The following is a 72089-nucleotide window of genomic DNA, read 5'->3' on the forward strand; positions in this document are numbered from 1 at the left end:
CTTTTGTCTTAATCTCTCATTCTGACTTAGTATTTTTAAGAAAGGGATAAAACAAATTAATTTATAGGTACGTATTTGTATTAAGATTGAAACTTTACAAAGTTTTATGAATAATTAGATATTATTTGACTAAATAGTAATAAAAGATTCATTAAGCATTAAGTCCGCCTTTTGCACGTTCATTTTGTATTTTGTGTACCTATTAAAGTTTAAATAAATAAACATGAAGTTATGTAGGGGAAGGACAAAATCAGACATATGGTATAAAATACTAGTAATTACTAGTTTTTGCTCCTAGTTTACTGTTAAATTATATTATATCATGGCTCAAAATACATACATTCATCTCCTGGCTTGAGCGGCAATTAAAATAGCTTTTTTTTTATAGAAACTCAATATTTTGTCTGCAATGAAAAACTGATGGTAGGTAGGTATTCGATCATCATTAAAATGTATCAACTTCGCCAGGTTGTTCATTAATTAAAATACCATGAGGCGTAATCAGATAGTAATTTCTTGTAATCAAACGGTTATTATTATATATATATATATATATATGTCGGCGACAGATGGTCCCGATGGCGGTGGGCGCGTGGGGGTAGTACCTAGATGTATTACTTCACAGCCAAAATAGTAGGTATGCTACCAACGCATGAAATAAACATTCAGACTCGTTACCCATACTAGTGCCTACTATATTTTAGTACTAAATAATCAAAACGACCAATCACTATTCCAAAATTATTTGAATCAAAATAAAAAGATCACATGAAACCGTTCAAATCTTTATTTTACAAAAGTAAGCTTCTAATGGCACATAAGAAATCAAAATAACACTTGGAATATAACACTTAGCTAAACGGTTAAAGAACGTGAGAATCTATAAGCTTTCAGCATAATCCTTCAGGTATAAGCCTTCAGGAACGTAGCGAATTAGGCACGAGCTTGGCTAACGTCCGATCTCTAGCGCGGTCCGATCAAGAAGAAGGAAGCCAGTCCCAGCGGCGGAGCCAACCGCTCCCGCCTCCAATTCAAGTTGGCAAACCTGCCTGACCAGTCTACCAACATAACGACAAAAATGCCTGCTCGTGCCTACGTTCACTCAAGATACCCCTCTTGACGTTCCAAAGCCTTCTACCAGTCATTTTCGTTCAACAATACACCAATAGATGGCGGATTATACTCTCTGCGCAACTTTATTATTTCGTTACAAGCAAATAATACGTAGCCAAACATTGCTAATCGATTTTATACAGGCGTCTAACTATGAACTGTAATGCTGCAATACGTCTTTCTGGTGTCTCGCTCCGACATATATATATATTATTATTAAAGTTTAGGCTCACTTAGGATCGTCACTGTACCTGTATATTTTATTTCAATTGCAGTCGGGGACCTTGATGTAGGTATTAAAATTTTCCCCCGACTGCAATCAAAATAAAATATACAGGTACAGTGACGATCCTAAATGAGCCTAAACTTTTGCATTTGCTGTTTATAACCCTGAATGAACACTTATATTCTAATGTACATTCATTAAGTTGAGTAACTAACATAACTAAAATTATTTTTAGCTTTTCACTTAGCTTTTAAACTGCAGTCGTGTTTTTTAATTTTTAATTAATTATTTTTATTTTATACATTTTAGTGATCATACAAACTACTATTTTTATGATTTAATTTAAGGCTATGTAGTTCCTTCAAGGAGATTTCATCATGCTGATTTTTGATATGTTACTATGAAACGTGCTCGATAACCTAAATAGGTCGGACCCAAAAACCAGACGTATTGAAAAGTGCTAGAGCTCTATCTCTGCAACTACATATTTCCTATAATATCTTTAATACCGCATAATTATAATACCGATATTTAGATAATAATATATGTACATGGTAGCCATTACTCAGAATTGCATTTACCTAATGCTGATACAGATGACGCGCTGATTTATTCGGATCTAAAGTAACACTCGTGGAGTTTACGTGATTACCTCCTCATCAGTTAATCAACGGATTTGAGCGTAAAATGTGGCATCTGATAGATATTACTGCGATTTAGGTTAATAGTACCAGCATAAAATATGTGGGCTTATAGCGAGCTGTAAAAGTTCCTTCGACCCTTTGTGGAGCTCCGTCTTCGGCCTTTATCATTTAGATACTTGTAATATATTTCTGTGTTTGAAGAACTAGTAACTTAGTAAGCATGGACGCGAACTTGCGTGGAAACGATCCTCTCTCGGTCGCTTCGAGCTGTCTGCCCCTAATTGGAGCTTTGGCCTTCGCCTTCGCTATTAAGAAACTTGGGGAAGTTCCAAAAAGCACGCACCTGCTTTACGCTCCGGGTCTTCGGCTCTACGCGGAACTCAGCCTTCGTAATTAAGATGCTTGGGAAAGTTGGAAGCACGCACCAATCCTGGCTCCGGGCCTTCAGCCCGACTCGGAGCTCGGCCTTCGGCCTTTGCAATTAAGAAACTTGAGGTAGTTCCAAAGACCACGCACCTGGCTCAAGCTCCGGGCCTTACGGCCCTATTACGCGGAGCTCGTCCTTCGAAATTAAGATGCTTGGGGAAGTTGGAAGCGCGTACCGAGCCTGGCTAAGGGCCTTCGGCCCTACGCGGAGCTCGGCCTTCGGCCTTCGCAATTAAGAAACTTGGGGAAGATACAAAAAGCTCGCACCTGACTTACGCTCCGGGCCTTACAGCCCTACGCGGAGCTCGACCTTCGGAATTAAGATGCTTGGGGAAGTTATAAGCGCGCACCGAGCCTGGCTCCGGGCCTTCGGCCCTACTCGGAGCTCGGCCTTCGGCCTTCGCAATTAAGAAACTTGGGGAAGATACAGAAATCACGCACCTGGCTTACGCTCTGGGCCTTACGGCCCTACGCGGAGCTCGGCCTTCGGCCTTCTCAATTAAGAAACTTGGGGATCTTACAAAAAGCACGCACCTGGCTTACGCTCCGGGCCTTACGTTACGGCCCTACACGGAGCTCGGCCTTCGGTGTTAAGATGCTTGGGGAAGTTGGAAGCGCGCACCGAGCCTGGCTCCGGGCCTTCGGCCCTACGCGGAGCTCGGCCTTCAGCTCCCACGGCTCATATATGAGCCAGAACGCTTACGGTGACGTCATATCGTGGGATTCGACAGGTTAAGAAACTTGGGGAACTTACAAAAAGCACGCACCTGGCTTACGCTCCGGGCCTTACGGCCCTACGCGGAGCTCGGCCTTCGGAATTGAGATGCTTGGGGAAGTTGGAAGTGCGCACTGAGCCTGGCTAAGGGCCTTCGGCCCTACGCGGAGCTCGGCCTTCGGCCTTCGCAATTAAGAAACTTGGGGAAGATACAAAAAGCACGCACCTGCCTTACGCTCCAGTCCTTCGGCCCTGCGAGGAGCTCGGCTTTCGGCCTTTGCAATTAGAATACTGTCTTGGGGATGTTGTATAAAGCGCGCACCGGGTCTGTCTTACGCCCCGGGCCTTCGTGTAGGGTATGCAGCTCGGCCTTTGGCCTTTGAAGAAATATAGATTTTTACAAAAAAAAATAGGTTATTAATGACACTTTCACACTCTTTTCTGTCAAAGTCGGTGCAGAGTTAGCTTAGACGGACTCTATAATCGTATCGATTAATAAATATAAGTTATATGTACACATTGCGATTCCATTAGCGCAATTTGGAACATAGGTATTTGGCTGCTTTTAAAACATGTGTTAAAAACTTTAAGTAGTATAATGTAATATGTACTATATTATGTTTTTTTTATGATCGGCGGTGAAAACCTTCCTTTTATTATCCGATTCAATAATAATAAATGGTTTAATGGGATTTGCTTTTCTTAACATATTTTGAAAGTTCTTACTTTCTCAAAATTAGACTTAAACCAACATGTCGCATATATATTATTGCTCGTCTTTCAAAGCTCTACATTTTGATACCCTACTTGATAGGTTTGCAAGATGTTTTTTTCTTAAGGTTGCGTAATATGACGTATTAAGTCCGCCATATTGATTTTGTAATGACGTCACACAGCCTATGTCACCCGGAATGACGTAAGGATTCTAATGATATATCATACATCTAAATCGGTTAAGGCATTCTGAAGTTATCGTGGAATAAAGAAACTCACATAAATACTTAAATATATACATACAAACATGAACGCTGAAAACAATACACTCTTTTTGTTTGGGCAGTCGTGTAAAAAAAGGTGCAAGTCTCGCAAAGCTTCTACGACAAAAAAGTTTTGAGATGTAATGTGAGACCAAGTCGGTTATTTTAATCAGTGCCAGGAGGTGTTAAAACCGTATCAATAAGATATCTTTAATTTGTAATACGTGTAATGACTTGGCCATCGCATAGCTGCACAATGACATAAGGATCATCGTCACCTATTAAAAATAATTCTAATTGAACATAACGCTAGCCCTAATTGCAGTTTGAGCATTAGGTACACATAGGTACGAGTAAATCATTATGTGCGATTGCCAAGTCATTATATGAAACAGCAGATAATAAAAATTTATTTGGAGCCTGTCGTGTCTCACTGCTGGGCAAAGGCCTCCCCCCAATGAAAAAAACAGCTTAATAAGTATCAAGAAGTTGCTTAAATTTACAAATGTTTAATAAATACTTTGCTTGTCATTAAAACTTATACATTAGTTTTCCTGTAATACTAGACTACTTATACATTGGAGGGTTTATAATACATTTCAGAAACCTGACTTTACCTAAGTGGACAGAAAGTTAGCCCAATCAAAGCCTCTCGAACTCCAAATAATGCACGATAACTTTGCCAATGCTTTACAGAGAGTTTGCTTCAGTTTAATAGAACTACTCGGAATATAGGGAGTATTATTCATTTACATCCATTTTGTATATTTATCATACGAAATTACATAAATAACACCTGCCCTCAGACTCTATATAGAATGTGTTTTTATTGAATTCCGTTAACTTCGGGGTATGGTTAAGTACGTTTAAGAGAACTAAATGGCGAAGTTAATTTTCAAAATTTTTTTTTTATTAAAACAAAAAAAAAACAAGTTTTAAAAGTAATTAAATGTAGCATATAGAGTTGTTGTAACACGGGCATTACATTTAACTCAACCAAACAATTGAAATCTGTGACATATCACTGTCATTGCGAACATTGATCGACCGAGATTGCACTTAAGTTTAGTAGCAAATGTATGAACTCATTCTAAACACTAATCAATAATATGTAAACCGGCCCTAAGGCAAGTGTACACGCTTGTAGAGGCCTTATAGGAAAAAAATAAATTATTGATTATCTCCGAAATGGAGTTAATAGGAATATCGGTGTCTTTGAGAAAGTTACTTGATTTAAGCTCAGGAATGCACCCTTGAAATTAACGGAAATAAAAAAAAAACACGGTGTAGAATATAGATCCGCCCTTTGACGCCCCTCTCCCTGCAATTTTTAGAATAGAATATTTTTTATTCGTAAACACACTCAAGACAATTCACACAAGAAAACGTAGATAGAATGAAGTGCCACGAAATGGCCTCATCTCAGCATATTGCTGGCGACTTCCAGCACTGATCTTCCGATGAGAGCATCAAGTGAGCAGAATTACGGCAGGTAATAGACAAAGATAAAAGAGATATAAAATAACATACAAACAATTTAATATATGCGTCTCGTTCCCACTTAGGGTCTCCCCATACTTATCGACGCGGATTCGGCGAAAGCCGATAGTAAACAGCATAAACAGTTAAGGTTCGGTTCGGCTCCGTTCGGCCGTCGACGGCCGACGCGTCGGCATCTTTTTCGCTCTTATTGCGTGGACATAAAGTTTCATTTCTATTGGCATTGCCGATTCCGCGTCGATAAGTTTGGGGAGACCCTAATACGGACGGACAAGTCCGAGCAAAATAAACGCACGAAGATTACGAAGAACAGCTAAATAGGGCATTATCTATGAAAAGGGACCTTATTGTCGATGGCGCTTACGCCGCACAGCGTCGCGCGGCATTGTATTTATATCGGAGCATCGTTAATAATGCCGTAAGCGCCATCGACAATAAGGTCCCTTTTCATAGATAACGTCACAAATAATGATATGATTCTAATGTAATTTTAAGTATCGGTGCACGTTCCGTATTTGCCTGTATATTTGTTTGTGTGTATTTGTGTGTGTGTATTATTGAGACCTAAGTAAGTAAGTAAGAATATAATATTGTTTTAAACTTTATAAAATTGTTGTTGATTGTCGGTTGGGCGGATATAGTAAAATAGTGCCATTTAAAATTGATGACAGTAATTTTTGCAGTTGTTTCCGCACCGCTAAATAGAAATCGACTACTTCCCATACTTTTGCATAAACTAATATGTTATTGTGAGATCATCATACAAGCGGAGCGTGAATCTCGCGACCCAAACGCGTAAGCGCCATGAATTCTACGGCGCTTACGACGTTTTGGTTGCGTGGTACAGGTTGTGATTGCGACAATTGTTTGGTATGTCGTCTCTATATAGTAATAATAACTCAATGGTTAAATCAGATTGTAACATTCGTGCGCCCTAAAAGATTCAAACCTCCTTCTCAACAAACGTTATTTTTATTTCGCAGTGCCATAGGTGTACCCTCGTTGAGCTCTGAAGGGCTACCGCGAAAACCGTTTTTCGCAAATTTCGGGGATCTTTCTCTTTTACTCCAATGAAGGTGTAATTAGAGTGACTGAGAAAAATGCCCGCAATTTGCGAACTTCGATTTTCGGGGTTATAGCCCTGACAACCTTACTCACCGACAGAATCACAGATCACTATGAGTACAGTAATGATATTGTTTTCACATATCCCTACTCCACTTATCTTTATCTGCGCTAAACCAAAATATTATGTACCTATAGTAACTGTGTATATTTTAGTTTCTTTTGTGAGTTCGTACTCGTATGTCATTGCCATTGTATTCTGTAGTGACAACCAAATGGGCATCACTGCATAGAAGTATAATGGTGCTTAGGCCTTTTATGATTGCATTGTTAATTTAAAAATGATTCATCTTACTAGGGAATGTATGTTACTTACGACCAGACATATTTGAAATGCAGGGAATCGTACAATAGACACTAAAAAAATTACATCCCCGTTAGGGTACCTAATGATCGGTTGTAAGTACTGTATTGTGAAAAAGATTACAATAATTAATTGTATGTTTACCAAAAATGAAATTAACATTTTAAAACAAATAATACTCGTACCTACGACTTCACCTATTCGTTCTAATTTTTTTCGGGAGCTTAGCAAAAACGTTTCTCTCTTTTTAGGGGAAAGGGACAGATCAAATTGAACTAAAGTATTTCAAATTTGTATTAGCCCCGCATGTTGAAATAACATTCTAATCTTATGGACATTATGTATCGGCTTCATAGCAAAATCAAATTTTGCTTACTGTTTTTAATCAGCAAACTCCCCTTATTCTAGTTGCTGAGGGAAAAATAAATAAAAATGGTTCTTTACGACACTAAATACTTACGAAACCAGTAAGTACTAGAGTCTGTGCGGAAAGAGAAGAGTCGTAGAATGTAATTGGGCCCCATACATTCCACGACTCTTCTCTTTCCGCACAGACTATTGGCAAGGTGCGAAGTCGGTGGAGGGGGAAGTGGCGCTGATCGTCACAAACACAGGTAATCTTATGGAATGGCCGCCATTAGTACTAGCGGCAGCCGCTTGAACTAATGTTACTCCATAAGATTTAACGTAGAAAGTCTGCCAAAATGAGGGCAGCACCAGTCGTGCACCTAGCGAATAACAAACAGTATCTAATACGTTTAAACGAGCAATTCTTGTTTATTTATTTATTTATTTATATGTCGGCGACAGATGGTCCCGATGGCGGTGGGCGCGTGGGGGTAGTACCTAGATGTATTACTTCACAGCCAAAATAGTAGGTATGCTACCTACGCATGAAATAAACATTCGGACTCATTAACCATACTAGTGCCTACTATTATTTGAGTACTAAATAATAAAAATAACTAAACGATCTTACGATGGAATCGGAATTCAATAAAAATAAAAAGATCACATGAAATCGTTCAAATCTGTATTTAAGTCAAACTAAACCGGCTCCAACCCTACACCTCTGACCCGAGAAGATTTAACCCGGCAACAAACTCGGCGGGACACATCTTTTCAAAACAACACATAGTTTCTTTATTTTACAAAAGTAAGCTTCTAATGGCACATAAGAAATCAAGATAACACTTGGAATAAAACAGTTAGCTAAACGGTTAAACAACGTGAGAATCTATAAGCTTTCAGAATAATCCTTCAGGTGTAAGCCTTCAGGAACGTAGCGAATTAGGCACGAGCTTGGCTAACGTCCGATCTCTAGCGCGGTCCGATCAAGAAGCAGGAAGCCAGTTCCAGCGGCGGAGCCAACCGCTCCCGCCTCCAATTCAAGTTGGTAAACCTGCCTGACCAGTCTACCAACATAACGACAAAAATGCCTGCCCGGGCCTACGTTCACTCAAGATAGGTACACATCTTGACGTTCCAAAGCCTTCTACCTGTCATTTTAGTTCAACAATACGCCAAACATTGCTAATCGATTTTATACAGGCGTCTAACTATGAACTGTAATGCTGCAATACGTCTTTCTGGTGTCTCGCTCCGACACGGCCGTCCTGCGCTACACACGTCCTCGTGTGTGGGTGTATGCATTTGATACTGAAACAAAACATACAGCACAGTATCTCATCGCTCGGTCATTCCTGACCAACAATATGGGTCTCACTCAAATTACTATTAAAATCAAACTTTGTTATCAATCAAACCAGAAAAAATAATTGTTCAAAATTACTTTAACAATTCTCTAGTCAAAAATAGTCCATCGAGCAACGACTAAATAAAAATAATCATCAGTAATCATCGCCGCTATCTAACGGATACACTCCAATAATCATCGCCTCCATCTGGCGGATACTCTCAAATTTATGTGAAAACAGAACAATCCCAAACATCAAAAACACAAATCACAACAGCTCTAATTCATTGCTCGACAGTATCACTACTATTGTCATCAATATCAATTTACGGGGAAATTATCTGGCATTAAAAAAAAATTGGTCATATGTGATCTAAATTTTTGTAAGACATCTTAAAATAAATAACATTCTGAATTGATAGTTCCAATTTTACTCATATGAACACAGTACATAAACGGGAAATCATTTTTAACAAAACAACACCAGTTCTTCGGTGCATTGCCAGTCCTTCGGCAGATACCAGATAACCAGACCCTCGTCAGAAGTAACCATCTCAGCTGCGTAAGTGCTACTCCTCGCAAAGAGCATTCTGCACATAAAAAGCAGACCACGTGCACCTCTTACATGCTCCGGCACTTCTGATGCGGTCACTAAAAAAAATACCCAGTCCATCGGGCATACTTTCAGTCCATCGAAAGCAAACCAGTATTGCCCAGTCTATCGGGCGTGCCTTCAGTCCATCGAAAGCATGACAGTATTGCCCAGTCCATCGGGCGTGCCTTCAGTCTATCGAAAGCAAAACAGTAGTGCCCAGTCCATCGGGCGTAATTTCAGTCCTACGGAAGTACAAGCTTTCAGTCCGTCGAAAGCAAAACAATGTCAACAGTGAATTCCAAAAAAAAGAAAATAAAAACAAGTCTTTAAATCATGATACTCAGAACCATTGGTACTATCAGCGTCAACTGATCAACTGAAACTGAACATTACTGATCAAAATCACTAAAGATAGCTTTCTTATTTAGCTTTAACAACAGAAACTCGCTCAAGACTTCTATGCAGAAGTAAAACATCTCAAAAGAATCCCAACGAAATGGGAACTGCTCACCAGCTTAATAAAGTATGATGCACGCGACCAAGTCAAAGGTGGTGGTGGTGAGGTCCAACCCAAGCACGGAGGCTGATCCTTTCCGCTTGCCGTTGCCGTTGCTGCGGCAGATTGCGAGAGACACGATGTGGTTCAACATAGCTGGCTGTTACTGAAATCATCATTTGCACGGTATCAGGTTTATCATGTATGCAGGCTAAACTCAAAAGGTTTATGAAATCACAAAAACCATGTTTCCAATGTATACGGGACTTCAAAAATCTCAGAATAAAATTTAAACTTCAATGAGTTCGTTTTATTTCCTTCTATGAACAAACACGTGTGTTCCAAAAATAAGTAACACGGTAAAATGGGCTAATACGAAAAGTGACAGCTTATTAGTTACGTTCGACTGTTATGCTTCGCCATTACACTCAAAATAAAATTCACTAATAAACAATTAGAACGAAACCTGTCCTTTTATTTCCAAATCTCCAGCACTAAGATACTGCACAGCTGCTTCTGTGTCACGGGCGTAATGGTGTCTGCAAAGTTCGCTCGGCTCTGGCTGCAGGACACTGTAACATTAATTTTCATATGCGTAGCTCATGTTTCCATAGTGTGCACGATTTGTGATCTATCACGGCATTACGAGCAATAATTTGTCGCAATTTTATTAATTACTAAACGTTACAGGGTAAAGATTACATAATCCTATGCATTGGCAAATCAGCAGGATCAATTTCTAACGGTGCATTGTATTTTCATAAAAAAAAATATTTTTTGAGGGTAGATGCACAAGTGAGCGATGAAATAATATCACGTCGCGACAGCCAATATTTGATTTTAATTAACAATATGGATTTCATACCAAAATAACTTAAGATCACTTAGATTTAAATGGATTTTAAAAATTAATTGTATGTTCAAATCAATTATTGAGGGTAGATTCACAAGTGAGCGATGAAATAATATCACGTTGTGATAGCTAATACGTGGTTTTAATTAACAGTATGGATTTCAAATCAAAATAACTCAAGATCGCTTCGATTTAAATGGATTACAAAAATTAATTATAAAGAAACGTGGCGATACCAGACATGACGTCACGTCACGACCAGTCTGTTCGACAGCCCCAATTATAATTCACAATTTCACAATAATTCTCGCCAAATAACAATGAATTGCACTCACCTTTCAATGAAGGTTAGACACGTGAGCTTACCATTTACCACGTGTCCAGATTATGGAATGTAGGTCACCAGAAATACACCACGCTCCCAGGTGGCTGTGTAAGCAATACATGAAACTCCGCATCGATCCCACTTGCTGATGTCGGCGACAGATGGTCCCGATGGCGGTGGGCGCGTGGGGGTAGTACCTAGATGTATTACTTCACAGCCAAAATAGTAGGTATGCTACCTACGCATGAAATAAACATTCGGACTCATTAACCATACTAGTGCCTACTATTATTTGAGTACTAAATAATAAAAATAACTAAACGATCTTACGATGGAATCGGAATTCAATAAAAATAAAAAGATCACATGAAATCGTTCAAATCTTTATTTAAGTCAAACTAAACCGGCTCCAACCCTACACCTCTGACCCGAGAAGATTTAACCCGGCAACAAACTCGGCGGGACACATCTTTTCAAAACAACACATAGTTTCTTTATTTTACAAAAGTAAGCTTCTAATGGCACATAAGAAATCAAAATAACACTTGGAATAAAACACTTAGCTAAACGGTTAAACAACGTGAGAATCTATAAGCTTTCAGAATAATCCTTCAGGTGTAAGCCTTCAGGAACGTAGCGAATTAGGCACGAGCTTGGCTAACGTCCGATCTCTAGCGCGGTCCGATCAAGAAGCAGGAAGCCAGTTCCAGCGGCGGAGCCAACCGCTCCCGCCTCCAATTCAAGTTGGTAAACCTGCCTGACCAGTCTACCAACATAACGACAAAAATGCCTGCCCGTGCCTACGTTCACTCAAGATAGGTACACATCTTGACGTTCCAAAGCCTTCTACCTGTCATTTTAGTTCAACAATACGCCAAACATTGCTAATCGATTTTATACAGGCGTCTAACTATGAACTGTAATGCTGCAATACGTCTTTCTGGTGTCTCGCTCCGACATATATATATATTTCGGGGATCTCGGAAACGGCTCTAACGATTTCGATAAAATTTGCTATATGGGGGTTTTCGGGGGCGAAAAATCGATCTAGCTAGGTCTTATTTCTGGGAAAACGCGCATTTTCGAGTTTTTATATGTTTTCCGAGCGAAGCTCGGTCACCCAGAAATTTTTATTCAGAAGCATGCCGCTTGGAATATGTATCGGTGTCGCATTGTCAAATTTAAATATCATTTGACATTCGGTTGTACTTGACATACAAATAAAACCTACCTTGATGTAACTGGTGCATTGAGAAACGCACCTACTGCTTAAGGCATGGTTACTTACTCTAAAATGATCTATATTTATTCAAACGCTGTAAGTACTTCTATTACATACGCCCTCTTCTTCGTTTCTTCTGCGAGCCCTATGTCCCTAATGAGGGATAACAGGAATGCATCATCATCATCACCATTACATACACCCAGATAATTAACTATTTTCCATTTAAATGAGATTAAATTAATTAATCTAAGCAGGTTAGTAGCTCAAATTATTTTAATGATGAAAAATAAGCTTGATTAAGCTTCTGTACCGTTATTCAAAGCCTATTAATATTTGAGAGAGGCAACATTGTTTGTCGTGACGTGACGGTTGCTGATTGGTAAATACCCACTCCCTTCTCCCCTCCATCTAGTTCCAGTTTCTGCCACCAGGGGTCGTAGCTACGGAGGGCGCTGGCCAGCGCGCGACCTTTCATTGGCGTCTTGTCTGTCGAGGCGTACGGTTGTTACAAATTCAAGGAATTTGTAAGTTTGCTGATTTTAAATTTAAAATTTATAACGGTTTTACCGTTCGAGAATGTAAAATATTTTGTATTAATTCTGATTTATTTTTTCAGAAGTAGTGTGATAAGATGTCGGACACTAGTACAGCTGGTACGAGTTCGTCATCAGAATCTGAAAATATTGCACCCACTCCGGGACCGTCATGGGAGCCAACTCCTGGGCCGTCGTCGCAGCCGCCGCTACCTGTGGGGCCGCCACCGCCGCCAAATCGTGCGGGGTTAAAAAGAAAAGCAAAAAAATCTGGGTCGAGACGCAAGCGGCAGCGTACCGACGATGCGATTCAACAATTAACTAATCAGGTTAGCCAAATTCAACAGTGTATCAGTGATATGTTGCAATGTCAATCCGGAGGTCCCTTAGCGCAATCTGATAGCTGTGAGGAGGAAATAGAGTGTAACGTAAGCGGAGAGTTGTATGAGAATGAGACTGAAGCTCAGCCTTCTAATGATAACGCTACAACGTTAAAGTTTGCATTTAACACCGTTTTGAAAGAGCCATCAATTCCCAAATCCACTCCCGCTCATGTTGACCTCGTATCCGAAGTTCAGCATTTTAATTCAGAAGATTGGTCAAATGTTCGATATTCGGAAGTTCAAAAACTTTACTGCTCCCAGCCGGCATTTACAGACCTCGAAACAAACGAGGAACTAAAGCCGTTTGATAAATTTTCCAATTTAAGCATTATTGAGCGGGGTTTTGCAGCTATTACGCAAGCACTAATTAAACAAGGCGAAGCCGCCCAAACATGCTTTGATGATCTAGTCTCTTGGGCCCGATCCACTTCCGAGCTGACCCCACAGGCATTGCAAAGTAAGGTAAAAGAGCTCTTTATTGAGGGAAACTTTCAAAAAATTTCTAACGATGTCTTACAGTTAACTTGTGGTCACCGCGCTGACCTTATTCAACAAAAACGAGATAATATTCTGCGCTCGGTAAAGGATAAGTTCTTTAAAGAGTCGTTAAGAAAGATTCCCCCAAGCCCACAATATCTTTTTCAAAAAGAGGCTTTATCATCAGCAATTGAAAAACACGGGGGAGCTGCAAAATCTTTTTGGCCGGTCCGTCCGCCACCAAACAAACCTGCTGCGCAAGCAGGGTTAAATCAATCAAACTTTGCTCAAAAGGCGCCTGCGCAAGGTGCTTATGATCCATCTGGCTATTTGTTGAATGGGCCCCCTAGATCCTACTTACCTTTGCCTGCGCAAGGCAATTATAATTTTTTACCAAGAGGGTGGCCGGGCGCATTTCGCCCAACGAGACCAATGGCAAGTTCCCAAGTTAAACCTCCTCGCCAAAGAAACGCTTTACCAAAAGCTAGGGGCCCATATGCCTATCAGTCCAATGCTCGAACCCAGGGGCGCCAAGCAGGCCCAAACGTCCCGCGCAGGGATTATGATAAAAAGAGACGATTCTGACTCGCACAGTTTCCAAGCGGGGCAGCTAAGAAATTTTGTAAGAATGTGGGAATCAATGAACGCCCCTCCGACCCTGTTAAAATTAATTCAAGGTTTTCGAATTCCATTTTACCTGAAACCCCCGCTTTCGATGCCAAACTTAAACTTACAGACCCCATACTCTGCCGAAATGCAAGAGGCCATCCAAAAACTATTAAAAATGGGGGTCCTAGAACCGGCAAACCACGGTCCCAGCTTTGTCTCACCCATGTTTCTAAACCCCAAAACCGACGGATCGTTTCGGCCAATTTTCAATTTGAAAAGGTTAAACCTGTTCCTACCATACCTAAAATTCAAATTAGTCAACATGCATCGCATTCCAGCTTTCCTACAGCCCCTAGATTGGCTTGTAAAAATAGATTTGTCAGAGGCCTACTTCCATTTGCCAGTGGCAACAAGCCACAAACGCTTTCTCAGACTCATTTTCAACGGCAAATTATTGCAGATGACCTGCTTGCCCATGGGCCTAGCCTGTGCGCCAAAAATGTTTGCTTCTCTAACCAATTGGGTGGCCCAGGTACTAAGGGAAAGAGGAATCCGAATCTTGGTATATTTAGACGATTTCCTCTTAGCACATCAGAGCCCACAAATCTTGGCAAGTCAAGCTCTGGAAACTGTACGATTACTAGAACAGCTAGGCTGGCAAATAAATCGGGCCAAATCAATTTTAACCCCTCAGAAAGTCATCGAATACCTAGGAATATGTTGGGACCCTCATACCAACAAGAAATTCCTGCCAGCAAAGAAATGCTCCGCCCTCAGGCAAACAATAGAAACACTACTAAAGTACAATGCGGCGTGCCTAAAAGAAATTCAGAGCTTAGTAGGTTCTCTAAACTTTGCCAGTTTTTCAGTATTGCGAGGAAGATTGAATCACAGGGCGCTGTTAAAATATTGTCACAGTCTTCTAAACCAGCCAAAAGTACGCCGGTTCCCAATCCCACAGAATGCGCGGCTCGAATTAGCTTGGTGGTTGAACAACCTCAACAAAGAATCCATGATACATTATCCCCCAATAAGTCACTATCTAGTCACCGACGCTTCGTTACTAGCATGGGGGGCCCAAGTAGACAACATGAAATTACAAGAACGATGGACCTTCACCGAATCCACTCTCCATTCGAATATAAAAGAAATGCTGGCAGTGTTTTATGCCCTAGAACGTTGTCGCCAATATTTGAAGAATTCATCTCTAATGATACAAAGCGACAACAAATCGGTGGTTGCATTTCTGAGGAACGAAGGGGGAACTCGATCAGTTGCCCTGATGGACCTTTGTTACAAAATATTCCACCTGGTAGATCAGTGGAACATCCATTTTCAGATTTACTACCTCCCAGGGAGGTTCAATTGCGAGGCAGATCGTCTCTCTCGCCTAACTGCCTCTCCCGAATGGCATCTTCTCCCAGCAATAACAGAGAGAATATTCGCAAAGTGGGGCACCCCGATAATAGATTTGTTCGCGTCAGCGGCGGCGCACGTAGTCCCAAATTATGTATCACTCGATGTGACAGATCACCAAGCCCAATTTCACAATGCTTTCAGTCAAACCTGGCACTACCATCTGGCATGGCTATTCCCACCGCCATTTCTAATACCTCAGGTACTAGCTCATTTGAATACAGCCGTAGGGATATATTTAATCATAGCCCCGCGGTGGCCGAAGGTTTTCTGGAGGCCAGACCTCAAAAATCGATCCCTAGCCCCTCCGTTCACGATATTCGCCCTAGACCAGGTGCTGATAGACACAAACACGGGCAGGCCTCCGCCCCAAGTTCAAGAAATGACCCTAGAAGTATGGAGATGTGGGGGTGGGCGGAGAGCGTAAAAAATTGGTCAGTGGAGCAAAAATGTTTATTGCTTTCTAGTTGGCGTGAATCGTCTCGCAAAACATACAAACCAGCATGGGAAAGGTGGTGCCTATGGTCACGAGATAACGAAGTTGATACTGTTAAGCCCTCGGGAGCAGACCTGGCTAGATTTCTAATTGATTTACATCAAAAATCAGGTCTATCATATGCTACCATTCTAGTGTACAAATCGGCGGTTGTTACCCTTACAGACCCTGATAAACAAATGAATCTAGCCTCTCACGCTCTCGTTAAACATGCATTAAAGGCTATTGCTATGAAAACTCCGAAAGTAAATAAAGCTCCTATATGGGATACCGATAATTTAATAAATTGGTTAAAAAGTAACACTGTAAATGAGAATAGCCTATATGAATGTTCAAAGAGAGCTGCAATCTTACTCTTATTATGCTCGGGGCGCAGGGTTCATGATCTCACTTTATTGTCAATAAACAACGATCATTATTCCATATCAGAAGATTCTATTCTTTTTTGGCCAATTTTCGGTTCAAAAACAGACTCTATTTGCAATAGGCAGTCAGGCTGGCGTTTATTTAGAAATAAAGATTGTAAAAATATAGACCCAGTATTTTGGATTGAAAAGGTAATTTCTTTGTCAGCCGAGAGACGTAGTATATGCAGATCTGAAAATTTGTTTATAACAGCTTGCGGGCCACCTAAGTCCGCATCTCGCACGGTTATCGCGAACTGGATCAAAAAAGCACTACTAGACGCAGGCATCCAAGCAAGTCCTGGTAGCGTGCGCCCAGCAGTAGCATCAAAAAATTGGGTTCAGGATTTCCCGCTAGACGAAATCCTAGCTCGCGGTAACTGGCGGTCACAAAACACATTTGCTAACTATTATTGTAGAGAAATTAGACCACTAGCACCTGCCTCAGAAGTAACAAAAAGCTTTATTCCTGTGGATAATTAATTAATCACGGAGAATATACCTAGTTTTGATTAATTACCATTAATTGTAAAAATGCTCCTAGTAAATTGTATTTAAAAACATGGCAATCATAATAAAATCAAATAAAACTGCACATTCCATGAGAATAAATTATTTATTATTATTTACATGTCATATAATAATTAAAGTAGGTATCTAGTCCTAGGCTATGTAGTTAATAAATACACTCTTATTCTCTTGGGGTGAAACTCAAATAACCTTCAAAATAATTAATTCTAAGTTAGCAACCTCATTAAGTATAGTTATGTGATTCGAGGGCACTTCTTAATTTGTAAGTAATATCTTATACTAATGTCACTTACCTACTAGATTAAGAACAAAATTTAGGTTGTAAAAGTATCACAATAGATAAAATTATTCTTAGCAGCTTAGTTATGTATTGCTTACTAATGTGCAGTTTGTGAATCTGTTGATTTTAATTACTAATTCACTGTCATCAGAAAGAAATGGCTAAGAGTTGTACCTAGTTGTAATCGACTAATCGATCTACATACTGTATAATTCGATTGATGATACATTGTAAATAGGTAATCAACGTTTATGTAACATTGAAAATGGTTATTATGTAAGTACTTGCAATTACAAGTGTGTACATTTGAAACTATCTGAGTCAATAAACATTCATCGGACTATCGATTTTTTGTTTTCACATCACACCATCCTTCCTAGTAAGTCTAGAAATAATAGGTTGCCTGCCCCACTTACCTGCCTATAAAATGAGGGTTTAAACATAGGTTTTTCACTAAGAATATAGATCTTGCTTTATTCCTGGAACAGGAAACCTAAATGTTGTTACGCAATATATTATGGTTCCACTATAATATTAACTAATAGTATTCGATAGTCATTCAAGTTATTCACATAGAATAGCCCATTCACATTGGCGTCTAGCCACCAGGCGATAACAGACAGATCTCAAATATTAATAGGCTTTGAATAACGGTACAGAAGCTTAATAGCAGTGTTTTACCTTACAATAAAACACTTATTAAGCGAAATACCTTATTCAAAGCCTATGTTTTTATTCCTGCCTGGCGGAAAATATAGGCAATGATTCACTTTCAACCTCACACCGTTATTTATAATTAAGTATAATAATAAGTTATACACTGCCTTATAAACGCACGTTATTATCACTTCCGCAAGTACAGAGTAAAAATAGGTAAACCTATGGGTAACCTAACCTTACTCTTACTATGACGTGAATCATTGCATTATTTTAAAATAGGGTATCCTTAGATTTGAGATCCAATGAAAGGTCGCGCGCTGGCCAGCGCCCTCCGTAGCTACGACCCCTGGTGGCAGAAACTGGAACTAGATGGAGGGGAGAAGGGAGTGGGTATTTACCAATCAGCAACCGTCACGTCACGACAAACAATGTTGCCTCTCTCAAATATTAATAGGCTTTGAATAAGGTATTTCGCTTAATAAGTGTTTTATTGTAAGGTAAAACACTGCTATTAAAAATAGTCTTTGATCATGCATCATGAAAAAACAGGAAAGTTTTTGTAACCTTTTTTGTTCACGGAAGCAAAATAGTTCACGAAAATGCAAGAAATTATAAACAACGCCTAGTATATGTATTATTCAGCATATTTTTAACACAATTCTTTGACTCAGCGGCAAAATATCTCTAAATTGTCACTTTGAGTCGTTAAATTATTCAAAAAACCTCGCCTTAAAAAAGAATAGCGCAGCTCTTGCAAACGTATACGACAGTTCGAAATTAAACTTAAATTATACTAGCACTAGGTCGCTATTGCAACTTCACGGTTGAATGCGACACGAGCTAGCAAAGGTTGATGGTTGGTCAATGGAATCATGAGATCCATCTGTCACTTGTTTATTTTTATGCAGTCAGTGGCAATGGCTGGTGTCAGACAGCCGTGCAAATATAAAAAGCAATAAAGTTTGTCAAGCGGTTATAAAAAACCTACTTTGTTTTTAAATCATATAAGTACGTGTTTTTGTACTGTTACAATGAACATGGATGGATCATGATTTAAGTGTCTAAGTGAAACCTGTGGTGAAACTAATTTTGCGAAAATACATAAGTACTGTTATTGCTCTAGGTACATTTTCGTTGTTTTTTTTTATATTCGTAACGCAAACATATCTTTTTCACATAGGTATATCTTATTTGACATTTATATGTATAAGCCATATAAATTTATTAAGTCATTGAGTACCTACCAATCAAAACTAATGTTTTTATTTTAACGCCTATACAATTTTTTTAAGTTAGTTTTGAAAGTTAGTTAAGTTAAGAGGGTTTAAACTATATAGTTTACGGTACCTACTATAATAAGCTAAAATTAGCTAAATGAAACAACAAAAACAATTAAATTACATGTGTTGTAAAAATTAAGTAGTAAGTCAAGTGTTAGGTAATAATTAGTAACTTTATGTACTTATAACTTAACTGAGCAATCATAATGCAACTATAACTTAAGAAGAAAAACATGATTATATGCACATGCACGCCTGTGTGTCTGTCAAATTCAAATGTGAGAAAAGTATATAACTTTATATAAATATAAAATAGCTAATAAGTGGACTTAAGTGAATACATAATCAACAAATGTCACTAAAGAATCAAAGATGACAAACAAAGTACATTTAGACGACATTTTGGAGAAATTCGGCGTATGGGACCGTTACCATACTGCAGCGACGGTTTGGTTGACACTGATAAACGTGTTCAACTCCATAGCATACACCAACTATGTGTTTATCACCGAGGAGGTCAAATACAGGTAAACATTGTCTTATTTTATTTGACGACCGGTCTGGCCCAGTGGGTAGTGACCCTGCCTTTGAAGATGGTCCTGCACAGGAAAATAAAACATTTTTGTGCCAAGAACCAATGATCTCTCAACAACTATCTTGATCCTATTCAAACTAAGATATTCTGACTAACGGTTCAAGAATGTTAAATTCTCAAAATTCAAAACTGAAAGTCTTGTGACAAGAAATTTATTACTAGGTTAAAGATAAAGATCTTGAATCAAAAATTACCGAATTATACTTTCTTGTCTTTGCGGTTTTGATTTGAGAGTTAATTCTTGAGTCAATGGGTACGAACCGCAGTATGAGCATTTATTTGTGTGATGAACACAAATATTTGTTCCTGAGTCATGGGTGTTTTCTTTTTATATAAGTATGTATTTATTTCTATAGTACAAGCTTTGCTTAGTTTGGGGCTAGGTTGATCTGTGTAAGATGTCCCTTAATATTTATACATATTTATATTTTATCACCCACTGACTGCAACGTAAACGACGTCTCTAAATTTATTAGTAATATAGGTAATCTTAGAGAGACCCATTTCTCGAACGCTATTAGTCTAATACTAGCGACAGCGACCCGCCCCGGCTTTGCACGGGTTACACAAAACCTTAAAAAAATATGTATATACACATTTAACTGGAAGGAGATAGACCTATAATCCAATCAAATACTTTTATTTGAAAGAGTTATAGGAGTTATTGACTTTGTAACAATGCAATCTGATCTGATATTGATAATGCTGATATGATGAAACGCATACTGATATTGCAGTCTTTGTTAAACAAATTATTCTTATCTCTCCTGTTTATTTACTTTTCGGTTTCGTACCTATCTTTTTGACTTTGGTGAACAAAAGATAAATTGTAGTGTATAGTACTTACTCTATAATTAAATCGTAAATATGTAGATAGATAAATGGCGACGATGGCGTGACAGTGTTGGTTGTGAATTTTAATTTGGCTGTTCACTCAGACTAGCCAAAATGTATGAAATAGACATTTTTTTGCGATTTCGGTTCAAGGTAAAAGTAAAAACTGGTAAAAGTTGTACAGTATGACCTACATATGTATTGATTTCCGTAAATAATTGCAAGTCATTAAAAACATGTACAACTACAAATATTATATCTGTTTATTATATTCGAAAACTTAAATTTATAAATTTATTTAGTGCCAAACGCCTAAAAAAATAAAGATGTATATAGATGTTCTGAATAAATTCAAACGTTTCTCCGGGTTTATAGTCTATCTTTTAACTGTAGAAATTTGTCTTTCCATTGCAGATGCAAGCATCATTCTGATAATAGTATGAACATAAGTCAACTTAACAGATCTGACTTTGGAGATTGCCGAGTCGATTCGTTCTGCACCGAGTGGGTCTATGACGACCCGCGAAGCTTCGTGGCAGAGGTACATTTTAAGTTAAAATCTCAATTTGACTATGGAATAAGGGCTCGTTTAGACGGTGCGAGAACTTGTATGCAAGTTTCATTATATTGCTTATTTGATCGGTCGGCTGAATTGGATGTAACCTCAGTAGTCTGCAATGTAATCGCCGTAATGTAATGTAATGTAGCGCGCCGTCTATGTGACCCCTAAAGGATTTAAGGATGACTCACGCTAGAAAGCATCACGCGATCAGCGAGGCTTTCTATAGAAAATGTATAAATGTAGTAAAATGTAGTGTTGGACCCGGAATGTTAAATAATTTTATGGTTTAGACTCCCGTATTTTTAGTTGTAAGATTATTTTAATGTTTAAACACACACACGAGCGTTTTCCAAAAAAAGTGTACATTTCATTCATGTCTTCAAAATATTGACTTCTTGGGCTCATTTTACTCAGAATCATTTGTACATTCACGCCTCATACATGAAAAAATGTGTCCCAAAATTTTGTATGAAAATTTTTTTGTTTTGTATGAACGTGACGCACTGGAAAAAAAAAATTTCATACAAAATTTTGGGACACATTTTTTCATGTATGAGGCGTGAATGTACAAATGATTCTGAGTAAAATGAGCCCAAGAAGTCAATATTTTGAAGACATGAATGAAATGTACACTTTTTTTGGAAAACGCTCACACACACGACGACACACAACACCACGACAGTTTAAATTCGATTAAGTTTAATGTTACTTATATTCAATGTGAAAATTATAGGTGTTAATTAGGCCAAATTAAAAAAAAAAGCTTTTATTCAATTATGCTGTAGGTATAGTTAGATTTTTTAAGACATTTAGACATCTTAAAAATGATAACCCTAAAGTAAATAATTACTTGACTTGACTTTTCGAATTTTTGGTTATTATAAGAATTCGAGCGAAAAATAAACTAAATGTAATTTTTTAAAAACTCTAGGGCTTTTTACACTTAACGAGTGTAACAAAGGTCTAACACGATTACATTCCATTATTTTACCTTTTAACCGACGTTTCATCCTTATAACTGAGGTTGTACTAGCCGGGGTCACGGAAGAAGGTGGTTTAATCGCGTTAAATAGACCCGTTATGGACATTCAATATATCAAATGGCGCAAAAATATATTCTATAGATATAAATAAAGTGTAGTATATAATACACTAGCGGCTGCCATCACTGCAAGGAAGGTAGTAGGATCCTCCATCCGAATACTCTCCGACAGTAGAGCAGTCTTAATGGCCCTAAAAAGCCATATAGTCACATCCAAACTTATACACGAATGCCACGAACGACTACCTAATGGAGGTATGTCAGAACAATAAGATCACCTTACAATAGATCAAGGGACACAGTGGATCCCGAGGTAACGATGCTGCGGACGAGCTCGCCAGACTAGGATCGGGTGCGGGGGCGATTGGCCTGGAACCGATTCTCCCGATACCGTTCAGTAAGGTACGCTTAATGCTGCTGGCACGTACAGGGAAACTACACACAGAACACTGGCTAAACCAGACTGGATGCAGACAGGCCAAACAAGCCATGTCTGGCATCAACGGTAAGCTCACAAGGGCGCTCCTTCAACTAGAAAAGGTTCGACTGAGTATGGTAACCAGTGTCATAACAGGTCATGGACTCTTTAACAAACATCTTTTTATAACAGGTGTCACAGACAGTCCCCTATGCCGTGGATGCATGGAGACAGAAGAAACAGCGTGGTGCTGGAATGCAGCGGAGTGGCCCCATACAGGGCAAAACATCTGTGATCCCCGAGAGACCTCCCCGAGGTCCTACTCAACATCAAAGGTTTGATAGGATTCCTCGAGGAGCTGGGCTGGCAGGACTAGCCCACCCCCCATCACGCAAAATAGGCGCAAGACGTCGAGTTGCGGAAAATCGCCCGAACTACAATACAATACAATACACTAGCGACCCGCCCCGGCTTCGCACGGCTTAACAAATTATACATAAACCTTCCTCTTGAATCACTATCTATTAAAAAAAACGCATCAAAATCCGTTGCGTAGTTTTAAAGATCTAAGCATACATAGGGACAGACAGCGGGAAGCGACTTTGTTTTATACTATGTAGTGATTATATTTTCTTATTTTGTTTGTTAGTTCGACTTGGCGTGTCAAGAATGGAAACGGACTCTAGTTGGCACCATGCACAGCTTTGGATACATGGTGGGATTACTCATCGTGGGACCTCTTTCAGATAGGTACGTAAATTTAATACATATATAATTATTAAAATATAGACCAAGAGCTTGCCTTGGTAAATTGTACAAGATAATTAGAGTAACAAAACTTCAAAGGAAGAAACGAATTACAATTAAATACAATACAAATACTCTTTATTACACACCTCAATAAAATAAAACAATACAAAAAGAACACAGAAACACAAACGAGTTACATTAGGACTAAATATTCTAATTCTTTCAAGAACCCTAAATACTTGAAATTAGGAATATACAGGTGTCTCATTTAAATCAGTCAGTATGGGAAAGTCTGAAACTATAAGACATACGAAGATCTGTTCGTAGGAACCATGTCATCGATTTTAATAAGAAGAAAAACTGCATTCTTACATTTAAAAAAAAACCTGTACTCAGCTCGGGAATCGAACCCGGTTATTTTGAAAAAAAAAACTTACACTATTTCTATTTAGATATCGATTGCGTAGGTCTTAAGCAGTAAATGGCTCTATATGAAACATGATACCTAAAATGAATAAAATGCATTGTTTTTACATACTTTAATTTATTTTAGTAGGTGTTCGAAGTGACCACCGTTTTTTTTTTTCAATACAATATTCAACACGTTTAGGTAACGATCTTACAATTGCATTTTGTATCTTCATGTGGTGAATTTGCGTTAAAATTGACTCTATGGCTACTTTTAGGTCTTCAACGGTGTCATAGCTTGTTTTGTACACTTCATCCTTAACGTAACCCCACAAGAAATAGTCAAGAGGCGTTAAATCGGGCGACCTTGCGGGCCATTTGGTAGGGCCGTTCGTACCGATCCATTTTTGGGCAAAGTTCTCATTTAAAAAGTCTCTAGCTAGGCGACTATTGTGAGCCGGTGCTCCGTCCTGTTGAAAATAAAGTTTTTCTAAATAAAATAAATTAAAGTATGTGAAAACAATGCATTTTATTCATTTTAGACATCATGTTTCATAGAGCCATTTACTGCTTAAGACCTACACAATCGATATCTAAATTGAAATAGTGTAACTTTTTTTTTTTCAAAACAACCGGGTTCGATTCCCGAGCTGAATACAGGTTATTTTTTATGCATGAATGCAGTTTTTCTCTTATTAAAATCGATGACATGGTTCCTACGAACACGAACAGATCTTCATGTCTTATAGTTTCAGACTTTCCCATACTGACCGATTTAAATGAGACACCCTGTATATTTAATCAGGTTGCTTATGGTGCATAATCACTAAAGTTATGGCGGTAAACATTTTTTGCTGAAAATTTAATGAAAAACTTTTCAAACATGTTCATGATTATGACCGTGACTGAACAAAACATCAAAGCGATAATGCATACAAAAAAGAAGCAATAGGTACTTTGGATTCACAAAAACTTTATAGACAGAAAATCACTTTATTTTTATTTGTGTAATGAAGTGTTACGAAGGTGTATGTACCTAATAATATATTTGTTAGTAGATCGTTTGAACAATAAATAATACTGATGACCTCCGTATTTGTGCGACAACGTCCATTGCTTATATGTTATTATGGCCCATGCATTGCCACTTACTGGTTTAGATTATTATTAAGTAGGTACCTATGTTATTTGGGTGGATCAACTTTTTTGTGTTGTTGGAAGTTATTAATATACAGGATGACCTTAGCCATTGGACAAACCCTGAAATCCCATGTAGGGCTACTTCTCAGGAATGCTCTAAAGTTAAGAGGCCGGTATCGATATTAGTCGAATAAATGTAAAATTGATAGATTTAGTCGATGAAATTATACACCTTTTGTTACGTAATAGAAATAACAAGTACTGGTGTCTATTAGCACGACTTCTTATCTTGCATTTGTACGGATCATTTTTTTTTATACTGACTCACTAAATTAGTAATGATTTTTTTTCTGATGGACGTTTAGGTAAACGCGCGTAAAGCACTGTATTAGTCGATCTTATTTGTAAATTTCGTAAAGTTTGGACTGATAAAAATGGTAATTTTGTATTACACATATCCTGTACTCCAACTTGCATAGACTACATTTTTTTATATGATATTGAACAAGAGTAAATGAAAGTTAGACGAAATCAATTTTCACCAGAAATTACTTTAAAACAAGTGAAATTTTTTCGTGAAAATCGACTTAATTTCAACGTAATTTTGATACTTAAACAATCTGTAGGTATGTTGTAACATTTCCTGAAACTGTTCTTATACATCATTTTTTATAATTTACCACTATAATTTTGTGATGAATTTTTAAAAACTGCCCCTTCTTGTCATATATTGCCGGTGACGCACGCTCGGGACCTCATTATTAAAAGACAAGATGAAAAGACGTGCTAATAGAAACCAATACTTGTTATTTAGATATTACGTAACAAAAGGAATACAATTTCAATGACTATTAAATCTATCAATTTTACATTTTGGCTCTAAAATCGATAACGGGCTTTAATATAAAAAAAAAATCAATTAAAAGTTATTTTCAATAACCACATCGCTACATCGGTTGTTATGATACTTTGTATACTGGTTCTAAATACCCTAATGCGTATGTACATTTCGGCTTTGTCCATTGGCTAGGGACACTCTGTATTAATAATAAAAAAACAACTAAATTGTATTTGAGACAGAAATCCTCCAAAATGAAACTGTATCGCAAAGGTCGTGTCTAAAATAAAAGAGCCGTCAAAAAAGACCTATTTGATGCTATAATAATAAATATAAATGGGAAGGTACGTCAGGGAGACGAAGCAGGACGGACGGTATAGTGCGTTATACATCATAATATATATGGTATATTTTACATCCGTAAATATTTTACGGTATTGACGGTATAATGAATGGCGCGGTTTCGAATTACCATTGTCACGCACAACAATAAAACTATAGACGACCATGGTAATACTAATACCATGAAATGTTACATTATTTATCCTCTTTGTTTTTCTGTTTTGTATTGCTATCAGTATTTTATTCTCGTTCAAAAACTATTTTTGTTACATGAATGTCATTAAAAGCATAATAAATACAAGTCACAGGGCAAACTTTCAACAAGTTTCCTCTGTAATTAGTATATTTATTTCATACTTACTATTAATTTTAATTTTAGAAATAATAGAACCATTTCAAAAAACATACCTAAGTACTCACCTACAGTAACGGGCACAGTTGGCCATGATACAATTCAACTAAATGTGCTGATTCGGCAAGCGAACTGGCCAATTTTGTATTTACTTTTTTTAGAAGTTGTAATTTTTCACTGCCTATTCCAACCTTATGGAACTCTAGGCGAGATTTCAAAACATAGTATGCAGTTTACGGTATCTAAGCAAGGTCACCACGCTTGGCTGGTCACGTATAACTCTTTATTGGTAGGTAATTAAATAATTATCATCGAGACATGTTTGTTGCAGTAGTTAAAACGTCACGGTACACGGTACGTGCCATATGATTAAATGCCTGACAGAAAACTAAGAATAAAAAGTAATGGTCTTAAGATATCCTTGCTGCTAAACAGTAAATACTCGAATTACCTAACTTTCATTATAGACCATTCAATACACTACACTCTTTCAACAGTTTATTTTTCGAATTTAACCAATTAATCCCAATTAATCCCTGGGCCGGCCATGTCTGCCGTATGCACCCACAGAGGTGGGCCAAAATAGCCACAGTATGGGTGCCGCAAGACGAGCGAGGATCTGGTAGGCCCAGACGGAGATGGCGGGACGACCTGGACGCATATCTCAACGATTGGCCGAAGATTGCTCAAGACCGAGACGAGTGGAGATCGAGAGAGGCCTTTGCCCAGCAGTGGGACACTGCATAGGCTTATAATAATCCCACCATCTTATTGAGGCACCTACACCGTGCCCATTCTAAAATCTTTTTATTGATGTAATTCCAGGTTAGGAAGGAAAACTCTGACAGTCGTGACATGTATACTAGGGAGTTCACTCGGACTGGCGCGGAGCTTCACAACAAACTACTGGCTGTATGTGACTCTAGAGTTTCTGGAGGCTGTGGTTGGAGATCCTTGCTCTTCCTCCTTTATGATGGGTATGTATACAATTCTAACTTCACATATGTATTATGTGTATCATAATCGTAATATCGTAAATAAAATAAAAAAATAATCTAGGAATCCTCTAGACGGAGTTTAGAGCAATTATTTCATGAAACCGATGCTGCCAAAAATACTGGGGTGCGGGGGATGAGGTGAGCGAGTCCCGTACCGTGATTGGTCCGTTCAAAGACACGGACGTCACACAAAGACACTTTGACTCGAAAATGGAGTAAAACTACCGTATATTTGTGGCAGAGGGGGTAGCGCTACTATGTTCAGTCTGGAGGATGTCTTGTCTGTGTTGTGTATGTACTGTAAGTTAAGTACTCATCTATGCCATCATTTTGACTCTTAAATGTTTCTTTGACTACCTACTTAACTATAGTTTGTCAAAGGACTGTCTCATTTCAAACATAGACAGAGAGAATCATACTATGTTTGTCTTACAGTAGTACTAGCACCCAAAAGAAAAGGATGAGTATAGTTTTCCTGGTTCTTAGTGATTGAAAAATTAGTTTGACCAACTATATCTATAAATCAACTAAGTACCTACTTAAAATATCAAAAATCCTACATTTTGTCAATTTCAGCTATAGAAATGGTCGCCACGGACAAGCGTGTCTTGTACACCACGATCAGCGGTTTCGGCTACACAATCGGGGGCATTCTATACCCTCTGTTTTACTGGCTCGTTCCTTATTGGAGACACTTTCTTCAGGCAGTCTACGCGCCTGGTCTCCTATTCATTTTCTACATATACCTGATTGATGAGAGCCCACGATGGCTCCTAACTAAAGGGAAGAAAAACGAAGCAGTGATCATCATAGACGCAGCTGCTAAAAAGAACAAATTGCAGTTGGAAATGGATATAAATCAGGTTTCTTACCAAGAAGAAAAAGGAGCAAACTTTTCGAGAGTTCTAATGGAAACATTCAAATCAAAGTCAATGTTAAAGAGATTTTTCGTTTGCTCGGTATGGTGGATAGCTTCTACGTTTGTCAACCATGGACTGACAATTAACTCCATCTCTCTGCAAGGAAACAAGTATGTGAACTACGCTCTGACGTCCATTGTAGATGTTCCTGGACGATTTGTTGTGGTTTACATACTGAACAGGTTCAAGAGAAAGATGCCTTTGATAGTCACTTTCGTGGCATGCGCCGTTCTGTGTGTTGCTCAACCATTTGTTCCGAGCGGTAAGAATTTTTCTTCTCGTTCGTTTACTTTGTCTACCAATATTTTTTTCATTTTTCCTATAAGACTAATTGAGTCCCTAGAATTTAATGTAGGTACTAAAAGGGTGAAATTTTAAGCACCAAGCATATTCTGCGTAGTGACTTTATAGGTCATTCTGAACAACTTTTATTATGGGACCAATGCCGAAATCGCTATAAAAAAATTTAGCTGTCTCATAGAAATCCCCGATCTATAAACTCACTACGCAAAGTATGACTTGTGGTTAAAAAAAAAAGTCACCTGCATTAATGAATACATTTTGTCCTCTTTGTACACGACCGCAGCACTTTCGCAGAACGTTTTTCTTAAACGATAACTCTTTTAACAGCACTACCCTGGCTCTCCATAACTCTGTACATGTCGGGCAAGCTCATGTCTTCGTTCTACTTCTCCATCACCTACATCTTCACATCGGAGCTGTTCCCCACCTACACCAGGAACTCCATGCACGCTCTGTGCTCCTCTGTGGGCAGGATAGGCTCCATCATTGCTCCGCAAATGCCTCTGCTGGTATGTATGAAATTTGGTTCAGCGCTTATAATCCCCAAATCATTATTGGTGTCACCATGTACACAAGGCAGTATCAGATAAATTACATTAACATTAATACTCTTTATTGCACATTTAAATGTGCTAGAGTCTGTTCGGAAAGAGAAGAGTCGTGGATTGTATTGGGCCCCATACATTCCACGACTCTTCTCTTTCCGCACAGACTCTATGATATTCAGCCATATTCGAACTTTAAGATACGTCAAATATTAGACATCGCCAAGATATGTCAGTATCAAACAAGTGTCAAAAGTGACGTTTCTTCAAACAAAAAGGTCAATTTTGACACTTGTTTGACACTGACATATCTTGATGTCTAATAGATATCTAGTTCAAAATCCGAATACGGCCCATTGTCTAATACTTGGAAGAACAAAGAAGTCTTTAGTAAAAATCAAAGCGTTCCAACTGATAACCAAAGTCATAAAACTGTAAGATAAAAAAAACTTAATTACCTTCACACCTTAGAAACAAAGTAGCCGTGTCTTTAACGTGTTGAACCTATGCATTACATTTATGACCGATAAGGCTTTACACAAGGCTCAAAGGTGGCCTTCGCATTGGATGCGGATCGGCACACTGCACCTGTATGCGAACAGGACATCACTATACATAAGTGCATATCGCTGTCTCACTCACATACCTAACTGGAGCGGCGTGAGTAGGTACTTTGTTGATTGTTATTTTTGCAGATGGTGTACTGGTCCGGCCTTCCATCCGTCATCTTCGGCCTCGTTTCTCTGACGGCCGGCCTGCTCACACTGTTGGTGCCCGACACCACAGAGGACGCATTGCCAGACACCGTACATCAAGCAGAGAAGATCGGCCAGTTCGAGGAGAACGAACTTGGCAATAAGAAATGCTCTTCTTGACAGCGGTAAACTCACACGAGCTTCTAGTTTTTAGTTTCTTATTAAAAACTAAGTGTAAGGCCTGAGTGGACGCTCGAGTTGGGCGTGCAGCGGGGCGGGGCGCGCGGCGTGCATGTTAAACAAATGCAGGCGTATAGGAGCGGCCTTAGTGTAAGGCCTGAGTAGACGCTCGAAGCGGAGCGTTCGGCGGGGCGTGCAGCGTGGCGTCGAGCTCATAAGTGATTTGAGCAGCGTGCACTAAGGCCGCTATTATACGTTTGCATTTGTTTAACATGCACGCCGCACGCCCCGCCCCGCTGCACGCCTAACTCGAGCGTCCACTTAGGCCTTACACTTACACTTAGAGTAATAAATAATATTAATTTATTATTAGAGTTTTCTATTATATGAAGGGTACACGGAAAGAACGTGTATACATAGTCACTTTAGTAACATTTTGAATAATCGCAGTTTTAAAATTGGGAACAATGTCAAAATGTATGGTAATTCCACGACCAGGACTTTTTTACTCAGTCATCACAGTGGTAGCAAAATATATAACTAATTTAATAGTTCATTAAGAGCTCTACATTTTGAGAAGAAAATCAGATTTTCCGAAAAAAGTGACTAGTCTTGTCATGTTCTTTCCGGGTACACTTCATATAATCAAAGTGGTTTTCATTTTAACCCTGTGATGAGTGTGATGGGACCTCTATTAGTCAAGTTTCTAGGAATAACAATATTGTGATTGATCAAAAAAGATATTACTTTCATTAAAAGTCATAAATTTCACAAATACCAATTTTCCGTACCCAAAGGGTAAAAACGGGACCCTATTACTAAGACTCCGCTGTCCGTCCGTCCGTCCGTCCGTCCGTCCGTCCGTCCGTCCGTCTGTCACCAGGCTGTATCTCACGAACCGTGATAGCTAGACAGTTGAAATTTTCACAGATGATGTATTTCTGTTGCCGCTATAACAACAAATACTAAAAACATAATAAAATAAAGATTTAAGTAAGGGGCTCCCATACAACAAACGTGATTTTTGACCGAAGTTAAGCAACGTCGGGCGGGGTCAGTACTTGGATGGGTGACCGTTTTTTATGCTTGTTTTTTTTTGCTTGTTTTGCTCTATTTTTTGTTGATGGTGCGGAACCCTCCGTGCGCGAGTCCGACTCGCACTTGGCCGGTTTTTAGTTATAAGTAGCTAACGCAAAAAAATGCCTAGTTTTACTGTTATTAAATTTGTGAGAAACAAGATTCTTGTACTTGTAAGTATTGACTGAAAGTTGATGGGTTATAATCATTTTACTTCCATTATTATACACATTGTCCAAACTTAGTAAGTGCATTAGCAGTTTCTAAGAGAAAACACCCGCGCGCGGAAAATAAACTCGACGATCGCCGACTCACTGCCGTATTCGAACTTCTAGATATTCACAAGAGACGACACGTACTAGATCCAATCTACATACGTTATAGTTTAGATTTCAACTAGTTCTCTTTTGCAGCGCAATTCGGGCAACCAATGTCACTTTTACGATAGATCGTGTTAGATATCTATTAGATGTGAATTAGATCTCTAAGTAATATCTTGTGGAAATCGTTCAAGTGTATCTCCAGAATCGCGGAACGGTCTGATAGGTTAGATCTTAAACATATCGTTATCGTATCTTGGCGATGTCTAAAAGATATCTAATAGATGTCTATTACAAAATCCGAATCGGGCCCTTAGTTCCTGAATATACCTACTTGAACCGATATCGTGTTCAATTTACTTGTACAAGCACAGATCTCCAATTATTTCAATACTAACTGCTTACTACATTCAGTCAGCGCCCACATAAACCAACGCCTCATTAAATGCAACGGTTTCACTCGCAGGTTATAATTTGCAGGGATATCATTCCTAAAAACTTACCATATAAGCGAGCATTGGTCTCAGTAGATTAAAGGTGACAGTCCATTTCCAACCGCAGCTGCACACTACTGTTCATTGTACTATGGAAATTGACTCGCTGTTACTGTCAATTCCCATAGTAAGTAAAATTAACAGTAGTGCAGCTGCGGTTGGAAATGGACTGTCACCTTTAGGGTGGCTTAAATTAATTAAATTAATCAATCTTGTTATTTTGTACGTTAAGGGTAACATTCCATTTCTGTCCGCAGCTGCACTACGGTACTGAACGCGTCGCTGTTACTGTCAATTTCCTTAAAATGAACAGTAATGAAGCTGCGGTTGGAAATGGACTGTAACCTTAAAAGTGACATTCGAATGTCAACTGCAGCTGCATTACTGATGCGACATTACTGCGATATCTGTCAGTTCCTTCATAAAATGAGTGACGTTCGCCGCCGCGTTGCTGCCGCAATTCAAGCTTTTATAACGAAGCTCCTGTGCCCAAATACTCGCTCTATTTAAACATGTAGCAGTGTATGTACTCCTAACTCGTTCAAAAAGGGCGCTCTTTACTTGGGAAGAATGAAACAATCATTAACATTCACAAATAAAGCCAATATATTAAAAATAATTTATACACCTTATATACGAACTCGATAAGAATTTCGTTAGCTAGTTGTGTGGTCGGGTCAGCGACATCTAGCGTGAGATTTGGTAAACCGTTTTGCATACAGTTACTCTACGGACGCGAACATGCCGCCCACCAAGAACAACAGTTCTTAACACAATGCAGATAAACAGAATAAACTTATAACAACATTTAACAGAAATGTTACATTCAACATAAATCTAACTTAAACAAGATATTTAATCGGCTAATGGTAAAACACAAATCCTCGAAGTGGGTCTTTTTATAAGACTATTTTTACATCTAAGAGTAACAACTCGCGTTACCCTGTCCAAACCTGGATGTGTTTCAACCACTTGACCGAGAAGCCATCTAGTCGGTGGCAAATCAGGCTCTTTCACCAGAACTACATCGCCTGTCTTGGGTTCTGGAGTTTGTTGAGTCCACTTGTGTCTTTGAAGGAACTGATTTAAATACTCTTGAGACCAGCGCTGCCAGAAATCCTGCATCATACGTTGACATAATTGCCATCTACGTAATGGCGATATCGGCACTTGATCATAACGCTGATCTGGGGCTATTACAAGAGGTTCTCCTATTAGGAAATGACCTGGTGTTAATGGTAGTGATTCCCCGTTGTCATCAATGCGCCACAGCGGCCTCGAATTTAAACACGCCTCAATCTGAGATAGAACCGTACTTATCTCTTCAAAAGTGAGTGTAGAATTCCCAATAACGCGTTTGAGATGAAACTTACAGGATTTTATCCCTGCCTCCCAAAGTCCTCCAAAGTTGGGGGCGTAAGGAGGTATAAAATGCCATTGAGTCCCGTTCGACGCTATCCAGTCAGCCAGCTCGGGAACTAAACTTGACTTTTCCGCATTAAAAAGATACTGGAGTTCCTTAGATGCACCCACGAAATTAGTCCCGTTATCACTGTAGAGGTCGCTACAGTGACCTCGCCTCGCTACAAACCTCTTGAAGGCAGCGAGGAAGCCGGCTGTTGACAGTTCACTAACTGCTTCTATGTGGACGGCTTTTGTAGCCATGCATACAAATAGGCAAATATACCCTTTGTATGATTTGTTTCCCCTACCCTTTGAAACACGTATATTGATGGGCCCGGCGTAATCTACCCCACTACGGACAAACGGCCTTGCCATATTAACCCTAGGTGAGGGCAGCTGCCCCATCAATTGGTTCCGAATGTTGGCTGCGTTCCGAACACATGGAACACATTTCCTTACATGTGTTTTAGCCAAGTTCTTGAGGCCTGGTATACAAAACTTAGCTCTAATGTAGTTGACCATCAGTGGTGCTCCTCCATGCAATGTTTTAAAATGTGCATCTCGAAGAATAAGCTCAGTCAACCAAGCTGATTTCGGCAACAACATTGGATGTTTTTGATCATATTCTATGTCTGCTCTCTGGAGCCGCCCACCAACACGCATTATTCCAAAATCATCGAGTTGTGGAGTAAACGAGGTAAGTTGACTTTTCTTCTTTAGTTTACCCCTTTTTATATCTTCTATTTCTTCAGCATAAGCTTGTTGCTGACTCTTTTTTACCATAATTGCTAAAGCTTCATCCAATTCACTTTTCAGCAGGTAAGTATGATTTTTTCTTTTATTTTTCAGGAATCTTCGGCAGTACGCAACAACTCTTAACAACTTGGTGAGTGAAGAATACTTCGACCACATAGGATCTTCGCCGTCCGATTCAGATATCATAGTTTCCAGGTGAGTATGTACTTTTCTTTCTTCCAGCTGTGTATTCATTGTTTTCGATACTCCGTAGTTAATCACTTCTTGTTTCAGCCAAGCCGGTCCAGATAACCAGAGTTCAAAGTTACTTAATTCAGATGCTGAGATCCCTCTTGAAGCACAATCGGCCGGGTTGTGTTCTGACCTTACGTGTGACCATTGGCTTCGACTGGTGGCTGTCAAGATCTCTGAACATCTGTTTCCTATAAAAGTCTTCCACCTGCTTGGGTGACTGCTTAACCACGCCAATACCACTTCTGAGTCTGTCCATGCATGAATATTAGATTTTTCCACATCTAACACATCTGAAACTTCAACTAATAGCTTGGCCAATAATACCGCTCCACATAATTCCAGCCTAGGAATTGAAATCTGCTTTATTGGCGAAACCTTTGTTTTACATGTCACTAAACTGACGTGTATTGACCCTTCTGCGTCAATAACGCGTAAATACACCACAGCGGCATATGCAGCATTTGAGGCGTCACTAAAACCATGCAGTTCAACTAATCGAGCCTGAGATTGGTGATTTGTCCAGCGAGGAAGTCTGAATCTGGTGAGCTGTGACAATTCTTCCCTATAGCACAACCATTCTTCAAGCAGCGACGACGGTAGCTCTTGATCCCACTCGATGCCTGCCAACCAAAGCTTTTGAATGAACATTTTTGCTTTAACAATGCTTGGAGCTATCCAACCAAGAGGATCATATAGTTTCGCAGTATCTGATGTAACCTTTCTTTTAGTTACAGGTGCTGTCGGTGGAGGTAGCTGAACTGTATATGCAAATTCGTCCCGATTTCGATCCCAGGTAAGTCCTAATATTTTATTTACCGCTTCTTGCTTCATCTCTATTTTCTTATGCTCTTCTTTCTCTGCTGTGCTTTCTCGAATTTCTTCTAACATAGCCTTTCTATTGCTTGACCATTTTTGAAGCTCAAAGCCTCCTTTGCTTAATAGCGTCTTCATCTGGTGGTAGATCTCTATTGCCTCTTGCTCGGTTTGACAACCTGACATCAGGTCGTCCATGTAGAAATCCTCACGTACCCGAGTAACCGCAAGAGGGAAGTCTACACCTTCATCCAAGGCGACTTGAATCAGACTTTTAACAGCAAGGTAAGGAGCTGATGAGACCCCAAAAGTAACCCTGTTTAACTTGTATTCTTTTACTTTTTGGGTATGATTCTCTCTCCACAGGATGCGTTGATACTTTGTGTCTCTTTCATCGACTCGTATTTGCCGGTACATCTTGACGATATCGGCAATGAAGACAACTGGATGCATTCTCCAACGCATGATTATGTGCCTCAACTCTGACTGCAATGTAGGACCAACCATAAGGTCACTGTTTAAGGACACCCCGTTTGTGCCCTTGCAAGAAGCGTCAAAAACTATACGAACCTTAGTAGTTTCCCGTTCGTCACGCACAACAGCATGGTAAGGTAGGTACAGTCCCTTTTCCTTAGATTCTTGCTCTGATAAAGGTTCCATGTGATTTAAATCCCGGTATTCATGGAACACTTTTGTGTATTCTGTTTGCAGGCGCTCATCGGTTTGAAGCTTCCTTTCCAGAGAATAAAATCTTCGTAACGCTATTTCTCTGGACCCACCATCTACACAAGCTGGTTGCTCATCCCTGAACGGTAATCTAACAACGTATCGGCCGTTCTCATCCCGTGTAGTAGTTGCTTCATATATCTCCTCACATTTTTGTTCTTCAGGTGTTAAAATCCGTTCTTTGTTACTAGGTTCTGATTCAAGTTCCCAAAAGGACCTCAGCAACTGTTCCACCTGAATGTGCATGCTAACCAGCTTGCAGGAGATGTTGGTATGTAAACTTGCTTCACCACTTAAAATCCATCCCAGAGACGTCTTTTGTGCCACCGTAGTCTCCTGGGGAGATTTGAATAAACCTGGTTGAATGATCCGAGCATAGACCTTTGCTCCCAACAACATATCTATTTTATTTGGAGTGTGATAGTCAGGGTCTGCGAGCTCGACAGTTTGCAACTCCGGCCATGAGGTAATAGATACTTTCGCCGATGGTTGGTTCGAGGTAACTTTGTCAACCACGTATGCTGTGACCTCAATGGTGCTGCTAGTGTTAGAGCGTGATGCGATTGTAACTTGAACCGTAGACTTCAGCTCTGTAATCAGCTCTCCTCTCAATCCTGACACTGAAACCTTAGCTGGAGTTTGTTTTAACCCGAGTAACTGAACTACAGCTGAGGTGATAAATGAGACTTCTGATCCCGGATCTATAAGTGCCCTTAATAGATGATATTCTTCTCGTTCCCATGCTTTGGCTTTTACTACCGCGGTAGCCAGTAACCCTTGCTGTGAGCCTTCATTAACGAAGTGATTTGAAACACTGGTTCCCGGTATAGCTTCTCCCGTTGAATTTGCGACTTGTTGTGTATGAACTTGTGCCACAGCTTGATCAGCTGATGGCTCCCTACCTTGATTGGCTTGAGTGTCTCCCTTTTGATGTAACAGCGAGTGATGTCGCCTGTTACAGATTTGACAGTTTGTTGTCAATTTGCAGTATCTGGCAGTGTGATTATTACCCAAACAGTTGAAACACATCCCGTTGGTTTGAACAAAATTACGCTTAACATCGACATCTAAAGCACTGAAATCTTTGCAATGTATTATACGGTGGTCACCTTTACAATAATGACATGATACATTGTTAGTGACTAGTAAATTATGAACTTTTTGCAACTGATTGCCCTTAACTTGATTGAAACTCCCCTTGTAATTGTTATTCACATATTTAGGTTTTTGGGTAAATCCCGGTTTTGGCTCCAAAAATTCCAAAGAATGGTATCGCGTTTGCAAAAAATCCTTAAATTGCTCCAGTGTCGGTAAATGCTCAGACAGAGATACAGATTCGCTTACTTTACATTCCCAGTTTTTCCGACTTTCTGGATCCAATTTATGACTGACAATGTAAATGATAATAATATCCCAAGTGCTTGTATCAATTTTGAGGCTAGACAATGCATTCAACGTTTCTGTAGTACAATCTAACATATGCTTTATGTCAGTGGCAGACTCAGTCAGAAGAGTCTTTTGTCCAAAAAATCTCTTTAATATGCAATTCGCCAAATATTGCTTGTTATTATAGCGACTCTCTAACTGGGTCCAACACTGGTCATAACTTTCACTAGAAATGGGTATGTGTCTAAGAAGCTGCTCCGCTTCGCCTGTCAAATGCGCCTTGAGGTAGTGAAGCTTCTGGATATCATCGATGTCCTGATTTTTGTGGATGAGTGAAATAAACAAATCCCGAAATCCCGTCCACTCCTCGTACTTTCCCGAAAAAGTTGGAATCGTGATCTTAGGAAGCTTCACATGACTCGATTTTGACATTGGAGTAGTTGACAATATTGGACTATCATTACTGGTTGTTGCCTTTAACTTGCTCATAGCGTTCTTAAGCTCGCATTTGTAATCTATGTATAACTCGTTGGTCGCATCATACACATCGTCCTTCATGTATGCAGTATCTTGTAGCACTTCTCGCTCTGGCAACATCAGTATCTGCATATGCATACGTGAAAACTGATCCCATATTTTCTCTAAGTTCTCAAGTCTGGTTTCAACGTACGAGATGGTAATCCGCTCCTTTGGAGACTTTTTGTAGTTACTGAATGCCTTGCTGATGCGAATACTTTGATCCGTTTGAAAGTTTACACTAGCTTCCATTTTACTACTCATCTTGAAAAATTACAAGTCCCAGCAAATCTTATCATAAACTTTCTAAGTCCCAAATAGTCACTCGTAAATCTGCTAAGTCCTCATACAGTAAGTAAATCTTGAAAATATTACAAGTGTTTTTTGCTCTCAATTTTTCTAAGTGTTTGGCTGATGTACTTCGATATGAAATCGGGCATAGGTTCCCCGTCGGATCACTTTTTCTTAAATTATTCTAAGTCTTAAACACTTTGAAATTGTCTTCTGTCCATTAATTTTTCCTAAGTCCAAATGTGACAGTTCTACTTTCCAAATATTATTTTGACAGGTGACAGTTCCAATTAATGACACTTTGCACAGATAAACATAAATGTACTCACAGTTTGAAATCTTCTTACACTTCACTAGTACTTGAACCTTAGTTGAATCTTCCCGCCAAGTTGATCCACCGTGACGTCACTCAAGGTCACGGCGCTGCTGACTCCGTCGACTGCTCCAATCCACTGCCGCCCTCGGAGATTGCACCCTCGACAACAATCCGTTGCCACTTGATGCAGGAAGCACTACTAAAATATAAGGCCCATAGTACATCCCGGTTCGCTAAGGACCAATGTATGTACTCCTAACTCGTTCAAAAAGGGCGCTCTTTACTTGGGAAGAATGAAACAATCATTAACATTCACAAATAAAGCCAATATATTAAAAATAATTTATACACCTTATATACGAACTCGATAAGAATTTCGTTAGCTAGTTGTGTGGTCGGGTCAGCGACATCTAGCGTGAGATTTGGTAAACCGTTTTGCATACAGTTACTCTACGGACGCGAACAAGCAGCCTCAAGACTGTCTGTTCTAATGTTGTGTCAATATATTGCTTGGGTAAAAGTCACAAGAACGTGCGTTAGAACTGTTAGAAGCGTACCTACTAAGTTGCGCTCTCATTTTTAAACAATGAACAATAAAGAACCTAATATATCTGTTATCTGTGCATTCTTGGAAATAGCTTTCCGAGCGGACCTCAGAGTCAAAAGTGACGTTTTTGGATGAAGAAATGTCACTTTGACAGTGACAGATCCGATCAATATCTAATCCAGATCGAATTCATGTCCTATACTTAAAATTAGAATACGCCAGTGAGGCGAATGCTCGCCTGCGTTCAGTAGGCGCTAGAATACGGGGGAGCACTCTACTCTGAAGCGTAGCTCGCCGAGGGTCTATTAACAACAGATGGACTGACTACTATGGTTGCCTGTGAACGACCTGTATAGGTACAGTATTGCCTGTTGACATGCTCAAATATATAACCTTGATTAATCATGAGGGTTTACAGTAAATTTAACTTTTTGGAAAAACTTACACTTTTGGGTTGTATACCTACTCTAATCACGAGGACTAATGATTAAAAAAGATTTTCAGTTACATTTATAGCTTAATAACTATTGAATCAATTGAATAAAATTGTTTAACTTGTTTTTGTGAAAACTAGTCCATTCTTAGTCAATTCACATGTGCTGCGAAGGTACTACCTTTGGTTATAACATATTCCTTTTTAAGACCGCTTGATATATCGTGACGGACTACGGAACCCCAGAACCTACACTGAGCATGACCCGACATACTATGGGCGGGTCCTTGTCTCAGGCGACGCAAGGCAGCACACTGGCCCATATCATTAGCGTAAGGATCATTGCAGTGAAGTGCTTTGAAGCACGTGAGACGTGACACAGATGTATAGGTATATAAATTTCTAGATGAAACAGCAAGAGTTAGGCCAGGTTCTCCAGAACAGAATCATATGCATAACTTTTAGACCGCAGTTTGCCTTAATTTTAGCCTTCGGTCGCCCACTGCTGAGCATAGAACTCTCTTCGTGTACGCCACTTGTCCCGGTCCTGTGCTAATAGTCTCATCCAAAAGTGCCCCGCGATACTTCGAACGTCATCCACCCAACGAGCCAACGGACGCCAGGCGCTTCTTTCATCCGTAAGCGGCCATCAATCCGTCAACATTTTTGGTCTACCTGCCATCACTCTGCCTAGCAACATGTCCCGCCCAACTCCACTTAAGCTTGGCAATGACGTCACCCACGTCCCGCACCTTGGTGCGGTGTCGGATCAAGATATTCCTCACTCTGTCTTGCAGTTTAATGCCGAGCATGGTGCGCTCCATGGCTCTTTGTGCTACACGTATTTTATGCACAGCCTGCTTAGTGAGCGTCCATGTCGCGGCACCGTATGTCATGGTGGGCCCGACACATTGATTAAAGAGTTTGCCTCCTGATCCTTATAGAGGTGTTCTTAGGATTCAAGAAACTCGATGTTGCCAGGCTGAAAAGTGGTGCCATTACCCCCACCAGCCCTTACGCTTGCCTACCCTTAAATTTCCCCCTTACGGTTATGAATGAATGAATGAATATTAGCAAATAAATCACCCTTTTTTCATAAATCGGACTTAAGCACTTGATCTGTGGACTTTAGTGATTCTAATTGTAATAATTATGTCGTGAACATTGAATACACCTACTTAAACCAAATCTTTAAATTTAACAAACGCACTATTTAATTATATTGTTTAATGACCTATGCCCATAGATTCAGAGATCAATTATGATTCGTTCACCGTCCATTATTCTATAGATAATTTTGTTACCCAGTCGCTCCATTCTCTCTATCACGCCGCTGCATATAATTGAATCCATGGGTGATGGCTCGTATCAGCCTTAGAATCACTTACCAGATAGCTAATTCACAAATCACAGTCGTAACTATGACCAATATAACTTGACGTCGGACTAACGGGTAAGGGTCGGTTGCACCAAACTGTTTGTCATCGTTAAAGAGTTCGCTAAATTTTATTGTATGGTGTAAGTTTCATAGTAATCCGCCGCGTCGCGCCGGGTGACGTTGATCAGTCTGTCAAGTGCGGATGGTGCAACTGGCACTAAGTCTTAGAGCATGTAGTTAATAGTGATTATATGCTCTTGACATGTAAGTAATAACTGGAAACGCCTTGTCTGTCATTTTCTGTAAGTCTGTGTCTGTACAAAACAGTACTATGCCGACTTTTAGCGGGGGAGGCAGCATCTTTGGCCTCGCTCCAGCTCTGTCCATCCAACTGCTCGCACACATGCTCAAAACAGGAGGATAGTAATTTCTTGTTATCAAACGGTTAATGTATGGATATTACGAGTATCTGTCAGCTGTCAACAGTGAACATTACTTTTATAAAAAACACACTGCCTTCTCTCGGGCGGTTTCCACCTGAAAACGATGATTGTATTTTTCGTTTCTCCTCAGCTAATGGAATGATGAAATGGAGGTGGTTATTCTTAAAACATTTTATTCTCAACTGTGGCCTTCTTTGGTACACTCTGATAAACTCATTAATTGTACGTATAATAAGTGTTATAAAATGAATATAAAACTACAATTAACTATAATTAAGATAACTAAAGCTAAAAATTAAAAATACCTATCAAAATTTTGCGCCCTTGGTAGGGTGCCCATCATGCAGGCAGCGTTCCCGCGCTGGATTGCTATGGCCAATCTTTGCGCGAGAAAGCTGCTTGCGCGAGGGTTAACTGTGGCCTCCCTTAGGCGTTTGCTGAGCGCCTTGTGGAGTCCCCGAGCCCCCCTACCCCACGGACCTAGTGTCACTGACATATCTACACTCTAATATCATGCCAAGATTAGTAATGAGTGTCTTGATTGAAGGTTAAGCTATTGGTCAGGTTGTTGCGTAGTGATTCGTGAATAGCGGGCTAGCGGCGTAGAAGCCAGGAGGTATGTAACATAAGTGCACACACTTAAATCGTAGTCACAGTAATAACACACAGTATGAGATCTCAAAGGATACGTAATAAAAGCAAATCGTTTTTTATTAGCCTGTAAATGTATTTCACTGTTGCCTCCCTATTAGGTCCAGAAGATTTGATTCGGAATTCCGGCATCATGCAGTTTTTTTTAAGTAGGTATATCTAAAGCGCAAGTCTTGACGCGATAATGACGTTGACATATGTCAACTGTCAAAGACCTGTCACACTCAAGCTGAACCGTTAAAGCCATGATTCAAAATGACTTAAATATATGTGGCCTTCCACAGAGAAGGGGTACTTGTGCACACTGCATAAGGACCCTTTATACATGGAACGCCACATATTTTTAATAGGTGCAAAATGTTAGTACCATCGCCCACACTGTTAACTGGCCATCGGTAAACCTTATTACAAAAAACATAAGGTCCACCGAAGGACAGTTAAAGGGGCCCACTGATTAACAGTCCGCCGGACGGTATCGCCCTGTCAGTTGTTCGGAACTGTCAAAATTTTGTTCTAACTGACAGGCCGATACTGTCCGACGGACTGTTAATCCGTGGGCCCCTTAAGAGTGTGGCTGATCGTACTTGCACAATTTGCACACGGTGCAAAGTTTATGCGAGAGCAATTATATATTGTAACTACTATATATTGTAATCTTTTAGTTATGATGACACTTAGAGACATTTACATCTCTAAATAATTTATTTTGCTGTATGTAAATTCCATGTTGACGTGTAAAAGTGCCCTTGTGGGCTATTTGCTGAATAAATGTTGATGTTTGATGTTTGATGTTTGCAATATGCACAAATAATTATAATACTAGGAGAAGAACGATACAGTGAAACAAGAAATTATACTGCAGTTTATGCTTATATTGTGTTTTGATCATGGCAGTGGTTGTGCTATCTCGCTTCAATTAGGTAGATATTGTGCATTCGAGTGGTAGCGCTACTTCCGTTTATTTGTCTGTGGCGGACAGATCCTTGGTATTTGATTATTTGCCCACTTAAGCTTTGGTTTCCTCCGAAAGCGGTGCCGTCATATAGCGGCCGTCTCCATACAAATACTACGATATCCATAATTATTTAGCCGTATTATTTAGTATGGAGACGGCCGCTATATGACGGCACCGCTATCCTAGAAAAACCGATCTTTAGAGTTCCAGAGAGTGAATACCACGTAACAAAGGGAATTAGAATGTAACATTAATTTTTGTTATTATTTAGGCTTATGCAGAATTTCCATACAAATAAAACCGTTTTAATTACTTTTGAGTGCGATCGTTGTATGGGTCACATTTTTCACATTTAATAAATTGGATGAATTAACGTTAAACAAAGTTAAAAATATGGGCTAATGTATTCACCTGTAATAGTAGTTTATGTGACTGCTACATAATGAAATACGAGTGTGGGTTTAAGAAACGAACGTTAGAGTGAGTTTCTTAAAAGGATCACACGAGTATTTTAATGCCTAATTATGTACAGTTACATACACTACTTTATCTAAACACATACTTAAAACTCGGAATAATAAACCAACAGGAACCGCCATTAACAGGCGTTCCCCTCTGCCAAAAGTCGGCGGCCGCCGGTCAAGGAGGTTATATAAAACTAGTTGCCATACGTCATACGCCATTCAGCAAACGTCAGTCTAAGCGGAATGTTAGGAGCAGAAAATGCCGAATTGTAGCGTTTTCTCCTGTAAAAACCGATCGGACACATCTAGCGTACTTAAAGAACACGTTTCTTTACATATGTAAGTACTATTACATGTAAATATTATCAAATAGTGCACTAATTTAGCAAAAAACTAAAAAATATTGTCAATCTGAAAGTGATACCACTTCATGGTACTAGATCTAATTTAGGGTAATATTTAAAGAAGACTTTCTAAATATTCATTAGGTATACCTACCTAACTTCTAATTTGCGTTGCTTATTATTATATAATTTATATAACACATTATTTTTCTATAACACTTTATTTTTATATCAACATAATCCATTCAAATAAATAAATAGTATAAATCATAAGTAACGTGATATTACCGATATAGGGTCATTGTGCTAGTTTCCGTCCATGCTCTAGTCTCTAGTTTTCGTCCACATGACAGATTAGCAAATAACATATTTGATATTTAATTTGCTACTTGCCAAATACATTTTTTATGTAGATAAATACTCGTATATTGTCTCGACATTAAGGATTGCATTAAGTCCAAATTTGTGCAGCAATGTAGATTTATATTCAATTTCTTCAAGTGGACGAAAACTAACGCACCTACCCTACTACTGTTTGAAAATTCATTTTTCTCTTAGTTTCTATCGTATATTTTTTATTTGACATGTCCAAATATTTGTATTGTATTTTATTTATTTTAAGGTATTTACTGCCGTCATTTTCCATAAATAGGCACTTTTAATTTATTACTCTGGTATCACTCTACCATAGTTAGCGATGTGACACCATAAAAACCAATATCGATAAAATCTATATGAACATTAGTGATGGGTAGGACATAAATTTAAAATGAGTTTGTATGAGTACCTCATTTTCTAAAATGAAGTGTTACAATGTCTTACTTCAAATGAGGTGAGGTACTAGCATATTTTCAGCGTCAACTGTTCCATTAATTCCAACAGCGACAATTTTTTTAAGATGTATGAAAGCTTGCAGCGCTTACGCTTGTTGTCTTTCGTGTTTAATTATTAACGTATTTTCGGTGGTGACGCGAAGCGATATTGAAGTACGTCGCGTGTCGGTCTCACTCCCTCTTTGGGTATTTCTAATTCATTGTTTCATTGAAAGGATTTTTGAGGGGTTCATGTCACAGAGAGGCGGTGAGTGGACCTTTTGTCGTTGCAATAAGGTTTGTAGTTCGGCAGTTGACAGTGTGGATCATTACTCGTTTCTTCATTTGAGACATTTGAGTTTTGAGTGTCGACGAGCAGGCGAGCACCTAGCGCCTCGCGCGATCCAGGGACTCTGTTGCGAGTTGTGAGGAGTGTATGAGTTTTGAGGGTCGCGAGACTCGCGAGTGAATTTGAACGGATAAGAGTTTTTTGAAATTTGAAGTATGTGAATGATTTGTGTGGCAAGAGGTGTTTGTGATGCGCGCGAGTCTTCTTCTTCTTCCTCTCCTGGTCCCATTATTTGGGGTCGGGTCTCCTCACTGTCCTGCGCCAAGTCCTACGATCTTGGGTTGTCTGTTGGGGCACCTGGCCTTTCTTGAGGTCTCTTTCTATACTAGTCCACCAGGTATATGGCGGTCGGCCGCTGCCTCTTGCGGCCTCTGGTAGATTAAGGGCTACTTGTACTACGTGATCGTTTTCCCGTCGTTTTTAACGTGGCCATACCAACGAAGGCGGTTTTCAGTAAGTTTGTCTGCGATTGGTGCAACCTTGAAGCTACCGCGTATATATTCAATACGGATTTTGTCTAGCCGGGTTATGCGCGCGAGTAAATGAGTAAAATGAATAGAGGAGTGAAGTAAGACATTTTTGCGGTACGAAGTACTGCGACAAATTAACAAAATGAGTGGTACAAATGAGGTGCCTCACGAGTGAGCGACTCAACACTAATGAACATTATAAATATATTGTTATTTTGATTTTTTTTTTTGAGATTTCCAAAAGATGCAATAAATTTTAAACATAAGTAGTTTTCAGCTTATCAAGCCATCGAAAACCTAAAAATATTGCAATATCAGTCACGTTTTAAAGATCTAAGAACTGCATAAGTAAGTTTGTAATTCCATATAAATATATGCTATTACAAAGTTACTGTTGCAGTTCCTACAAATAGTAGGTAAAGTAAAGGTACACTACGATGATAACCAGGGGTCGGACAAAAAGTGCGGATGACGTCAAACCACTTATAGGATGATTTCAAATAGTATTTTTGATTTTCATAAACAATTATCACTTATCATTTATCAACCTCTTTATTAAACGATATCGCCACTTGAAATGAGTAAGTACGTTTTTGACTGACACATTGTCAATCAGATGAACAATAAATTGACTTCGTTATTGTTTAGCTATTGTATCTTCACGATTATATTGTGACGTTTAGCGTCGCAGTTAGGGTTGGAAAGAGGTAGGAAGGAAATGAAAGTTGGATAGAGGTAGGAAGGAAATGAAAGTTGGAAAGAGGTAGGAAGGAAATGAAAGTTTAATTTAGAAAAGTTAATTAATATTAGGTATTTAGAATTACAATAAGTTAGCTAGGGCCGTGAGTACATATAACTGAGCCGGCAAGAATGGAATAATGAAACAAGTCTTTAATAGGAGGCACTTTCCTGGGACTCTACTTCGCAGGCGGGCAGTTGTAGATGGCTCCGCTGAACAAAGCAGGCATCGCAGTCGCAGGTCCAGAGTTTTCTAAGAAGGCTCCGCACTGTGGTCCAGGATCCTCAGCTCGGAATGGAAACCTTCCAGATTGTGGAGCATGCGCATAGCGCAACCCGGGGTAGTGCAGGCTAGTGGGTTTTCAGAATCAACCCCAGACTTGATCCCTAGCAATATTGGTCTTATTAGAATATGCACACAACGGTGACTGCGTCATCCGGCCCGCAAGGAAAGAAATATCAGGAAAGTTAACCTTTTAGCATTTCTTTAGTGTTCACGGATGAAGCAGTCAGAAAAGAACAGATTAGTTAACAGTATAAAAGAATACAACGTAAAATTATTCCCATAAGAAACTTAGATTAAAGATTCACAACACTTACCCGATCCGGGTAAATGTACACAGCATAATAAAAACTAACGGCAGTTTGCGATCTATATGAAATCAAGGTTAGTATTATTTTACATTAAATATCGAAGATTATTAGCGAAAATATGTGAGCAATCAATGAATCTACACCATATTTTTTTATGTGACAGATTCACAAGATTCCTGAAGGAAATTTTAAAATGTAATGTTTTTTTGCAACCGGCCAGCACAAAACGCTTAGCGCAAACGAGGTTTTATAGCAAACCGTTACATACCCCCCTTTTTAGGTTAGGATTTTTGCTAAGAAAATCCGCTGCTAAGTCCATTTTACTTAATAGAAATACAAGTTATCAATCAGGCTTCACACACAAAATACCTCTTCATACTTACAACACGCAGACAAACAAGCAAAAACACTATAGAAGTGTTTTTGCGTCCAAACAGACTGAGTATTTTACTTAAGATAGTATAAAATACTCTCATATAACTATAAATAGATGTTGATTAGTCTAACTCTAAACCTCAGTATCCAAGTTGTTCACGCATACTATTCTTTATAATAAAACTTTGTAGAAGTCTTATATCCTAATATAATAGGCAAACAGCTCATTAACCGGTAGGGGATAATGGCAAATTAATTTTTCGAACTTTTTAGAAGTTCATTAACCGGTAGGGGTTAATAAAAAAATATTTTGTACCTATTAATTAGAAAATTCAAAGAATATGATAGCGATTTAGTTAGTAAGAAGGAGTTTCATGAGGGTAGTTTTACAGAATCAGACTATAGACGTAGATAGACGTAGAGATAGCAACAAGGGAAGAAATGAATTTTAACACTTTAAGGATGACAGCATAGTCTCTGACTTAGAAAGACTATCCTGCTTGACACCATTTAGATCAATCGCAGGCTCTAAGTGAGATTCTAAAATATCCTCAGGTGGTTTGTTTAATTTTACAATCTGGCTTCGAAGATCTTGCACTAAGCCAGCTGATCCACCTCTGAGAACGACCTCGTATTCAAGCTCAGCTTTTTGTAGAGACAAAAATTTTATAGGGTGAGACATGATTAAGTCACACGAATAGGGTAGGTGTTGTGATTACACAGTAGGTTGAAATACAGTTTTAGTTTCTTAGTATGTGGTTTTAAAACTCAGTTAGTTAGTTAGTTAGTTAGTTAGTTAGAAGCTACATTAGTAAGGTAAAGGCTATGGAAATTACCATTTCCTTGACAATAATTAACAAAAATAGAAAACCACGTACCAAGGAACTGCTCTAATCAAACTTAAACTAAATATGACAGTACAAAAATGACTTAAAAATTAGAATGACAAATGAAGCTACCTACATCAGTGAAAACCAAAAAAAATGCTAAAGACCTGTTTCGGTAGTGCTCAGCTCAGTTAAACCTAGTATGGGCGCCAATGTGACGTTTAGCGTCGCATTTAGAGTTGGAAAGAGGTAGGAAGGAAATGAAAGTTGGATAGATGTAGGAAGGAAATGAAAGTTGGAAAGAGGTAGGAAGGAAATGAAAGTTTAATTTAGAAAAGTTAATTAATATTAGGTATTTAGAATTACAATAAGTTAGCTAGGGCCGTGAGTCCTTATAACTGAGCCGGCAAGAATGAAATAATGAAACAAGTCTTTAATAGGAGGCACTTTCCTGGGACTCTACTTCGCAGGCGGGCAGTTGTAGATGGCTCCGCTGAACAAAGCAGGCATCGCAGTCGCAGGTCCAGAGTTTTCTAAGAAGGCTCCGCACTGTGGTCCAGGATCCTCAGCTCGGAATGGAAACCTTCCAGATTGTGGAGCATGCGCATAGCGCAACCCGGGGTAGTGCAGGCTAGTGGGTTTTCAGAATCAACCCCAGACTTGATCCCTAGCAATATTGGTCTTATTAGAATATGCACACAACGGTGACTGCGTCATCCGGCCCGCAAGGAAAGAAATATCAGGAAAGTTAACCTTTTAGCATTTCTTTAGTGTTCACGGATGAAGCAGTCAGAAAAGAACAGATTAGTTAACAGTATAAAAGAATACAACGTAAAATTATTCCCATAAGAAACTTAGATTAAAGATTCACAACACTTACCCGATCCGGGTAAATGTACACAGCATAATAAAAACTAACGGCAGTTTGCGATCTATATGAAATCAAGGTTAGTATTATTTTACATTAAATATCGAAGATTATTAGCGAAAATATGTGAGCAATCAATGAATCTACACCATATTTTTTTATGTGACAGATTCACAAGATTCCTGAAGGAAATTTTAAAATGTAATGTTTTTTTGCAACCGGCCAGCACAAAACGCTTAGCGCAAACGAGGTTTTATAGCAAACCGTTACAATATTTAGCTAAAATTTAGCTATAAAAGTATAATACATCAAATTATCTTTTTTTATTTTTACTAATCTTACCTACTGTTCCCACTTTTGACTATTAAACCCATTTATCTGAGGATCCCACAGACTTGTTCTAAGTGTTCTAACTAATTTCAAATAATTATACCTTATGGTAACAAGTTTCGTGAAATTTATTTTATTCACTACATCATCCTACCACCTGTATTATTAATTCCATGGATTTATTTACGATTATTTTGTTACTTCATTAATAGTACTTTGTTACTACATGTCACACGGAAGTTTAAATACAAACTCAAACATCATCCTGTGTGCAAGATTACGTCATTTTTACGTCATCCGCACTTTTTGTCCGACCCCTGATGATAACCGACTTGGTTTCACATTAGCATTACATCTCAAAACTTTTTTGTAGTAGAAGCGTTGCGAGACTTGCACCTTTTTACATGTAATGTTTTTGATGGTTATACCTAATTGACTAAAGCAGACAGTTAAAATTCAGTCAATAAAATATCGACAATATTATCGACAAGTCCCTCGCACTTTTACGTTTACTTAAAACTGACATCATCTCGTTCACGGACAGGGTTGTCTGTGTTTGTTCTTGTATTTGTGTGAATATAGTTTATGCTAGTGTTTGATAATTTTGTCGTATGCGTGTGTAGCGACGCATGCAAAAAATGCATTAGTGTTTACATTATTTGTGTGCGTTCCTCGCCCCCCGCGCCGAAAACGGCAGAATTTTTCACATAGAAATTAGTGCGTGTCACCACTCCATATTGGATTATTCCTCCGAGACTTAAAACTAACTAAAAGATAAACTGTACGTCATATGGCGGTGAATGAAAACTTTTTTCACGCATGTCACACATCCGTAGTTTTTTTAATTCCTAGACAAAAGAATGAAGTCCCTATTCTCATGTCACTCGAGATCAAATATCCTGCGGTTTATATTAAAAAAACATACTAAATTGACGTTTCGTATCGATAACTGTTTTAGCATCTATGGATACTAGAATAGAGACCCACTTGAGTTTTGACTGCTGTTCCAAATTTAAACTCATAACCTTACAAAAATCTATTATGTTACCTATGTACTCGTACATTAAAGTACAAATTTTCCTACTACCACAGATAACAAAGTTCTCATAGTAAAATTGGTTGTAATAAAGCTTGTCATTTCCTACGGTTTCTGAACGCATTATAGAGCACTAATGGCATGTGTGTAGATAAAATATATTAAATATTCGACATTTTAACAGACTCGTAACTCAATCACCTAACAACACAACCAAAATAAACAAAAATTTTGGAACACAAAGTGCTTTCGTGATTGGCATTATCACTCTTCGACATCCCTTGACAAAATTGCAATAAAAGAAGTAACTCGACACGAGATGTCAAAGTCGTGTGACAACCCTACAAATGTTTCCCCTACGTGGGAAAAGAATCTTGAAAAAAAGCTCTACAAGTGTGGCCAAATCAGGGTTGTTACACCCTTGTACTTATAACAGGATGTTCCGCGCCTGCGATATCTTCAATTGTTTCACGTGAAAAAATGTTCTTACTGGTTTTTTTGCTAATATAATAAGGTATACAATTGAACGTATCTTCTAGTGTAGTTATTACACAAATCTTAAGCATAAGAGACATAGGGGGCTATTAAGGATACTGCGAGAATTTATGATATAGTCGATTTATGTAACAGTAGGTAGTACATTGTGCAAAAAGTGGGGTAAGCGAGATTTTGTGAACGCGGTTTATAATTCCCGACAGCCGCAGGCAGTTTTCATCACACTTGCGAAAGAAAAACAAGTTTTTCTACTCGTCGACTGCAATGCTTGAATTAAGACTTCGTATACCGAAGTGAAATCGCATACTTTTTTCACTATGGGACCCCAACTCAACTATAATATTCATTTCGATACAGTTTAGTCAACTATAATATTCATTTCGATACAGTTTAGTCAACTGTAATATTCATTTCGATACAATTTAGTTAACTATAATGAAATTGACCAATCAAAAGCGTGCGCCGGATCTCGCTTGGCATTGTTAGTGCTTAAAAAAGAAACCTAGGCTACCCGAAAAAAGTCCTGCGAATTACTAAAAATACGCGAGGTAAATTAGTTTAATGATTACTTCCATTACCTATCTATACCTACATTTACAAATAAAAAAAACAACGGGTTGCATTCAGGGAGTGCCGGCAGAAGTGAAAACTCAATGACTAGTGCAAAATGTTTGTGTAATTGAGGTTAACGCCATCTAGCGTTATTTCGTCGCATTACTTGAAACCCCCTAAGCACATCACTGTTAGTACTCGAGTTATATGAATACCAGTTAGAGGGAAACTCACTAAGTAGATCTAATACCTTTAAACGAGCAATTCTTGTTTATATATATATATTTCGGGGATCTCGGAAACGGCTCTAACGATTTCGATGAAATTTGCTATATGGGGGTTTTTGGGGGCGAAAAATCGATCTAGCTAGGTCTTATCTCTGGGAAAACGCGCATTTTCGAGTTTTTTTATGTTTTCCGAGCGAAGCTCGGTCACCCAGATATTGGCATTTAAATCAATAAAAAAAAACTCAATGACATTGTAACAGTTTTTCGATCGGGTCACGTATCCGTCTTACGGTCACGTGACCTTAAGCTGTCGCGAGTTTAACATTTTTTCCCCACCTCAAAAAGTGCACAGCGCCGCTATAGAAGTTTTCACTTCAAAAACATATTTGAGGATAGCCTCCATTCGTCTTTTCCAGCTCACGTCAATGTGAGTAACATTAGGTGGTCCGCAGGGACTTATTACGAGTTTCCTTCGACAAATAAAACGAATTTAAGGAGTCCCGACGATATCGACACGCCCTTGTGGAGGTAAACAGCCGGTTTCAATCAGGACGATGAAATCGAATATCTCAAATATTGTAAGATTTTATGTGATAAAAATAACATAGCTGTTACAAAAGGCTTTAAATCGCTGTATGACAAGAATGCCATTTGAACATTATATACAGGGTGCTTCCTGTAACAGGAGCAATAAATTAAACTGTAGGCTGTACTCCTCAAACTGACCAACATTTGTTCAGCAACTTTTAAAAATTATGAATCCTTTAGACTTCCTCTTTTTCATACAAAATAAATATTGCCTTCAATGTACGCTGACATCAGTGTGTTTGACGTTGCTTGTCACGCTTTAAACATAACAAACTTTGCAATACATTGCATCTTAGAATAAACTTTAAAGTGTAATAAAAATCAAAACCTGAGTTATTTTCAAAAGTTGCTGAACAAATGTTGGTCAGTTTGAGGAGTACAGCCTACAGTTTAATTTATTGCTCCTGTTACAGGAAGCACTCTGTATAGGTAGTAAGTTTAAATGTTTAATTGAGGCAGTAGGTGGTCGTCTCCAGGGTATAAAATCCCATTTAAAAAAACAAGAATTTGACACAATTATAGGGATTGACAGGGCAAGCCATGCTGGCGCCATCTGCTTAACACTTCGACTGACCAACCCCGTTGAAGGCTTGGCTGATTATATTTGTGTTCTGTTTATGTAAGTAAGAAGATCTCTGCGCGACTACCTTAATAACTACCTGAGATATGTGCTCTATCGGAATTGATTTTGTTGGATAAAACCCTTCAAATTCAAAATCGAATCTTGAATCGAAAATTGGAAAAACTGTCCATCCAACAGTCGAAACAGTTAGAGGGTGCCATAGAAATTAGCACACATCTACTGGAAAATGGAAACACATTTTCCATTCAGCAAACGTTCCAGTTTTCTTGCCGCCTTTGTCTGGCTAGCAGAGCTGCGGAACCCAATCAGGGGCCTGTCCAAATGTCGGCCCAATGGACGATCTGCGTAGGCAACCTTTTCTTTTTCACGTAATTCGTTCTTTCTGGTCGGCGGCAGACAGGAAATTGGAGAGAGATGAAGTGGTGCAACGCAGGTCGATTTGCCAAAACTGACTTCAAATATAATCTAACAAATATTGAAGTGCCTATGTACTTATATTTTTACAACTGGCTCCGAATCTCTGAGTGACTATTACCATGAGAGATATTGTTAAGTTCGTCTCAAATGTGGCTGTGACAAAAAGTCATAACAGTTATGATACAATTTTAAGTATGATTATGTATGATGATGTACTAAGTTACGACGAGTTAAATCACTACAAATAGGGCAATATTACGTCCTTCTTAGCATGTTTCGCTTGCAGTCTATTTTGATCTAAAATTTCTACCTAATGTCAACTCTGCTTCTGCCTGAGCGAATATTTCATGTGTAAAATTTTCACACGCGATTATGTCCGAGCCGAGATATATCCGGCGTCAAAATAAAAGATATTTCGTGGCATTTCGTGGTAGGTGCAAGAATTACACCTAGGTACGTAAGAGTAGGTACCTACTTAGTAAAAGTTTATTATATGTTTCATTGTTTTCGGTTTGTTTATTATTAAATACAAACAAACCGCTCCGTGTCATTCCCGGTTTGAAGGTGCCCGTGATGCTAACAGCCTTTCCACGCTGGATTACTACGGAGAGCCTCTGCACCACGATTACCACGAACGACTTGGAGCGGAGGAGGGCCCCCTTCTGTGAGATTTGACGGTCTAAATAACGTGTGAAGCAGCAACTTATTGTAAATCATATTTAAATATAAAACAATATTCATTATACAACGGAATGCTCCTTAGGTACTCAGCAAAGTGCGGGCCTTTTAATCTCTAGAAAAAAATACTCGTCTGTAGTCATTGTTCAGAATGAATAAATCGCTTTGGTATCTGCGGGAGAATTGATTACCGAGAGCTTATTGAATATGCCCCGATTGGCGTAGCGCGAGACTTGGGGCAGGATAATGTAACTACGGACGAACTAAGGAGGCTTGCTGGCATATTGAAAATCGTGTATAAAGGGAAATTCCAAGGCTTACGCCAGCGCGACTGCGTTAACGAAATGTTACAGTACCTATTTGGTGGGGTTTGCCTACCCCACCACTATAAGTAATCTGCACATAAACAGTATAGTGACTCTGTGCGCTGTAGACCTGACGAACCCGCATAGTTCTGCCTTTTTTTTGCCTGCCATAAAAATAAAACCCAGACTTCAGTAGTGTAGGAGATCCCGGGACCTTTATTTTTCTTTTCTTGAATTTTCTCTCCGTTGCCGAAGATGAGCAACAAGTGCCAACCTGAGGGTAGCAACAATGTGCCCATCGGTCTTAATATTTGTCCCTCTAGTGGTTTCCTAGTCATTTCATCTGTTCAGGGAATACCAATCAAAATGGCATGCCATTGCATTAATGCTCCTTGCTCTATTCGGGCCAAAATACCAGTTTACTGTTCTAATCTCGCGTCGCAACAGCCGTCAACGCACGACGATGTTGTCCATTATCTTATAAGTAGTAGGTATATAGTCCTCCTCATTGTTTTCGATCGTCTAGCGTGAGCCCTAATGTGGCTGGCCAGGCCGAACTTGGTCTCAAATACTCTATTGCACGCGTGACAATAAAGTTGGCCAGCTGCATTGACCGTGTAAACGTATGAGGGCTTAGGTCTCTCTTTTCGTAACTGGCGTTTTATGTCTAAGCTGGTGAGGCGGTCATCTTCAAACATTTTGACACGATTATGGATGGTAGAACGCCAAGATGACCTATTCATCTTATAGTAAACGTCTGTACATTAATTACTTTGTTAATTTGCTTTACTCCTGGGCAAGCATTTATTTTATAAACGTGCGAAATAGAACTAACTGGTCGCTAACTTTTCTACTATCTTACAATACATGGCACTCACGGAACGGAACGCGTATAACCGCGCGTTAAACTGGGCAAAGAATTCCCAATACTTTTGTGAACTAGACTACATAGAAATAAAGACAATTAATTGATAGACTGGTAACAGTAGTAACCTATTTACAAGCTGCGTTCATCATAGTTGTAAATCTTGTTTCACAAATCATTGGGTCTATCCTAGAAACGCACTGCGATTTTTGCGAGCCACGGCGGTCTCGCACGCTCAAATTATCCAACTCTAACGCGCTGGCCACGACATCGCGCGACTGGCATAGGCTAAGGCGACAACCATAGGTTGGAGCGAGACACAGCGATCGGACCTCTCGTTCCCACCGCTGCCGTCGGCGTATCCAGTCACGCAATGTAGTGGCCGAGCCGTCAAACTGTCAAAACGACCCGCTGAGCGATCAAGCGATTACCTGCAACGATGATAAGGAACCCCAGTATTATGAATATTAACTGTCTAAATATTTACTGGTCTATGGTGGTAGCTGAATATTGCTTCTTGACAGCCCGAAGAAGAACGTAGTAAGGGTCAATGAAGTTCATATGTTCATATTACGTTTTCCTTTTGAGAAGGACTAGTGAAGCGAGTAACTTTCGCGTTTTATGCCTTCCGCACAGCGTTATTTTCAATTCTCGATATCAATATGCACAATTTTATGGCTTGGTATGCTTATCGAACAATTTTTTATCTAGTGTATGTGTAGGAAGTATAGGAAAAAAACCTACTTACGAAACGTGTGATACTATTTTAAGATTAGAAAATAAAATGTAGTGTTTTTATATAAAACATGTGAAAGTTAATTCATGTGGGCCTATCCTATACTAATACTTCTAAGGGTAGTTCCTTAGGCGTGAGGTGTCTTCCTAACTTCCTGCATCCGTTTATTTACAATACTGTGGCAAAGTCCTGCAACATATCTGAAAAGTCCCCTCCTGAAGCAAAATTCGTAATTAAGAACTGGTTAAAAAGTCTTAACTACAATCAAACTGAGATGCTGTTGAAGGTCATCACCTAACTTACATGCTAACAATCTTTGTAGCCTTACACACACACACACACACAGACACACAATTTTTTCTTTACTTTCTCTTTGAATTGCTTAATTTCTCTAACTATTACATTCATTACCTCTATTCTATTAGATTAGGGTTAGTTGTTGATCAATGAAACACTAAAAGTTTAAGCCTTTCTATCTCTAGTGTTTTTAAAGTTACGAGTGTGACATTTCGCATGAAGATAAACAATTTAGTTGGCTATCGTATGGCATTCAAGGTTTCTACTTATCTTTAACAGTTTCTGTATTGTAAACCTTTTTTGTGTACTTGTGCATGTTTTCAATGAAACACTCTAATTTTTACAGTGAAACAGATGTACTATATATAGTCTACCATGAAACATCCTTAATAAACATTGAAACGTAATAAATAAGTTACATTAATACATACATCCTTTTAATCAATTAATGAGAAAGGAAAGGAGAAAATAGTGGTAGGCTGAAATTTGTTATTTAAAAGGTTTCCGAAATATGGAATCGTTATAAGATTGCTGAAATATCTAAAAGCGAAAGACTTGTTTCATTGTACGCACACCTAAGTTTCATTGTGAATCGAAAATCTGGTCGGCACTTACGGCATGCTGCGAGAAAGGCGCCTTTTATGTCCACGGAGCATGATTGCCAACTAGGGTGACGCGGGAGGGTTTTAAGCATCTCCATGCTCGATATCATACACTTTCTTGCGACATAGTGTTTATAAACGACTGTTTCAATGTTAGACATGTGACTTTAACCTTGCCATCAAGGAAACATTCAACATATAAACTATCCTATCTCAGCCATTTCTAAAATTAAGTATCTTATATTTTGTCATATGATAGACAAATTATTATCAATTTTCATTGTATTTTAGTTTCACAAATTTCGGACATAGTCTTTAATTAATTAAAAAAATAATGAGTTTGTTTCATTGTGTACTAATACTGGTGTTCAGTGAACATCATGTTTCATTGTTTACTACATAAAAATGTTTCATTGTGAGACTAGGGGGTGTTTTTTGAATCAATTAAAAAAAACTGCACCAAAGAGTGAAAGAAATTTAAAAATATTTAGCTCCAAAGTAACTTTAATACACATAGAACACAACAAAAAATTAAATAACGCCAAACTCGACTCTATATCTTGGTAAAAAATTGCGAAACATAAGACGATTGGAAGGCCCAATGCCCTTGAGCGTCAGGGCGGAGCTAAGCGCTCTGTACCCGCACCACCCGCTTACCCCGCTCGCTGCGATCGTACGTGAATTTTGTATCGCTGCACCGCCACGAGGTTCAAAGAACAAGATACAGCCCAGAGGCGTGCAGTTGGCGCTATACTCGTATACCTTTTGTTTGCAGATATTTTGTTGTTTGAGTATGAGTAGATAATGCATTTAGTGGAGGTCGTAAATTACATTTCACGGTTAATACGACTCGCGTCCTGTTTAAAACGCCGTATAAAATTATATTATTATTATATATTACTTACCCATCCCGTTACGCACCACAAGTAAAGCATTATGTGCGATTGCCAAGTCATTATATGTATTACAAATTAAAGATATATATTTGATACAGTTTTAACACCCCCTGGCACTGATTAAAATAACCGACTTGGTTTCACATTACATCTCAAAACTTTTTTGTAGTAGAAGCGTTGCGAAACTTGCACCTTTTTACATGTAATGTTTTTGATGGGATCTCATCTCTTTTTGTAGGCAGTCCTTCTTTTCGGGTACTCATACTATGTATACACATATCATAAAGAAACACGTCTTCATTCATACTCACATCGTACATCGTAGTGTACCTTTACTTTACTACCTACTATTTGTAGGAACTGCAACAGTAACTTTGTAATAGCAAATATTTATATGGGATTACAAACTTACTTATGCAGTTCTTAGATCTTTAAAACGTGACTGATATTGCAATATTTTTAGGTTTTCTATGGCTTGATAAGCTGAAAACTACTTATGTTTAAAATTTGAAGCTTGTGGATATACTAGAAGTACCTTAGAATTATGATGATCGTAGGTGAGGGAGTGTGTCAGTGTCGAAAATAAGGAACTTTGACGTACAATAATTCTTAAACTACTAGTTCAAATTGAATGTTTTTGAGAATATATCTTAAGCATGTTTAGCCCTATATATTACTGAAAATTCAGGGTTTTAGCTTCAGCCAGCACAAAATTACAGGACGTCGAAAATGGCCTGAATCGCTTCGAGAAAAGGATGGTACGGCCGTGCCTCTTTTTTTGCTCGACTTGGCGGGGGCACTGCCGTGCCCCCAGATTTATTTAATAAACTAACATCATTTTAATGGGTAACAATCCTAAAAATGTAATGGTTTCTGAATCAAACTATATAGTATATACCTACAACATAAATTGCCAATGTTGATAAATTTTTTTAGAAAATTAAACTTTATTAAAAACGTTAAATTTTAATGGCAATATGTCGGCGCATGTTCGAAAACATTTTTTATATATTTCAAATGAAGCTTTCTCAAACATAAGTGGGAATATTGTCATTACGTTCGTAATAATAGGCTGCGAAACACCGTGTTGCGCGCGCTAAAGCGCGTCACAACCAAATCAACATTCTGCAGTTATTTAATCTTTGGCCACAATAACTCCAATTTTATAGCACCTCGGCTCAGAACAAGCATGCAGAATACAAGGAAGGCACGGAGCGACGAGCGACACAGCCTCCTCGTCTCAAAGCTAGCACACGACTGCCGGCCACGCCTTTTTCGAGCTACATACGCACAAAATGTTTAAAAATATTCGATTTCTTAAAAAAAAAATTATTTATTAACATTATTCTACGTTGCATTTGTAGTATCTGTTAAAACAATTATTCTAGTCTAAAAATAACTTTAATCGAATAAACCGTTTACTAGAAATAGGCAAAGTTAGTCGCAAAACGGCCTGTCGTAATGTTCCTTTTTTGGAAAAACTATAAGTCATAGGGAACAAGTCAAACGTTAGAAATGTTGTACATAAAACGTAAAATCATATATATTTTTTTCATATTTTTTTGTTGAACCGTTAAGAAGATATAGACTCTAGAATGTTAGAGTTTTCGGCCAAAAACAGCGTCTAGCGCCATAAATGAAAAATATTACTTTTGTCGCACGAATTCACAATAACGCTCGTAGCAACGTGCTCCTTCTCCGAGGCGCGCTCGCATATTGGGGAGGTGCTGGGGGTCCCTGAGCCTGCCCTTGCTTGACAGACGGCACTAGCTGATAACACCTAGTTTCCGAGATATCGCAAAGTTTCACTGTGTACGATTGTTTCAATGTTCGACAAGTGACCCTAGTCTTTAGTTCTTTACTTAACCTTCACTTTACTAATTTCGATTCCGGCCACCACGTGACAGGCATAGCCTAGTGTGGGGGCCACTGGACATTATGTATTATTAATAAGGTTTTTTTCTTTCAAATAAATATTATTCTTCTTCTTCTATTCTTCTAATAAAAGGTTGAATCAAAAATACAAGCTGTATTAATATACAGTACCTACTTAAGACTAAGTATAAATATAAAGTAAAAAATATAACATATTCGATGTAAAAATCCTACAGGAAAGTGCCGAAATTAATTAAGTCGAATTCCGTTTTACGGTCCACAGCCGTCTTAATTAATAGTCCCCGAATCTTTTGAACCGGGATACAATGACCACTCGTTATCGTGGACCATTGTGCCGCCCTGTCCAGGACTTATCCCGATAATTAATTAATAATTAAGGGCCACTCTATTATCCCTTAATTTCCGTCCTTCATTTCTTTAATGCGTACCTATTGTGTTCACGACGTGTGGAATAGGTACCTACAGAGGTTTTTCAAAGCATACCTACTTAACCTAATTTAGTTTTGGGTGATAGGAAATTCGAGTGTTGTAATTTTTTTCTCAATAGGTTTTGCGGTTAGCATTGTATAGTCGTTAATATTTCAAGGACGCTGCTATATTAGGTAAGTTATATAAAGCTCTACTAGTGACATGGCAACTATTGTGAAGCAGCTGCTACCTATTTACATTGTTATGTAGGGCAATTCGCCAGTGTCTGGCCACCTGTTAGTAACTGGCCACCCTAGACTAAAAATGATTCTATTCACCTATAAACAGAATTCATTTTAGTATAAGGTGACTAGTTATTGAAGGCTACTTATACTAAAATGAATTCCGTTTATAGGTGGATAGAATCATTTTTAGTTTAGGGTGGCCAATTACTAACAGGACAGGTGGCCAGTTAATGGCGAATTACCTTACATATAGTGTGTCAAAGGATTGTCTCATTTCAAACATAGACAGAGAGAATCGTACTATCTTTGTCTTACACTAGTACAAAAGAAAATAATGAGTATATTTTTTTTTGTTCCTATTCACTGACAAATTGCTTTGACCAACTATAGTTATTTTCCACATTGATTGTTGCATGTCTAAAAGAGAAAATTAATTTATGAAATCATTTATTCATAAGTCATAAGTAATATTTCCGTGAATAAACGATGGTAAAGGATTATTATTTATTGACTACATCTGTAATTATTATTATTTTTCTCCAACCATGAACAGTATACACCATTTCTTTTAAAACAGATTGAAATTGATGAAACGTCAAACTTAAGCAACTGTATGACTCTTGTTTATGGTATAATGTTACCAGTGTTTAATAACTGATATTAAATACTTATTTTGCAGGAATTGTGGATTACCTTTAATTTGGTGTCACGTCCATTATACCAATTTTATATTAATCTCTAAACTTATAGCAGTATTTGCAATGCATTCGTGTGTCACCCGCATGACCCGCAGCGCCTTCGGGTAATCACTTCTAAGATCACCTAAGAGCATCTTCTTTTTTTTAATACACGTGTTGGAAAGAGGTGATGTTAAAGATGATACATAACATAGGGGATAGGATAGATGTATAAACAATACACTCCTTTTTTGGGCAGTCGTGTAAAATAGTGATTTACGATACAAGTGCGGAAAAGAGGAAATTCGAAACGAGTGGCGATAAATTAAAACATGACCCAAGGGAGTGTTTTAAATCGACACGAGTTGCGAATTACCTATTCGCACGTGTATCGTACAACGTTTTATAGTATACATATGGCACTTTAAACTTTTGACATACCTACGCATGGAAAGTGCTATTTCCCGCACCAGTTCGGGAAAGTAACACCATAACTACTATAAACATATTTAATTGGGTATAAGGAGTTAGTTGTATAAAAATATTAGTAAACGTCTCTCAAATCTAACAAGCCTCTAATAATCGTTTGTCCCTGTCATTTTAAAAATTGTATTAGTCAGAAAAAGTAATAAAACGGACGACTTTGCGGTTCAAAATGTAAAAAGGCCTAAAAAGGTGTATAGGCCTAAAAATCTTATTTTAAAAGGGAGCTAAAATAAAGGTCCAATATCAGTAACTAGTTATATAACTATCGCATCGTAAATAAGCTGGATCGCAGACAGGTGTGGATTACAAAAAATATACGGATACCCGCATCCCTTGGGTGCCGTTAATGAATTGGACCAAAGTAAATACATATATCTATATGTAAACTTATATCAGTGTTAAGGGTGGTTTACACAGCGTAAGTTGCTGCCTTGCCAGTTGGCAAGTGTAACCTGTTGTTTGTAATTGTCAGAGTAACACTTGATTTCTATATTGTAGTAATTTTTAATCGGGGTATATACAAAAACAAATGAAAATCACACAATTCAATTTCAATTTCAAAATCTTTAATGTTAACACAACACATGTCAAAACTTACAATAAAATAAAAATAACAACACAAAAATATACATTTTTTTTTTTTTTTTTTTTTTTATTAAAAATGGGCTTACTCATGGCCACAGACTAGCCGAGGCGAAGACGTGGCCTACGATGGAGCGAGTCTGCCCAGAAGGTGCCTGTTCACCCTTGATTTGAAGGTTGCCGGGTTATATGAGCTCGGAAATATAGACGCCGGCAAGAAATTCCATTCCTTGGCAGTGCGCATAAGGAAAGAGGAAGCAAAGCGCTTCGTGCGGATTCGTGGAATATCTACCAGGTAAGGATGGAAACCGGCCGTGCGTCTAAAAGTCCGATGGTAGAATGGGGACGGTGGAATAAGCTCGTGTAGCTCTTGAGCACACTCCCCGAAGTGCAATCTGTAGAACACCGACAGACTGGCGACTTTCCGCCGATGGGCCAAAGACTGAAGCTTACCCGTTAGCTTCTTGTCACCAATCATCCTCCTGGCTCTGCGCTCCACTGAGTCTAAAGCAGCGAGTTGGTATTTAGCTGAGCCGTCCCACAGGTGGCTGCAATACTCCATACACGATCGGACTTGAGCTTTATAAAGTGTTAGAAGCTGTCCAGGTGTGAAGTATCGCTTCACCTTATTTAGGACGCCCAGCTTTCTGGCCGCAGTCTGTGCTTTAGACTCGATGAAGGTGCCGAAGTTGAGGACTGAACTCAACTCCACGCCGAGGAGTTCCAGGCTGTCAGTAATAGGTACAGATGCACCTCGGAAAGAAGGAGTCAGTTCGAATGGACTCCGTTTTGCGGAAAACAGACACGCCTGCGTTTTTGAGGCATTGAACGCGACCAGATGGTCGTCCCCCCACTGGGAAACGTGACTAAGGGTCAGGTTCATCCGCTCAACCATGGCCTCTCTCTCTGAACGTATCTTGTCCCTGCTGTCCCCTGAACTAGCCAAATATCTCTCAACAACCGTACTGTCGTCTGCATAACCTACAATGCTGGGTTGCAGCATGTCGTTAATGTGGAGCAGGAAGAGGGTTGCGGAGAGAACAGACCCCTGAGGAACACCGGCGTCAATGGCCATGAGGTCCGAAGAGCAGCCATCAATGACTACTCTGATCGACCGTTCACTCAGGAAGTCAGATAGCCAGCTACAAAAGTCAGCAGGGATGCCGTATGCAGGAAGCTTGCTAAGGAGACTTGCGTGCCAAACCCTATCAAAGGCCTTCGAGATGTCCAGTGAAACAGCAAGCGCTTCACCGTTCCTTTCGATGGCCTCGCCGCAGCAGTGTGTGACATACGCTAAAAGATCCCCAGTAGACCGACCCCGGCGAAAGCCATATTGACGGTCACTGAGCAGATCTTTTTCTTCGAGGTATGTCAGCAACTTGCCATTAAGTACCCTTTCCATGACTTTACAGAGCATGGAGGTAATGGCGATTGGTCGGTAATTGCAAGGATCAGCACGACTACCCTTCATGGGTACTGGCTGCACGTTTGCAAGCTTCCAGGATTTCGGCACTGTTCTAGTTTGGAGAGAGAGGCGGTACAGGCGTGTCAGTACAGGAGACAACTCAGGCGCACACTGCTTTAGTACACGTGCAGGTATACCGTCTGGCCCATTAGCCTTATTCACGTCAAGATTCTGCAAAGTTCGGCGTACCTCTTTTTGATGTATAGCAATTCCTTGCATAGAGGAACTGCATTGAGGTAGCGTAGGTGGAAGTTTTGAGCCTGCGTCTAGACGTAAATTGCTCGCAAACAGAGAAGCAAACAAGTTTGCTTTCTCCGTTGCGGAGTGGGCCAACGTACCATCAGGTTTCTGCAGAGGTGGCAGTGTGGGTCGGCAGAAGTTGGATTCGACCGCTTTCGACAGGGACCAGAACCGCTTACTACCAGGAGGGTAGGAGGCGAGTTTGGCCCCTATACGACTGACGTGGTCGAATCGAGCCTTTCGAAGCACCCGTTTGCAGGACTTGGCAGCTGAGTTAAAGGCTTTCTTCTTCGCGCGAACCCCCCGTGCTCCAGCTTTAGTCTCGCGGGCCAGTGCCCAAGCCTGGTACGCAGACTGCTTAAGGGCCTCGGCCCGAGCACACTCTGAATCGTACCATGCTTGGGCCCTGTGATCAAGTGATAGGTCGGAGAACGGAATAAAATATTCCATTCCCCGCCGAATCACATCCGCAACAGCCTCAGCAGAACACGAGGGGTCACCCGAAGAAAAACAGACCTGCTGCCAGGGGAAAGACGCAAAGAAATGCCGCATCTCATCCCAGTCCGCTGACTCGTATCGCCATACTCTCCTCGTGCCCCTAGGGCAGAGATCGGGAGGAGAGTGGATCGACACGGATTTCACCAGACAGTGGTCGGATGATCCCAGCGGAGCTGAGACCGAAACCGAGTGCCTGTCTGGGTCAGTTGTCAGCAGAAGGTCTAGGCAATTGGGTGTATGGTCAACAACATCCGGTATACGCGTCGCAACATTTACCAGCTGGGTAAGGTTTAGGGATACAGCAAATTTGCGCGCTTCCCTTCCAGCGTGGCAAGTTTTCTCATACGGGAACAGCCACTCCTCGTGGTGGGCGTTAAAGTCCCCGAACAACAAACAAACAACAACGAACAACAAACATGAACGCTGATAATCAACTAACAATAAATTACAGAGACACATAAGTGTAATAAGTGTAATAAGTAATATTATATCTGGGAGACCGAGCTTTGCTCGGAAAACATATAAAAACTCAAAAATGCGCATTTTCTCAGAGCAGAGACAGGTCTCTGCTCTGAGAAAATGCGCAGCCAGGGCGAAAAATTGATCTAGCCAGGGCTAGATCAATTTTTCGCCCCTGAAAACCAATATCACTACAGAAGTTAGGTACCTAACTTAGTTGACCGAAGCGTAGCGAAGGTCTACGTTTTGACTTTGACTCGGGCATTTTGCTTTTGTATGTCCGGATGTTCTCCTCTACAGGTCGCAATTCTTAACCGATTTTCGTGAAATTTTGTGACCGAATTCTATGACTAAATAATTTTTTTTGTCGATCCGGTTTTTGGAAATTTTTCAAAATGGCGGAATCGTGATAGCTCCCGCCTAAACAAATAGTCGTATCGGTATCATAAGAGTTTTTTCTTTTTGAGATATGTTTATATATTAAATGGCCAAAAATTCAGAATTTTTGTATCGCTGGTTTTGGCGGTATTTAGATATTTAGTTTTTACTTGAGAATGAGTAGCTAAATTTCGTCAGCTTTAGTAATAACTATAATGGCGTATTTTGCAAACGTTGGCTTTTTTTGTTTGCATCGGCAGGTCCCTGGTTCCATCCCCAGTAATTGTATACTGCTACATAGCTTTTTGTATTTTTTTATACTTAAATTTGGTATTGTTGTTTTTTTTTTGAAAAAATGAAAAATTTCGTATTTTTTATTTATCAAGCGCGGGTTAAGCGTATTCGTTTAATTTTTGTTTGTAGCTTTATGTAATTTTAAATTTTTTGTTCATATTACATGTACCTATATTTTAATAAACATTTTTGCCATACATTTATTCAGTTTTAAGCTCTGCTCGCGAGGTCTACAGCTCACAGAGCCACTAGTATTAAGAATAGAGATATTTCTCCGGAGAACTGAACTCGACACTCCTCGCCCCTCGGGAACTGTTGGATTTTTATCATCCTATGCGGCTAACAAGCAACTTGATACAAGATTGAGTACTTCCTACATTTTATGAGACGCTTTAGCAAATGCATTTAAGTCCGGTCGGCGGCCTAAGGCAAAACTTGACTACAACTAAACATGTAATATATAAACTGAAATAGATATCACACATACGTGTTACGGTTCATAAGTGCTTGTTGCTAGGCCTACATGAATAAAGTATATTTTGACTATTGACTATTGACACACTACAGAAAACGTGACCAAATCCACTGATGGCTGAGGCGGGAATCGAATCCGCGTCTTCAGCTTACGCGACTAACGTCCTCACCACTAGACGACCCGGCCACGGCGGCGGTACGGCAGTAGTAATAATATTAATATAAATAATTTAAATATAAATAAACCGGACTCTGTACAATACTTACAACAACAGTTACAAAACACAAATATACCTGAACTTGTTTTACCCACAGTCACACTAACAGACCTAAACCGTACGTTGCGGTCCATGATGAAAAAAAACACAACCTTAGATATCTATGATATATCACTGAACATAATCGAGTGTATCTGGGCATCTGGCCAGTCGTTGCAGGGTTACTAGTAGAACTTATAAACTCCATGTTCGCTTGCGGAGTGTACCCTAACGTACTGAAATGCACACGAGTATGTCCAGTATATAAAGGTAAAGGGGAAAAAAGTTCTGTGGATAATTATAGACCCATCACCATAGTACCTAATATATCCAAAATCATTGAATCTATCTTATCCACCACTATAATGCGCCATCTTGAGACAAATGACCTACTGACGGACAGACAATTTGCTTATAGAAAAAATAGATCGACAACAGCAGCGGCATATCAAATATACGATTGCATTTCAACCGCTTTAGATGCAAAGGAGAAGGTAGCAGGGGTATTCTGCGATTTATCGAAAGCGTTCGATGTTATAAGTCATGAACTGATATTGGAAAAGATAGGGCACTACGGAATCAAAAATAAAGTTCATGACTTATTCGCATCGTTCCTTGACGATAGAAAGCAGACGGTTGAGGTCAAAATGGAGGTATCAGGTTCCATTGAAAACATTAGATCTGAGGCAGGTGTGCTAAAACTAGGCATACCACAAGGATCGGCGCTCGGAAACACTCTGTTTTTAATGTTTATAAATGATCTCCCTACCTCTGTAACCGAAGGTACGACGGTGTTGTTTGCCGATGATACAACCGTAGTAGTAACCGCTCACACGCACTTACAACTTGAGCAAAACATAGCTAACGCGTACCGCCAACTTAGCGAGTGGTTCTCGGCGAACGGTCTCGTCCTAAACACCTCTAAATCGAACGTAATCTTGTTCTCAGCTGGAAACACTACACACATCCCACAGGTACAGAGTCCGATACCGCGCTGCGACTCATGCAGGTTCCTCGGATTCACCATAGACGCTAAGCTGAAGTGGAAAGATCACATAGACAACTTGTGTGAAAGGTTAGGCAGCGCTGTGTTTGCGCTGCGCAAACTGAAACCAATTGTCTCAAATGACGCCTTAATACAAATATACTACGCGTATTTCTTTTCACTGATGCAATACGGCATAATCTTGTACGGCAACTCAACCGATTCAGACCGAGTATTTATACTGCAAAAACGGGCTGTAAGAATATTGGCGGGTGTGAGTTCGAGGCACTCGTGTAGAGAGCTCTTCAAAAAATTTAACATAATGACATATTACTCGCTATACGTCTACGAAATTATAATGTTTACGCGTAGAAATATTGACCAATTTAAACGGTCAACTATGCTCGGCAGAATAACCCGTCAAACGGGGCGATTACTACCCGTGCCGAGGCGGCTAGCGCTACTCGACAAGAACCCGCGAGTAATAGGTCCATCGCTGTATGAACGTCTACCCGCCAGTATCAGAAATGAGACCGATGACGACATGTTTGATCGCCGACTTAAAGAACTATTATTAACGACATCGCTGTACTCTGTAAAAGAGTACAGTGAACAATACAAATATTAAATTTTTTTACTTGACATTAATTTAAATTATTGTTTTTATTTTATTTTGGTTTTTTTGTATTCATTTTTGACATTTTATTTATGGAACTTGACATTATATTACCTAGGAAAGCCCTAGTATTATATACAAAATAGTTTTAGATTTTAGTTAAGTTGTACGACATTTTAATTTTATTTCTATTTTATTTTTGACATTATTGATTTCACAATTTACTATTATTTTTATTATTCTTTAAATTTTGTTTGTATACACTTGACGATCTTTTTGTGAATTTCTGCTATTTTTAAGGAAGTAACATGTAAATTTTCAATCAGAAATAAATATTATCTATCTATCTATCTATCTATCTATTATCTTAGTAGGGCGTTAACGCAGGCTTTAGGGTGCTTTAGGTTAGTTCCCGTTCATGTCGTCTCGGATATGGGTGAATATGGTATCGATGCATTCAGCGTAATGCCCTGAACACAAATATATGAGATAACAAGCGCGAAAGTGGTGGGGGTAGTTGCTGTGACGTCATAAAGTCGCCAGTACAAACTTTTTTTTTATTTTCTTTTAAACATACCATGTGGGATACCAAATGAAAGGGCTTTGTGAGTAGGTCACAAATATATAACATACTGTATCATTTTAAATACTTGGTCTAACTAATTATTAGAAAACGTTCAAAAATTTCACAATCCACAGTTGACTTCGAACTGCTCTAAATTGAAAATGGCTGAATAGATTAGTCCAAAATACATACGTACAAAATACCAAGTGACTGTGAATATCCTCTATGTAATGTTAAAAAATAATTAACCAGATTATATCAAAAAATAAGAAAAGTACACCAAGTTGAAAAAGTATAATTTTCTGTTACCTTAAACTGCAACTTTTATTAAAACAAACAAAAAACCCGACAGTTTACATATATTTTTGAAATGGTCTTTTCACTAGCTTTATTTGGTACCCATATTGCTAGAGTAAGAAAAACCTAGGATCTGTACTTAGCACTACCGGGGACATCGACAGCGACGTCAAAGCCCGAATATCCGCTGCCTGGGTCAAATGGCGGGAGATGACTGGGGTTATTTGTGACCCCAAAATGCCGATTAAATTGAAGGGACAGGTCTATAAGACCATCATTAGACCTGCCCTTCTGTACGGCAGCGAGACTTGGCCTTTACTAGAGCGGCACAAGCAGGAACTGAGTGTCACGGAAATGAAGATGCTGCGGTGGATGTGCGGAGTTTCACGCAAGGATCGCGTCCGAAACGCCGGTTCAGGCGGAGTATGTCACTTTCTTAGGACGTCACATTCTGAGTTTGTCACTTTCTGAGATCGTCACATTCTGAGTTCGTCACTTTCTGACTTTGTCACTTTCTGAGATCGTCACTTTCTGAGTACGACACTTTCTGAGGACGTCACTTTCTGAGTACGTCACTTTCTGAGAACGCCACTTTCTGAGGACGTCACTTTCTGAGTTCGTCACTTTCTGAGTTCGTCACTTTTTTGGCATAGGTACGATTTAACAGTATAATATACCTGCACGAAAGATGTATACTGCCAGCAACCAGATTAGCTGTCGCTGTGACATACGGTCGCTTTTATATCCTACATACCAATACCAATCTCTGTTTGTCTTACGCCTGACTGGTAGAGAATTCCATTTGGCAAAACGTCCTATGTGTCGTGCAATAAAGTGAAAATAGAGAAATAAATAATAATAAAAAACAATCTAATTATGTTTCAATCAGAGTATTTAATTCAGAATAAGTACTTAGAAACTACAAGCACCAAAACATTTAGCCACAGATTGGAGTTAGGCCGGCAACAGCTTCGATTCAATACACATAAATGTTTCGCACAGTAGGAACCATGATTTTATCATTCGCCGCTGTGATTAGCTCGTGAAGGTATCACGGCAAGCTCGCTGACACCAGTAGAAGGTCATTCCAACATATCTACATTTAAACGGACTGCCGCTCCTTTCGTGACAACATATTCTTCAGCATACCGCGTCTTCTGTCATGTCTCCATAAACTCAAACGTCTTTTTTTCTGATGATAGTGTAAATTTTGGATACCTATCTGCGTATAAAATCAGCATTGCAGTTTTGTTTCAGACAATATTTCTTCTCGTGTCATCTGTGGAGAATAGGCGTCAATGGATTTTTTCTTCAAAGCGTTGCCGAATTTCAGAATATATGTTCAGCCATCAATCACTTCTGCGTATGGAGTGATCCATACTCTCATAGTTCTCATGTTCTTTATTTGTTTGTTTTCTTCCTATATAGGTTACACGATGAATTTTTAAATTGTTATTACATTATACTTTTAGCCTGACAATAAAAATCTAGCATGTCGCACGGATTTAGAGTTAATAAAATATAACTTCATGGCATGTCGCCGATTTGACATCGCTGATTTTTTTCTATTTAAAATGCGAAACTACAAAAAGGTTATATATAAGTAGTTTGTCAAAGGACAGTCTCATTTTAAACATAGACAGAGATAATCATACTATCTTTGTCTTACTCTAGTACTAGCACCCAAAAGAAAAGGATGAGTATAGTTCCAACTATAATTAGATAATATGGTGCGCTAGCTTCGACCCGCGACTTCATCTGCGTGGAAATATGATGATGATAATAATTATGTCCTTCCCCGGGCCTCAAATCATATTCATGCCGAATTTGGCCTACCATTCGATAAGCATGCTATATACCTATACGATAAATTTAATCATATTTCTTAGAATGTCATACATATATTCGATTCCAAGGGACACTTTTTAGTAACGAGAATAAGTTAAAGAGTAATTAAACCAAATCAACACATCCCACGCCATTACATAGAATGAATGACATTTTATAAATGGACGTCTAGAGCCAAACAAAAAAGTATGGCAGCAAAATACTTTTCCACGATGCTCCTGTTGATGGTAACAACGCTCACTTCAAAAACATTCAAACCACTAACGACATACTGTTTTAAACACTAAGTATCAAAATTGCAAAAAGAACTGCGATACAGTAAAAACTTTTTATTCCAATGACTTTAATTGTAACATACCCAAATGACTTACGTCAAAAGTGAATAGCGAACGAATATGGAATGAATAGAGTCGCTATGGATTATGTTTCCATATTCATTATTAAGTACATATTTATTAGATGGTATTGTATGAAATCTAGAAGAGCACCAATTTACAATTAGCTTACGTGATTGATCTAATAAAACAAAAGGTAAAACTACGCTCAATACGCTACGCCAGGGAAAGTTTGTGTAAAAAATTAAGCCATAATTCACCACGAGCTATCCCTAAAAGTAATTGGTTTTTCAGGTGTAAAAAGTGGTGGTGCTGTGTCTACGGAAAATAAAGAACTAAAATATGACTATTAGTCCTGCCAAATTGTTCTTGTGTTCATAATAATAAAGCTATATTGTTTCTAGACATTTAATAAATGGCGTCGCAGAAGAGGACATCGAAGAATTTTGGGAGGAAGTGGTTGATTCAATAAATAAGTATTCGCAGTAAAGTGTCAATTATTATGTTTCTGTTTCTATCGATAATATGCATAATTGAGACATTGCAGTAACTTTTAATATTTTGGCCTGACGTTTCGAGTCTGCTTGTGACCTTGAACGTTACGTCACGTCACGCCAAATATTATTTAAAAGTAAGTGCACTCGTTTAAGTCGATCGACCAAATACCGGTGTCGAAAGGTGTCATTCATAAGAGAATTAAAAAAAAATCATTGTTTGAATAAAATATAGATTTATTCACTTCTCTATTCCAAAACATACAGAACACCATTTTGCTTAGTTCTTTCATTACTTGTACATACTTCACACAGTAGGTAGCATTTTTTACTAAAACTTTACTAATTCTCCAAGGCTAAAATTCTCATACATTTCACGACTCTTCTCTTTCCGTAGAGACTTTAGAGTTAGACCAAGATAAGTCTGATGGTAACCGTACTGTTCGGAAAGAGAAGAGTCGTGAATGTATTGGGCCCTATACAATATAGTCAATATACATTCCACGACTCTTCTCTTTCCGTAGAGAGTCTATATAAGTTACGCTATGGTTTGAGCTGTATATTATACTACTCTTTGTGCTGTACTCTGGCGGCAGAACATTTCAGTAACTCACTATTTATATTTACATAAAATTATGTATGGATGTGATTTGAGGCCCGGGGAAGGACCTAATTATTGTTTATAAATCATCATCATCATCATTATATTTCCACGCAGATGAAGTCGCGGGTCGAAGCTAGCGCAACATATTATCTACAGTTCGTTAACTCTAATGACCTTCGGATTTTAGAAAGATACTTACATCGGGTATCGGCGGTAACACGCGAAGGTGATACTGCTGTTCTGCTTTCTTACTCACTCACAAAAAGTTTTAAACTTACCGCAAAAAGTTAGGGATACCTATTGTCTCAACGTAAAATAAGCCCTAATTTAATGACGTTATGCTTAATTTTTGGTTGATGACTATATTGCTATTTGAGTTTTTGTCATATTCTATATAAAATAGAATCAGAATTTGAAAGCAGAACGTCACACCGTCATTTACTACTTCTGGCTGAAATTATATAGAGTGGTAATAACAGTCACATTTTTTTTGTAGGTAAGTAGAGTCAGACCGAGAAAAGTCTGCAGCGATTTTGATAGCCCACGCAGTGCAAGTGTCATTTTAAACGTCAAACTTCTATAAATTT

At 38.9% G+C, this 72089-nt stretch overlaps 2 protein-coding genes across 2 annotated transcripts; both read left to right on the top strand.

The window, feature by feature from the left end:
* The first annotated feature begins 14714 nt into the window (after positions 1 to 14714).
* On the top strand, positions 14715 to 38631 carry LOC134662692 (uncharacterized). Its single transcript, XM_063518965.1, has 2 exons — positions 14715 to 16110; positions 38600 to 38631. The coding sequence occupies exons 1-2, from the start codon at positions 14940 to 14942 to the stop codon at positions 38629 to 38631; spliced, it is 1203 nt and encodes a 400-aa protein (XP_063375035.1). The 5' UTR covers positions 14715 to 14939.
* LOC134662569 (solute carrier family 22 member 1-like) lies at positions 19623 to 30221 on the top strand. Its single transcript, XM_063518838.1, has 7 exons — positions 19623 to 19816; positions 21133 to 21259; positions 23390 to 23490; positions 27396 to 27547; positions 28145 to 28750; positions 29119 to 29300; positions 30032 to 30221. The coding sequence occupies exons 1-7, from the start codon at positions 19662 to 19664 to the stop codon at positions 30209 to 30211; spliced, it is 1503 nt and encodes a 500-aa protein (XP_063374908.1). The 5' UTR covers positions 19623 to 19661; the 3' UTR covers positions 30212 to 30221.
* Positions 38632 to 72089: the final 33458 nt, after the last annotated feature.

Source organism: Cydia amplana, chromosome 3 (assembly GCF_948474715.1).
Source record: "Cydia amplana chromosome 3, ilCydAmpl1.1, whole genome shotgun sequence".
In the NCBI taxonomy this organism is placed as follows: Eukaryota; Metazoa; Arthropoda; class Insecta; order Lepidoptera; family Tortricidae; genus Cydia; species Cydia amplana.

Excerpts from the sequence above, each read along its gene's own strand:
- LOC134662569 (XM_063518838.1), top strand. The coding sequence starts at position 19,662 with ATGACAAACAAAGTACATTTAGACGACATTTTGGAGAAATTCGGCGTA. Across the intron at positions 19,817-21,132 it reads ACCGAGGAGGTCAAATACAG|ATGCAAGCATCATTCTGATA; the intron begins GTAAACATTGTC and ends TTTCCATTGCAG. Across the intron at positions 21,260-23,389 it reads CGCGAAGCTTCGTGGCAGAG|TTCGACTTGGCGTGTCAAGA; the intron begins GTACATTTTAAG and ends TTTGTTTGTTAG.
- LOC134662692 (XM_063518965.1), top strand. The coding sequence starts at position 14,940 with ATGTTGGGACCCTCATACCAACAAGAAATTCCTGCCAGCAAAGAAATG. Across the intron at positions 16,111-38,599 it reads TTTATTGCTTTCTAGTTGGC|TTGAATCTTCCCGCCAAGTT; the intron begins GTGAATCGTCTC and ends CTTGAACCTTAG.